The sequence below is a fragment of the Neofelis nebulosa genome, chromosome 8 (assembly GCF_028018385.1).
Source record: "Neofelis nebulosa isolate mNeoNeb1 chromosome 8, mNeoNeb1.pri, whole genome shotgun sequence".
NCBI classification, from domain to species: domain Eukaryota; kingdom Metazoa; phylum Chordata; class Mammalia; order Carnivora; family Felidae; genus Neofelis; species Neofelis nebulosa.
This window is the reverse complement of record NC_080789.1, coordinates 217,227-288,525: the sequence shown is the minus strand read 5'-3', so window position 1 is coordinate 288,525 and position 71,299 is coordinate 217,227. Positions and strand designations below refer to the sequence as shown.

General features: G+C 45.5%; 2 protein-coding genes and 1 pseudogene across 4 annotated transcripts in view; 1 reads left to right on the top strand and 2 right to left on the bottom strand.

The window, feature by feature from the left end:
• Positions 1-4,160, top strand: part of ACR (acrosin) — a 6,202-nt gene extending 2,042 nt beyond the window's left edge. The window contains exons 4-5 of the mRNA XM_058740859.1: positions 2,802-2,947; positions 3,496-4,160. Coding sequence (XP_058596842.1) covers positions 2,802-2,947; positions 3,496-4,059 — 710 coding nt within the window. The 3' untranslated portion in view covers positions 4,060-4,160. The remainder of the gene's footprint in view (positions 1-2,801; positions 2,948-3,495) is intronic.
• Positions 4,161-14,891: 10,731 nt separating this feature from the next.
• On the bottom strand, positions 14,892-15,792 carry LOC131483724 (glucose 1,6-bisphosphate synthase-like; annotated as a pseudogene).
• Positions 15,793-30,293: 14,501 nt separating this feature from the next.
• On the bottom strand, positions 30,294-54,373 carry RABL2B (RAB, member of RAS oncogene family like 2B). Of its 3 annotated transcripts, none has more exons than XM_058740856.1 (9): positions 54,270-54,373; positions 52,451-52,620; positions 39,123-39,184; positions 38,166-38,297; positions 36,319-36,398; positions 33,460-33,571; positions 33,030-33,127; positions 32,578-32,661; positions 30,294-32,402 (listed from the first exon to the last, which is right to left on the bottom strand). In XM_058740856.1, exons 2-9 carry the CDS (start codon positions 52,555-52,557, stop codon positions 32,322-32,324), a joined length of 756 nt encoding a protein of 251 aa, XP_058596839.1. In that variant the 5' UTR covers positions 52,558-52,620; positions 54,270-54,373; the 3' UTR covers positions 30,294-32,321. The 3 variants fall into 3 exon arrangements, with proteins under 3 accessions (XP_058596839.1, XP_058596841.1, XP_058596840.1); XM_058740858.1 differs by lacking the exon at positions 39,123-39,184 and adding an exon at positions 37,099-37,178 and having other exon boundaries at positions 33,030-33,124; positions 38,268-38,297; XM_058740857.1 differs by lacking the exon at positions 39,123-39,184 and adding an exon at positions 37,099-37,178 and having other exon boundaries at positions 38,268-38,297; positions 54,270-54,372.
• Between the last annotated feature and the right edge of the window lie 16,926 nt (positions 54,374-71,299).

The following is a 71,299-nucleotide window of genomic DNA, read 5'->3' as shown; positions in this document are numbered from 1 at the left end:
GCCCTCCATTTCCCCATCTGTGAATGGAAGGGGCCGGTCACGTGGTCTCTGAGCTCTGAGCCCCCTGAGCCCAGCCCTCCTGGTCCTGATCAGTGCACCTCTCCAACCCACCCTTGGTGGTCACAATGCCAGAACCCACCCTGCCCTTTGGAGTTACTTCGTTTTCACTGTAGGAGAGGTTTTTTGCAGGTCAGCAGTGGGCAGCAAGGGTTTGACCAGCAGGTTAGGCCTTTCGGGTTTCCAAAGGTGGTCTCATGGAAATCTTTACCCAGTCACACTGGGGATGTGAAACAAGACTGAAATCTCTTGTGTCCCTTGATAATGGAAAATCGAGGGCTCCCAATTCAAGGCACTGCAGTCGTTTCGAGTCACAAGTCAGGCTTTCCTGGTGACAGAACCTTGGTAGTTTCAGGGTGCTCCCTGTAACTCTTCTTTCTTAAGGCTGGTTCCGCTCTCTGGCAGGTTTGCTGTCCGTTCTGTCCCTCAGGGAAGGGCTTCTCTTCCCAGGCACCCTTGCTTTCACTGGCCTCTGCTGGCCCGTGGCCTTCTCTCCCTGGCCTGGGGTGTCAACCTCTGTCTGGCTGTTGATGTCCATGGCTCTGCCGTGGCCTCTAGAGCATTCTTTTTTTCCCACTCACCGGCCTACCCTGCTCTGCCCACCCACTTGGACATGGGCACAGCAGTCCGGGGTTCTTGCTGTCCCTGAAGGGACTGATCTCAGGGTTCCCATCTACACCCCCACCCCCACCCTCACCTTTGCTATCCTTTCGCTCAAAAGGATTCTAGGCTCCCAGCTACACCCTGGACATCATGCAAAGTCTCTTTTGTTCTAGAATTCCCCTCAACGTAATGGGTTTTCTATCATTTTTTGGTGAACGCTCCCCCACCGCCAAGACCAAGTCTTAAAGAAATCTCCAGCCTTCAAAGTTCTGTGACATTCCTTCAGGCCTTTCTTTTTCTATGTCCTCCTTGAACCCATACGCTCTGGGGCTGAAAGGGCACTTTGGGGGTGGTCTTCCTTTTCTACTGAATTTTGAATGCTTGCAGACCTTTTTAGCATTTTTCCTGTAAAGCCAAGGTGTCGGGATTGAGAACCCCCTTTCTGTTTCAGGACACCTGGCTCTTGACAATGAATCTTGTGGCTGTCCAGACTCTGTAGGCTGTGCCATAGATTTAAAAGGTCACCCTGGGGCGCCTGGGTGGCGCAGTCGGTTAAGCGTCCGACTTCAGCCAGGTCACGATCTCGCGGTCCGTGAGTTCGAGCCCCGCGTCAGGCTCTCGGCTGATGGCTCAGAGCCTGGAGCCTGTTTCCGATTCTGTGTCTCCCTCTCTCTCTGCCCCTCCCCCGTTCATGCTCTGTCTCTCTCTGTCCCAAAAATAAAAAAAATTAAAAAAAAAAAAAAAAAAAACAAAAAACGTTGAAAAGGTCACCTTAGGGGTGCCTGGGTGGCTCAGTCGGTTAAGCGTCCGACTTTGGCTCAGGTCACAATCTCACGGTTTGTGAGTTCGAGCCCCACGTCGGGCTCTGTGCTGACAGCTCGGAGCCTGGAGCCTGCTTCAGATTCTGTGCCTCCCTGTCTCTCTGCCTCTCCCCCACTTGTGCTCTGTCTCTCTCTCTCTCTCTCTCTCTCAAAATTAGGTAAAAAATGTAAAAAAAAAAAAAAGCTCACCTTAAATGAGCAGGCTTCTTGTGGCAATTTCAGTGTCACCCCTGTCTCAGGGACGGGGCACATACAACACTCTCACTGCTGCTTGGATGGTACACAAAGCTGAGCTAAAGGGACCCAAAACATGTTCAAAGCCACACAGACGCACATTCAGCTGTTTTCCGGGTGCCTACTGTGTGCCTAGCTCCCCCCCCCCTCCACCCGCCCTTGCTGCATGTGGCTCTGCCTTCACGTTGGCCTGCATCGCCATGTTCCAGGTCTGACTGCCACCTCGCCACCTGTATGCAGGCAATTTCAGACTCCCCCACCAGGCGGTGGCTGGGCTGTGGGTGATGCTGCAGGGGGGCCCTTCTGTTTGCGGGGGCCACTGGTGAAGGGGGAATGGCTGCACCTATTCTTGAGCTCTGTCTAAGCCAGATGCGAGGTTGGCTGATTGAGGCATCGCCTGGGCTGGACCTTCCTTAGCCCGAAGGTCATGATGGAGCATCTGGGGCTGTAAAGGAAGTTCTGACTTGACTTCAGGTCATTCCAACCACCTGCGCCCCTGACAGGTCTGTCTGTGTGTGGACACGACCCCACAGCTCTTCCCTTTATAGAATCTCCTCAAAGCAGAAGGGAGGCACGCGGGAGGGACTCCTCCCGTCCACAGCTGAGCAGAGGCATCCCGGGTGAAAAGCAGGGAGTGTGACCCAGAGCTGTGCTATGGGGGATGAGACGTGTGTCTTGGGCTTAAGTGTAGAGGAAAACCTTGGTCTGAATCCTGGCCTCACCACTTCCCTGCCAGGACGAAGTGGAGGAAAGGCGAGTCACAGCCCTCCACGCAGGGGGTTGCTGTGGGCTGTAAATGAGGTGACACACTCTGGCTGTTAATCTGCCCTCAGCACGCACAGCCCTGGAGCCGCATCTGCATCTACCGACTGCACACGCCCACCTCCACCCCACACCCTGCCTGCTCTTCTCCTCAGGGTTATATGAGGAGAGGCCAGGGGCATTCGCTCCCACGGGTTTAATGGTTTTATTTCATGGGTTTAATCAGAGCATTTGGGGGCGATGGGGTTCTGTGGGGGGACGGGGCAGGGCTTTCCCAGCACATGTCTGTGCTCGCTGACCACTGAGCCGGGCGCCTGGCTGCAGCCTACAGGACGTCACCTACGCTGCAGGAGGCACGCGTGAACCTCATCGATCTCGACTTATGTAACTCCACCCAGTGGTACAACGGGCGCATCCGGTCCACCAACGTGTGCGCGGGGTACCCTGAAGGCAAGATTGACACCTGCCAGGTAACTCCCCTCAGGTGCCCGCTTCCAGCCGACACCTCTTGTTTGAGTCCCTCTTGTTTAGCTACACTACCGATAGGGCCCTGCTCCAGTGACCCTTTCCCTGGCCCCATCTTCCAGCAGTGAGGGTGGGGAGAGACACTAACCTGCTGCCCCTACGGAGGACCAGTCGCCACACCGAGAGCTTATTCTGCCATGGCACAGGGGTCAAACCACCCAACCGCCACCCCTGAAGAGAATGCTTGCCTCTCTTCGCCAGAAATCAAAACCTCCCAATCCACGTGTACACAAGCCAATGTATGCGTGAAGCCACATGCATGGACGCATGGGTCGCTTACTCCCTCCTCACTGGAAGGAAACCCACGACAATCCATACCCTTCTCACATTCCAACCGAAGATGTTGGTACCAACTCAAAGTTTGCCACAACCACTGTGTTCATGGCAGCAGGAAGTCATGTGATCCAGAGATTGTCCTTCCAGAGCCTATGGCCCTTCTGGGCAGGGGAAAAGTGGCTCAGGCAGAGAGTGACTCTTGTGTCCTTCTGGGCAGGGGGACAGCGGCGGTCCTCTCATGTGCAGAGACAACGTGGCAAATACCTATGTGGTCGTGGGAGTTACAAGCTGGGGGGTAGGCTGTGCCCGAGCTAAGCGCCCTGGAGTCTACACGGCCACCTGGCCCTATCTGAACTGGATTGCCTCCAAGATCGGTTCTAATGTCTTGCACATGGCTCAAGTGCCCACCCCTCCCCCTCCCACTACTCCAGCACCCCCAGTCAGACGCCCCTCTTCCCACCCTTCTGCTCGCCCTCCTTGGTACTTCCAACGCCCTGTTCAACCACTTCCCGCGCATCCCCCTGCATCTCAACCTCGACCCCGACCCCAGCCCAAACCCCCAGCCCCATCCCCATCCCTGCCTCCACCCCCACCCCCGCCTCCATCCCCATCCCCACCCCCTCCTGCACCCCCACCTATCACTAAACCTCCCCAAGTGCTTTCTTTTGCCAAGCGGCTACAGCAACTCATAGAGATCTTGAAGGGGAAGACCTTTTCTAGCGCAAAGGGGTATTATGAAATGGAGACCACAGACCTCCCCGAACTGACGGCTGCTTCCTGATCCAACCCCATTCCCAACAGACCCAGTGAGCCCTTCACTCTTGAGAAAAAAAAAGATGAAATAAATAACTATAACTATAACTATAAATACATATCCATGAAGAGATGCTTTCTGGAGTTCTTCCTACCTGCCCTCTCCAACTCAGTCCAAACCCTCCCACATCAAATCTATCCTCCCTCTTTCACCCTCCAACAAGGTGGACTTGCTTATATGTTAACATCAGTTGTGGTTTTTTAAATCTTGATTTTTATCTTTATTTTTATAAAGCCTTTTTTTTTTTTTTTTGAGAGAGAGAGAGCACAAGCAGGGGAGGGGCGGAGAGAGAGGAAGACAGAGGATCTGAAGTGGCTTTGTGTTGACAGCAGTGAGCCTGATGTGGGGCTCGAACTCACGAACCATGAGATCATGACCCGAGCTGAAGTTGGGTGCTCAACCAAGTGAGCCACCCAGGTGCCCCTAAATCTTGATTTTTAAAGTTGGAACAAGGTGACCTGGGGCCATAGGCCAGTTATGGTCTTTATTTCACACTCAGTGTCTCTGTATATTAAATTAGTAGGGGTGGGTGCTGGCAGTACTCCTGTGAGCTGAACTGATTCAGAAGGAGGGGTGTGCATCTGAATCCATTGGAAGAATGCCCCCAATCTGAAGTTTTGTAGAGTGGCCGACCAGTGCTCAGTCCGCATGTCCGACCCCAGGCAGGAGTCTGCCCTCAACCAGAATTGCTCATGTCCATTTGTAAATCCTGAGAAAGATCTTGATGGGCTCAGGTCAACTGCCTACTCTGGTCTGGGGATAAACCAAACCTAAATGCTGGATTAACCACTTGAGAATTAAAGATGGCAAGCTCCAAGGGCGCCTGGGTGGCTCAGTAGGTTAAGTGTCCAATCTTGACTTCGGCTCAGGTCATGATCTCATGTTCATGGGTTTGAGCCCCGTGTCGGGCTCTGTGCTGACAGTGAGGAGCCTGCTTGGGATTCTCTCTCTCTGTCTCTCTCTCCCCCTCCCCTGCTTGCTCTCTCTCTCTCTCTCTCTCTCTCTCAAAATATATAAAAGTAAGCTTAAAAAAAGAAAAGATGGCAGGCCCCAGAAAGAAACCCTCTTGGCTCCTGGCTGGGCAGTTGCTGCAAGAAGCATCCATTCTCTTCTCTGTTCACCAAACTGTGCACGTTTCATGTGCGAGATGGTCCCATGTGCTGGTTGCAAAGACAGATGGCAGAAGGCGCAGGAGCATGAGGGAGGAATCTGGGGTGAGGAAGACCAAGGACCCTGTCCTCTTCCTGCTGGGGCGGCAACAGAGACGGATGAAGCAGCACGCGTCTTCGTTTTCAGGATTCATCAGTCTGACTGGGTTCAAACAGACACCCTGCTTGACCCCTCCTCAGCTGTGTGGCCTTGGGAATATGGCCAGAGGGTTGTGTGACAATGAAATTAGGACAGATAGGAAGCATTCAGAGCAGAGTTGACACGCTGTAAATGCTGTAATTTAGAGCCAACTGGCGAGGAGATGCTGGGTAACCTCCTGTTTCTCTGCAGAGGCGCTCTGGTGCACACCATCTGCACACCCATGATCCCTGAAATGCTAGGCTACAAAGGAAAGCTTGCAAATTGGTCTGGGTGGCCCATAGCTCTGTAGTGTAGCAATGTTTGATTAAATTAAAGCCCCACATTTTATCTGCCTTGGCTAAGAACTGACATTGCTAAGATTGTCCATTATTCTCTTTGTTGGCTTTGGCCTGTCTCTTCTAAAGCCAGTTTCTTACTCTCCCTACTGGGTGCATGAGCTTTGTACCCTGGTGTCAGATGCTAGATACCCTCTAAACCCTGAATAAAACTCAGAGTCAGTCACACAGCGAGACAGAAACCAAGCTATGGGCCACGTGATCCAGAACAGAAACAGTCATGGCAGCAGCTCCGGACCTGCCCTCACCCTTCCTGGGCAGTCCTGAATCCTGAGCCAGAGCCCCGTGGATCTGCAGGTGGGAGTGGTGGGGCAAGGTGTGCTCAGGCTAGGGAATGGGGGTGGGTGTGGAGGGTTTGGGACAAGTTTGGAGGAGCTACAGTACCAGTGGTTTCCTTCCACCTTCAGATCATCCCTCCTCCTTAGAGCCTCCCAGGATCCAGAACACATTCTTCTGGCACTCTCTCTTCTTCTTTTTTTTTAAGCATTTATTTTTTTTATTATTTTTTAAAAATTTACAGCAAGTTAGCATCTAGTCTAACAATGATTTCAGGAGTAGATTCCTTAAGGCCCCTTACCCATTTAGCCCATCCCTGCTCCCACACCCCCTCCAGTAACCCTCTGTTTGTTCTCCTTATTTAAGAGTCTCTTATGTTTTGTCCCCCTCCCTGTTTTTATATTCTTTTTGCTTCCCTTCCCTTATGTTCATCTGTTCTGTGTCTTAAAGTCCTCACGTGAGTGAAGCCATATGATACTTGTCTTTCTCTAATTTCACTTAGCATAATACCCTCTAGTTCCATCCACGTAGTTGCACATGGCAAGATTTCATTCTTTTTGATTGCCGAGTAATACTCCATTGTGTATATATATATATATATATATATACACATATACATACATATATATATATATATATATATATATACCACATATTCTATATCCATTCATCCATCGATGGATATTTGGGCTCTTTATATACTTTGGCTGTTGTTGATAGTGCTGCTGTAAACATTGGAGTACGTGTGTCCCTTCGAAACAGCATACCTGTATCCCTTGGATAAATACCTCATAGTGCAGTTGCTGGGTCGTAGAGTAGTTCTTACTTTTTTGCGGCACCTCCATACTGTTTTCCAGAGTGGCTGTACCCGTTTACATTCCCACCAGCAGCGCAAAAGAGATCCTCTTTCTCCAGATCCCCGCCAACATCTGCTGTTGCCGGAGTTGTTAGTGTTCGCTATTCTGACAGGAGTGAGGTGGTATCTCATTGTGGTTTTGATTTGTATTTCCCTGATGATGAGTGATGTGGAGCATTTTTTCATGTGTCGGTTGGCCATCTGGATGTGTTCTTTGGAGAAATTTCTACTCATGTCTTTTGCTCATTTCTTCACTGGATTATTTGTTTTTTGGGTGTTGAGTTTGATGAGTTCTTCATAGGTTTTGGATACTAACCCTATATCTGATATGTCTTTGCAAATATCTTCTCTCATTCCATTGGTTGTCTTTTAGTTTTGCTGATTGTTTCCTTTGATGTCCAGAAGCTTTTTATTTTGACGAGGTTCCAATAGTTCATTTTTGCTTTTGTTTCCCTTGCCTCTGGAGACGTGTTGAGTAAGAAGTTGCTGTGGCCAAGATCAAAGAGGTTGTTGCCTGCTTTCTCCTCGACAATTTTGATGGCTTCCTGTCTCACACTTAGGTCTTTCGCCCATTTTGAGTTTATTTTTGTGTCTGGTGTAAGAAAGTGGTCCAGGTTCATTCTTTTGCATGTCGCTGTCCAGTTTTCCCAGCACCACTTGCTGAAGAGACTGTCTTTATTCCATTGGATATTTTTTCCTGCTTTGCCAAAGATTAGTTGGCCATATGTTTGTGGGTCCATTTCTGGGTTCTCTACTCTGTTCCATTGATTTGAGTGTCTGTTTTTGTGCCAATGCACTCTCTCTTCTTTACACACTCGAATCCTCATCCCTCTCTCCTCATTGGGCCTGTCATCTGTCGCTGACACTTGGGTCTCCTCCCTGGAGAGACAGAGCCTATGCTTGGGGAACACTCGTGGGAGGCCATGGATTGGGTAGAACCTGCAGAATCCACGTGATGGTTTCGCGTGTATCTTCTGGAAACTTTCCATGCCCATGAATATATTTGTATATAATCTAATCCCCTTATTCGCTGTTTATGCTAGTCTGACTTCCTTTTTCATGTAGCAAATTAGGCATATTTCCATCTTAGCACATAGGGCCCCACCTCCTCTAAATTATGTTCTGGAGGAGGGCTCCACATTTCCTTCCTGGGAGGGAATATCTAGCCTGCCGCTTTAGCCTTCCCTCAATGTGCCCATTTCCTCATATGTAAGCCAACACTGGTTTATATCAAACTGATGTTTGCAAAAGTAACAGATGTTCTAATTTACATTTAAAAAATTATGAATGAATTTGTTTATAAGTGAAATGAGGCTCTTCTGATAGCCTTCATGTCCCTGTGGATATTGTAACCCTGAAACGGCTCCCAGATCCCGGAGCAGGTACTGCTGCACAGAGATGGAAAGAACAGGGGAGAAACACACAGGCTGCATGATGAGCCAGCACCAGAGGGCATCAGGGCATCTGAGGGATACGCTCACTGCTTCCTTGTAGGGTGGTTAGGCAAATGATAAGTATTTTTAAAGAATAGAATTCATACTGAATTTTATTGCTAAGAACAGTAACAAAGTGATTTGACAGTGGCTAAATCTGTGCACATGGTAAAACCCTGACTCCTGAGCTTTCGGCGGGGGGTGGGGGGAGTGGGGCGGTAGACGTACAATAATGAATGTAGGTACAAGATCTAATTGTGAATTTGATACACACATGAAATTTTATATTTTCAAGGAAAAAAATAATCCCAATGAATATAATTTTGGTAAATTAAAAAATTTTTAAAAAATTCTTTTACATTGATTTATTTTTGAGAGACAGAGTGAGACGGTGTGAGAGTGGGGGAGGGGCAGAGAGAAGGAGACACAGAATCCGAAGCAGGCTCCAGGCTCTGAACAAGCTGTCAGCACAGAGCCCCACATGGGGCTCGAACCCACAAACTGTAAAATCATGACCCGAGCTGAAGTCTGACACTCAACCGACTGAGCCACCCAGGAACCCCTAATTTTGGTAAATTTTAAGTGGAAGCAGAAAAAATGGAGGTAGTTCATTCTTTTTAAAAAGTTTATTTATTTTGAGAGAGAGAGAGAGAATCCCAAGCAGGCTGTGCACCATCAGCACAGAGCCTGACCTGGGACTCGAACTCCAAATCATGAGATCATGATCTGAGCCAAAATCAAGAGTCAGACACTCAACTGACTGAGCCACTCAGGCTTCCCAGTAGTTCATCTTTAATGTGTAGAAAACTGATCAAGAAACAGAAATCAGCTTAATGCAGTTTTCTGCAGAAAGTACTCTTGGACCAAGAATCATCAGTGACCTGCTTCTAGTCACTATAGTTGAGCCCATATACATCTCTTGGGTAAATACTCGGTGCAATGGCTGGGTAGTATGTCGGTGTGAATTTTGACATATGAATGCACCCAGGGCACCAGCACCACAGTCAATATAGTGAACCTGCCCATCGCTCTGAAGGCTCCCTTCTGGCGTTCTGTCATCCCTGCAGCCCCACTGGCCCAAGCAACTTCTGATCTGTCTCTCTCATTGTGTATTCATTTGCATTAAAAAATTATAAATGCAATCATACAGTGACTGCCCTTTTTTTGTCTAGCTTCTTTCATTCAGTGCAATCATTTTGAGATTTGTCTCTGTGGCAGTGTGTTCCAGCAGTTTCCTGGTCACTGATGAGTGCTCCACTGTGTGGCTGAACCACAATTTGTTGTTCTGTTCACCAGGCGATGGACTTTCAGCTGTTCACAGTTTTTGGCCATTGCAAATAAAGGAGCTATGAGCATTTGTACACAAGTCTTTGTGTGGGCATATGCTTTCATATCTCTTGGCTAAGTACTTATGTGCTGGATCATGTGGTAGGTGTGTGGTTAGCATTTTTTTTTTTTAAAGATTTTTAAAAAATTTTTTTACATTGATTTATTTTTGAGAAACAGAGTGGGACAAAGTGTGAGCAGGGGAGGGGCAGAGAGAGAAGGAGACACAGAATCTGAAGCAGGCTCCAGGCTCTGAGCAAGCGGTCAGCACAGAGCCCGATGCGGGGCTCGAACTCACAAACTGTGAGATCACGACCTGAGCCGAAGTCGGACGCTCAACCGACTGAGCCACCCAGGCGCCCCTGGTTAGCATTTTTAAAAATTGCCAAAACGTGTTTTCAAGGTGGTTGCCATATTCTACACCCCCATCAGCTGTGTCTGAGAGTCTGTACCTTTAACGCCTCGCCAAAACTTGGTGTGCTTGGTCTTCTCATTTTAGCCATTCTTATAGGTTGTGTGGTAATATGTCATTTGTGGGTTTCCCCCACAAATGTAGTTTATAAGTAAGTTTGAAGTATTATCAGTGAGGCGATAGGGCAAGAATATTTGACAGTAGCAAAATGTGGGAGGGCACCTAGGGAAAGAAGGAAGCAGAGAGAAAAAGGCATAGAATTAAATTTGTCCAAATAGAATTTAAGTTTTTCAAGCATCATAAACATCAAGGGAAAACATGTGAAGGGCACACGATAGCGACAGCCGTTAAGTTTCGCCGTTAAGATCCTGCTAACGTCTTTGCTGCATCAGTTCCAGGCGAGGCCTGATGAAGAAGCTGGCGGTCTGCCTCCCATGTAAAGATATTCCAGTTTCCAACCCCCCAGAGCCTCCCTGAGGGAGAGCAACACTTTGTGTTGAAAACAAAGTCCTCAGGGCACCTGGCTAAGCTCAGTGTAGAGTGTGCCACTCTTGATCTTGGGGTCCCGAGTTCAAGCCTCATGTTGGGCATAGAGATTACTTTTAAAAAATTCAAAACAAAAACAAAAACAACCAACAATAAACAAACACACGCAAGTCAACAACTTAGCCACAGTTTATCCCCCACTTTTAGGGTGATGATAGGTTTGTCCTTCACAAGAAGCATTTCCTGTGCTGCCTTATTGACCTTTCTATTGTTCGTTTAGTTCCAATGTATGCTTTGGTCTTGCTCCGCAAAGTCTTTCCTTCTCCCCAAAGCTCTAGGAAATCCCAGTTTTGATCTGCACGCTCAGTGAGAATTCATTCATTTCCATGATATTTTCATAAAGAAGAAGATAAACAGTGCAGAGAGAGCCCAGGGCTGGGAACTAAATTGGCCCTAAATCCTCCTGCGTGGCTTGAGCTGTTGCTCAATTGACCTTGTTAGGCAAGTGTGTGCCAGTGTGTCAGATTCATGCTACATATCAGCCCAGACAGATCCCGGAGTGTGGTTAGGGTAAAATGATTCTTCAGGCTATATACTTCAGGAATATTTATAAAATTTAACCTAATTCTGGGTTTTTAAATTTGTGAGATAAGAATCCAAGCTTCAATAATTTTCACCTTGATTAAGATGACTTTACTGCTGCATTATAGTAAAGCAGTTAAAGTGTTCTTGCCGTACAGAATGGGATCGTGAAGACGGCCTGGTCATGGTGATGTGGGGTCAGTGATGGTGAATGGGCTGTCCTACCGTTTCAGCTTCTACTTTGCTCTCCAGTCACCGAAACACTGTCTACTCACAGTAAATGTATATATTTTTCACATACACAGCTTGGTTCAGATTACTTTGTAGAATATAGGCCACTTTCAAAATTATAATCAACATTCCTAAAAGCAAACAAAACAAAACAAAACAAAAATTCTACACATTTCTTCTTCCAAAGCATTTGAAAACGAACCTCAAACATTCCGAAAAGTGGTGCTCTGCATTTATGCAAGATGCAGCTATTAGAAAGTAAGGAAGGAGCAAATTAATAATTGTGGCAATACGATAATTTGAAAATTATACTTGGATCCTGTGAGTTCAACCAAATGTTAGCTTATGGCTGCATCAAACCAAGATTTAATGAACATTCTAATCAGTTTAAACTTTGTATTATTGCTCTTCTTTTAAGGAAATAAATTCTCTAATACCAGTGCCATATCCTCTAGGTAATTTGTTTAGTGTGATTCTACCCAAGACTGGTGATTGTTACCTCCTAACTACTCCCCAAGTGCATAGGTACTCTGTGAGCTATACAGGACAGGATGCACTTTGGGAAGATTAGACCGCACTTCTCTGTAAAGTCTCGTTCAGAAGACCATAGAATGCACCCAAAGTGACCGTCCGGAATGTTTTTCCACACTAGAGGTGATAAATAGAACTCATGTGATCACAAATTCTTATAGAAGCCAGCAAATGTTAGAATAAACTGGCTCTTCAATTTAGTGTTTCATTAATACCTAAAATCTGTTTTTGTTTATTAGTAAAATTAGCATTACTTCATCTGACAAAAGAATAAATATACTTATAAAGGTATAACTCACAAGTTAGAATTTTAAATAGACTCAGAGCTTCTTAGATTCTTTTCTTAAATCAGCAAATCTCTCTGATGTAGAGGGGAAGCCCCTATGCAGTTTGACTTTCTTTAGCTGTCTAAGGATTAAATTAAATGCCTGATTCATATTCAATGCAGGACACTGTTTCAGTTCACATCAGACCCTGAGAATTCACTGAGAAATCTGACAAGAGGAGTGTTGCCATTATTGTTTTGTTTAATGAATGTCATAATTGTAAATACATATAATGAACTTACACTGCACCAAGAGCACCTTTTTTTTGTTTATTTTGAGAGAGCATACACGTGCATGTGCGCATGAGTGGGGGAGGGGCAGAGAGCGAGAAAGCGAGAGAGTGAGAGAGAGAGAGAGAAACAGAGAGAGAGAGAGAAACAGAGAGAGAGAGAGAGTCCCAAGCAGGCTCCGTGTTGTCAGCACTGAGACCGATGACTTGGGGCTCAATCTCATGATCATGAGATCATGATCATGAGATCATGACCTGTGCCGAAATCGAGGGTCGGATGCTCAACCGAGTGAGCCACCCGGGTGTCCCCGCACCAAGAGCATCTTTAACAGAGGTGCTGACGGCACATATTGTAACACTGTTTTAAACTACAAATGCTAAATACCTATTTCAAATACTCTAATTTGTAAATATCTGTGATGTAACAATGGCACTTTACCACAGTGAATGGGGAACAATGCCACTTTTTTTTTTTGCCCACTTTATGATTTAACTTCCTTAACCAACAATTACATTAACACTTATATGCCTTTCAAAAATGTGCAATACACAATCACAAGACTATGGAACTAGGTTTAATCATACTTTAATTAGAAAACTCACTTTTGTATTCTTATGTTTCTGGTAAAGGAAGAACAAAGTGTTAACTATAATACTTCTAATGTAATGACTTTCGTTCAAGATTATGAAAAAATTGAATACTTTCCCTCAAGACCATTTCATTTCAAATTTATGCCGTTTGTTTAGTCACCTGACCAAAAAGAAAAGGAAAGGAAAAGGAAACAAGATACTTGTCCAGATTAAATAGAGAATGCTAACAAGCATTCAATGCATAGCTTTCTTGGTTGATCTGCCCCACATACCAGTGCAAAGTACTGTCTCACTGGGGCACCAGAAAGGAAGACCCGATCGTCTCACTCTTCACTAGGCTCAAAAATTTTCATTAAAAAAAAATTTTTTTTAATGTTTATTTTTTAGAGACAGAGCACGAGCTGGGTAGGGTCAGAGAGAGAGGGAGACATAGAATCCGACACAGGCTCCAGGCTCTGAGCTGTCAGCACAGAGCCCGACGCAGGGCTCGAACTCATGAACCTGAGCTGATCATGACCTGATCATGCATGACCTGAGCTGAAGTCAGACCCTCAACCGACTGAGCCACCCAGGCACCCCTGGGTTCAAAAAATTTTAAATCAGAGCTTTACTAAGTTTCTTTAATCCTTCTTCCAATAAGGCACGGTCACTCTGGTCAGGAAATACCCACAGCTCTGATAGTACTTTATGTTTGGTTCTGTCCTGCTCCTCCAAGCAGCAGCAACACAGCCCTTTTGAGAAGTAAAGGTAATCACCTGGCTGTTCTGATTTCTCAGGAGGCTGCTGCTGTCGTATCCAGTGCTAATGTCCTGTACCTGCACTATAACAAGTATCACACAGAATTGTGGATAGTCTTTTGGAGAATAAAAATTGTGAAACCTTTCAAATACACTTTTGAGGTTAGCTGGAGCATAACACAAGAACTGAGAAATCTTTTAAACTTTTTTTTTTAAAGGGGTGCCTGGGTGACTCAGTCAGTTAAGTGCCTGACTCTTGCTTTCAGCTCAGGTCATGATCTCGTGGTTCATGAGATTGAGCCCCTTGTGGGGGCTCTGCGCTGACAGCGCGGAGCCTGCTTGGGATTCTCTTTCTCTCTCTCTCTGCCCCTATACTGCTTGTGTGCGCGCACGCTCTCTCTCTCTCAAAATAAATAAATAAACTTAAAAAAAGGAGTCTCTGAATTTGATAACCATATTTTCATAAACCTTAATCAGTTGCTGTTTCGATGTTGTGTTCATGGTTTCCAGGTATGATACGATCTTAGCAGCAACAATGGCTGTACTCACCCCATCTTTATGCAAAGGGAAGTTCCACATGGAAAACCAATGAACTAAAAGGACTTCTTTCCCATTTTCCAGGAGGCCTTCCCACCACCCACTCCTGTTTTACTGAGAAATAATTGGCATATGTTACTCTATACCTTTAAGGCATGCAGCACGATGGTTTGATTTGCAGCTATTGTGAAATGACTGCCAAGTAGATTCAACTAACATCCATCTTCTCATACGGATATAACAAAAAGAAAAGAAAAAAGGAAAGAAAGGAGAAACATGGTTTCCTTGTGATAAGAACCTTCAGACCCTCCCCTCTGTTAGCCCCCTGGCTGTGCACCACGCAGTTGCTTCCTTTTATTCTACTCCCAACCCACTTAAAACCTGCTAATGTTTCTTCACAACGAAACCCTTCTTTAGGTGCAGCTGGCTTCAGATTTTTGGAAGAGACTGTGGTGGCTAACGTATACACATCCTTCACATCGGCATTTCTTGACTTAGTTTTCCTCCTGCAATCAAATGCCCATCCCCAGCCACCGACATGAAAACTCTCCAGTGGCCGTCCTCCTCGAGTTCTGCCACTGCCGTCAGGGTCTGCAGCATTTAGCCGTAGACGAGTCTGGAACAAGTCCTGGATTCAGGAATTGTAGGCTTAAAGCCAAACATGTGAAAGGCCACCTCCATGGTCACATCTGCCCCCGTGAAAAGATGCATGTATAGCATTTCAAGGTGGCCTTTGAATTCAACTCCCTGTGCAAACAGGTCTTTTTCAGACCCTTCATGTACCTCTTGCAAGTGTCCCACAGAGGATCTCTCTTCAGTGGGTTAGTACCCACTACATTTTCATTCCAGGGATTGTTGCAGGGCTCCACACAGTCTCCATACATTTCAGGATTTCTTTATCATGAGGAGCCGTGAACACCAGTTTCCTGATAACCCTTGTATATGTTGTCTTGCCTGCAGTTGTGAGAGGCACTCCTGGGCTGCATCTGACAGAAAAGGTGCAGGGGTTGTACTGAGGGAAGCAAGAGGCAGGGACAAGGGCAGCGGCGCAGCGAGCTGAGCAAGTCTGTAGCTGCTAGTTGCTTGACACCGGTGTCCTACGTTCCCAGGACGAAGTCCCTGTGAAGTCTTAGCAGCAGCCCTGAAGGCATTTGTGCATTCTCTGTGTTGGCGTTTCACTGTAAGGCCATTCATACAGCAAAACCCCGCCCCCATGGCAGAGTCAAGTCCTGAGGTTCTAGAAGTGATTTGGCGACAAAGATGATCTCGAAACTTCTTGCTTACCCATGCCAGAGCAGATCTTCAATTTGCTCTTCTGTTTTGGGATTGTTCAGCGTTTTATTTAAAAGGGTACGATCCAGGAAGAGCCACGTGGAAGAGATGAATAGGGCAAAGTATGCGGGGGGACGCGCTGTGGAGATCTGTGCTCTCTCAGGCCCCCCACGCTCCCAGCACTGCTATGAACTCACCAACCTGGAAATCGCCCGGTTTCAATGTGCATTTCCCTAAAGACTAGTGATGTTAAGCATATTTTCATGTGTCCACTGCCATTCACATATCTTGTTTGGTGGTCTGTTCAAATTTTTGCTTTTTAAAAATTTTTTATGGTCTTTTTTTAGAGTTTTGAGAGTTCTTTTTATATGCTGCACATAAGTCCTCTATCACATACATGGTTTGTAAATACTTTCTCCCAGTCCGTGGCTTGTCTTTTAATTCTCTAAATAGTGTCTTTTTAAGAACAGAAGTTTTACATTTTGATTAAGTACATTTAATCAATATGTTCTTTTGTAGAGCATTCTTTTTTAGAAATTTATTTATTTTGAGAGAGAGCACATGTGCAGGCGAGGATAGTAGTGGCAGAGAGAGGGGGAGAGAGAGAATCTCACGCAGGCTCCGTGCTCAGCGTGGAGCCCAACACGGGGCTCAATCTCATGAACTGTGAGATCATGACCTGAGCCGAAATCAAGTCAGATGCTCAACTGACCGAGGCACCCAGGCACCTCTGTAGATCATTTTTTTTGCGTCATATATAAGAAATTTTTGCTTCATTCAAGGCCTCAAAGACTTTATTTCATGTTTTCTTTTGGAAGTTTTAGAGCTTTAGGTTTTACATGTAGGTCTGTGGTCCATTTTGGGTTAATTTTTGTGTATGGTAAACTATGGATTGAAGTTCTTTTTTTGGTGTATGGATATCCAGTTGTTGCAGTGCCATGTGTAAAAAAGACTTCTTCCTCGAGTGAGTTGCCTTTGTATCTCTGAAGAAAATCAGTTGTTCACGTATATACGGTTCTACTCTGATCTATTAGTTTACCTTGATGCTGATATCACACTACCTTACTGAGTACAGCTTTACAAGAAGTCTTGAAATCAGGTAGTGTACATCTTCCAATTTTTTTTCAAAGCTGTTTTGGCTATTTTAGGTCCTCAGTATTTCCATATGACTTTTAGAATCACCTTATTGATTTATACAGCGAATCCTGCTGAAGCCTTTATTGTGATTATGTTGAATCTATAGATCAGTTTGAGGAGACATGACATCTCAACAATATCGAGTCCTCTGAATCATTAATGCAGTATGTCTTTCCAACAAAATTTATTTAAGACTTCTTTAATGTCCCTTAGCCATGTTTTGGTCTGAGTGTGCAGGGCCTTTTGTCAGTATTTTGTCAAAGTTATTCCTAAGTATTTCACATTTTGATACTACTGTAAATGTAATTTTCAATTTTCAATTGTTCATTGCTAGTATATAGAAATATAATTATTTTGTGTGTGTATATTAATTATGCATCCTGAAACCTTGGTGCACTCACTTCTTAATTCTAGCAGCCTTTTTTTATTGATGTGTAGTTGACACATAATGTTACGTTAGTTTCAGGTATACAACATAAAGGTTGGACAAGCCTAGAAGTTATGCTGTGCTCCCCACAAGAGTAGCTGCCACCTGCCACCATATATCACTATTACAATGCCACTGACTGTGTCCCTCATGCTGTACCTTTCATTCCCGTGACTTATTTATTCTGTAACTGGAAGCCTGTGTCTCCCACTCCCCTTACCCATTTGCCCATCCCCCTACCCCTAGCCCTCTGGCAATAATGTGTTCTCTGTATTTATGGGTCTGTTTCTGCTTTTTGTTTGTTTGTTTGGTTTTTTAGATTCCACATGTAAGTGAAATCATATGGTATGTGTCTTTCTCTGACTGACTTATTTCACTTAGCATAATACCCTCTGGGTCTATCCAGGTTGTTGCAAATGGCAAGATCTCATTATTTTTATGGCAGAATAATATTCCATTGTGTATATACACATCTTCTTTATCCATTCATCTATTTATTTTATTTAAATTGTAATAATATTACAATATTTACTGTAAACAAAGACAGCATGGAGCCTGCTCAGGATTCTCTGTCTCCCTCTCTCTCTTCCCCTCCCCCCCGTTGCACTCTCTATCTTTCTTTCTCAAAATAAACTTAATAAATGAATGTTGGATTTTGTCAAAAGCTTTTTCTGCGTCTTTGAGATGGTCATACGGTTTTATTTTGTTAACCTGGTAAATTATATTGGATTCTTTTTATTTTATTTTTTTTTTTTTTTTAATTTTTTTTTTTTCAACATTTTTTATTTTTATTTTTGGGACAGAGAGAGACAGAGCATGAACGGGGGAGGGGCAGAGAGAGAGGGAGACACAGAATCGGAAACAGGCTCCAGGCTCCGAGCCATCAGCCCAGAGCCTGACGCGGGGCTCGAACTCACGGACCGCGAGATCGTGACCTGGCTGAAGTCGGACGCTTAACCGACTGCGCCACCCAGGCGCCCCTTGATTCTTTTTAAAAATAAACTTCTTTTTCAGAATAATTTTAGATTACAGAACAGTTGTAAAGTAGTACAGAGTTCCCGTATGCCCCTCATCCAATTTCAGGTTCCCCTGTTGTTAATATCTTTATCACCGTGGTATATATGTCAAAATTAAGAAATCAACATTTGTATGTTACTATTAGCCAAACTCCAGACTGTATTCAGATTTTCCCAGTTTTCCCATTACTGTTATTTTTCTGTTCCAAAGTCCAATCCAGGGCACCATGTTGCTTCTATGTGTCAGGTCCCATTAGTGTCGTGGTCTGTGACAGTTACTCACATTTTCACTTTGATTTTATGTGGCCTTGACAGTTTTGAGGAATACTGGTTAGATATTTTGTAGAAAGTCCCTCAATTTGAATTATTCTATGTTTTTCTCACGATTATTTGATTATGAGTTTTCAGAAAGAATCCCATAGAGATGAAGCGCCCTTCTCATCACTCCTATGGGGAGTCCATGATGTACACGTGACATCAGTGGTGATGTTAACCTTGGTCACTTGGGTAGGGTAGTGTTTTCCAGGTTACTTCACTATTCCTTTTCCATATTTATTCTTCAGAATTGAGTCACTCCATTTAGCCCACTCTTGGGGGGTGGGTGGTGGTGATGAAGTGTCAGCTCCTGCAAGGTGTAGTATCTATGTATATTATTATTTGGAGTTCTTCTGTAGGGAATATTTGTCTCTTCCTATTTATTTATTATTTTAGCAGTTTTAGACTCATCTATATTTATTTTATACTTTGGATTATAATCCAACGCTATGTTATTTAATCTGTCAGTCACATTGCTCTAGTTTTGGCCATTGGGAATTTTTTCACATTGGCTACTGTGTCCGTTTCATGTGACATTTTATTTTTTTGAATATATCCTTACTTTCTGATACTACAAATACTCCAGGCTTATCTTGTATTTTCCCTGTCTCAGTCCTGTTATCAGTCATTTCTCCAAGATGACCTAGTTCCTTTAATTGGAGAATGTTATTTGGAAACCAAGATCAGGACACAAGGTTTGTTTGTTGATACTGAGATGTCATTGCTTTCAGGGCCTCTAAGCTAGGTAAGACAAAACTAGATAATGTAGGCGTGTATCTTAACCCTTAACTTTTGAAAGTTTAATAGACATTGCATTCCTGGAATAAACTCCACTATGATTATAGTGTATTATCCTTTTTTTTTTTTTTTTTAATTTTTTTTTCAACGTTTTTTATTTATTTTTGGGACAGAGAGAGACAGAGCATGAATGGGGTAGGGGCAGAGAGAGAGGGAGACACAGAATCGAAGACAGGCTCCAGGCTCCGAGCCATCAGCCCAGAGCCTGACGCGGGGCTCGAACTCACGGACCGCGAGATCGTGACCTGGCTGAAGTCGGACGCCCAACCGACTGCGCCACCCAGGCGCCCCTGTATTATCCTTTTTATATATTGTTGGATTTCATTTGCTAAAATAAAAAAAATGGTGCATTTATGATCATGAGGAATATTGGTCTGTAGTTTCCTTTTCATGAAACATCTTTGTGTTAATCTTGCTATCAGGATAATGCTGGCCACATAAAAGAAGTTGGGAAGTGTGTCCCGTGCTTCAGCTTTTTGTAAGAGTTTGTGTAAAATTCATATTATTTCTTCCTTGAATGGTACAATTTGCCAGTAAAGCTATCTGGACCTGGAGTTTACTTTGTGCAAGGATATGAAATTGGGAATTTAATTTCTTTAATATGTATTTGGTGGGCAATTCAGGTTCTCTGTCTTCTTGAATGAGCTTTAGTAGTTTTTATCTTTCAAAGAATTTATCCCTTTCATCTAGCTAGTCAGATTTATAGGCATAACATTGTTCATAGTATTCACTTATTATCCTTATAATGACTGCCTTTGTGCTATATTTCTACTGATGTCACCTTTCTAATTCCTGATATTGGTAATTTTTAATCTTCTCTCCTTTTTTTCTTCTTGATTAGTCTGACTGGACTAAAGTCAGCTTTACTGACTTTTTTTTTTTTTACTGATTTTTTTTTTTTTAATTTTGAAGTTTGAGAGAAAGAGAGAGCGAGCAAGAACGAGCATGAGTAGGGGAGGAGCAAAGACAGAGAGTCCCAAGCAGACTCCATGCCCAGAGCAGAGCCCAACGCCAGGCTCAAACCCACAAAACATGAGATCATGACCTTAGCCAAAACCAAGAGACTAAGCCACCCAGGTGCCTAGCCTTACTGATCTTAAAGAGCCAGCTTTGGCTCATTAACTTTCTCTATTCCCCCCCTCCCTTGTTTTCTATTTCATTGATCTTTTCTCTTATCTATGTTATTTCTTTTCTCCTACTTGGGCTTATTCTTTTTTTAATTTTTATTAAAAAAATTTTTTTTTAATGTTTATTCCTGAGACAGAGAGAGACAGAGCATGAGTGGGGGAGGGACAGAGACAGAGGGAGACAGAATCTGAAGCAGGCTCCAGGCTCTGAGCTGTCAGCACAAAGCCCGACACGGGGCTCAAACTCACAAACTGTGAGATCAGACCTAAGCCGAAGTCAGTAGCTCAACCGACTGAGCCACCCAGGCGCCCCTCTTTTTTTTAGTTTCTTAAAGTGGAAGCTGAGGTCATTGATTTGATATCTTTCTTTTCTTCTAATATAGGTATTTAACACTATCAATTTCTCCATAAGTATTGCTTTAGTGACATCCCACATTTATATATGTTGTTTTCATTTTTAGTTGGTTCAAAATACTAATTTCCTTTTTGATTTAATATTTGATGCATGAGTTATTTAGAAGTATGTCATTTAGTTACCAAATAGTTGGGACTATTTCTGTTATTGATTTATAATTTAATTCCATGTTATGGTCAGAGCACATATTTTGAATAGCTTGATTCATTTTTAACTTTCTGAGACTTGTTTTATGGCCTAGAATATAGTCTATTGTCATAAATGTTTTGGCTGTACCTTAAAAAAAGATGTATATTATTCTGTTTTTGGTAGAATGTTCTATAAATGTCTATTAGTTCAGGGTAGTTGAGAGTGTTCACATTTTCTATATCCTTACTGGTTTTCTGTGCATTTGTTCTGTAAATTTTTGGGAGGGGTTATTGAAATCTCTGAATATAATTGTAAATTTGTCTACTTCTCCTTGTAGATCAGTTTTTCCTTTGTATATATTTTTAACAGGCATATTGATAAAATAATTCACATACCGTACAGTTCACCTCTTTAAACTCAGTGGCTTTCAGTATATTCACAGAGTTCTGCACGTCACCACAATCAATTTTAGAACATTCTTATTCCCCTAAAGAGAAACCCCACACCCCTTAGCTGCTAGGAAGGCAGCTATGCTCAATACTATACAACCAATGCTTCCTTAGCTGCTAGAAATGTAAAATGGTACATTCTCTCTGGAAACAGTTTGTCATTTCTTCAAAAAAATTAAACATAGAATTATATTACCCAGGAATTTCACTCCTAGGTATATACCCAGATTACTTGAATGGGGATCCAAACAGATACTTGAACACCAGCACTATTTACAATAGCCGAAAAGTGGAAACAGCCCAGGTGTCCATCAACAGATGAATGAATAAACGAAATGTTGTGTATATGTACAATGGAATACCATGCAGCCATGAAAAGGAATGAAGTTCTGACACATGGTACTATATGGATGATCCTTGAAAATACTTTAAGTGAAATAGGCCAGATACAAGAGGACAAATATTGCATGATTCCACTTATGTGAGGTAGCTAGAATAGGAAATTCACAGTGACAGAAAGTAGAGTAGAGGTTACCAGTGCCCAGGAGTGGGTGGAATGGGGAGCAATTGCTTAATAGAGTTTCTACTTGAGGTCATGAAAAAGTTCTGGAATGGACAGTGGTGGTAGTCACACAACTTTGTATATGTTCTTAATGCCATTGAAAAATTTTTTCATGTTTATCAATTTTTGAGAGAGAGTGCGAGGGAGGGACGGGGTGGGGGGGTGGGGACAGAGGATCTGAAGCAGGCTCTGTGCTGCTAGCAGTGAGCCTGATGCAGGGCTCGAACTCACAAATCATGAGATCGTGACTGAGCCAAAGTCAGTTGCTCAACCAACTGAGCCACTCAGGGGCCCCTTAATGCCACTGAATTGTACACTTAAAAATAGTTAAATGCTAACTTTATGTTACTGTATTTATATTTTAATACAAAAGTGAAGAAATTTACACTACAAAAAATCAACTAAATACAAAAGAATTCAGCAGTGGAGAAAAGGAGGGACAGAAAAGTAGAAGAAAGGTTTGTTATAGGTGTTGTCCCCTGCACTGTGTGCCAACCCATGAGACTGGCCAAGTTCTGCTGGTGGAGCTGGGTTGCTCCAGACGCAGGTCAGGCAAGCTGCTCCAAGTAGCTAGGCATCAACAGAGTTAATTTTCCTGAGTGAGTAGTAATCTTGCAGTTTATGCATCCACTGTGATTGAGCCAGTGTTGGAAGAGGAGGCATCCATGGATGGTGGTGAGCGGAGGATAGCACCCAGAATGCAAGAATAGGAAAACTCTTTGAAAATGATGCCAAGAATACCCTCAAAGTGGACTTCCCTGGGAAATCTTCAATATGTCCGCTTCAGATTGGAAAAAGGACTTTGATTTTTAGGTCACTTATTTCAGCAATTTAAGGTGATATAGAGTAAGCTAAGAAACAACTAAGTTTACTGGAACATTTGAAACTCAAAGAAGACGATGTCTTCCAGGTTCCTAAAAGCAAACTAAAGAATGACCTCTGGTGAGAAATCATCTATTTTATTCATTCACTGCTCATAACTATGCAACCTCACTTTGGTTATATTCCTAAAGCTGTGAATTGTTTTAATGTAGTTACCATATTATGCTTTAATTATTAAGTTAAACCCATCATGTGACAGTACTAAAAAGAGTCATCTTAAAAAATCAAGATTTTTAAAAGTGTTATGTTAATTAAAAACTCTTCCAAAGCTGTGTAAAATATATAACTAGAAAAGTCTTAAAACTGTTGGAAATAAAACCTACATAAGTATGGGTAAAAAGGCTAACAGTTATTAATTTGAGTTGAGAACTGTAATTCTCACGATAAAATTCAGCACTTGTATAGCACGTGCTGTGAAACAGAGAAGGCTTATCAAAGCTAATGCACTGAATAGAGGTTTCAGGTTTATTATAAACCTAAGAGGAAAAATCCAGACTTTATATGTTTTTTTCATTTTTTTAAAAAATTTAAATTCAAGTTAGTTAACATACAGTGTTGTCATGCCTTCAGGAGTAGAACCCAGTGATTTATCTTTTACGTGACACCCAGTACTCATCCCATCAAGTGTCTTCCTTAATGCCCACCACCCATTTAACCCACCCCCCACCTCCCGACTCCAGCAACCCTGCTTGTTCTCTGTATTTAAGAGTCTCTTATGGTTTACCGCCCTCTGTGTTTTTATCTTATTTTTCCTTCCCTTCCCCTATGTTCATCTGTTGTTTCTCAAATTCCACATGAGTGAAATCATATGGTATCTTTCTTTCTCTGAATGACTTATGTCACTTAGCATAAGACACTTTAGTTTGCACATAATTGCAAATGGCAAGATTTCATTCTTTTTCATCACTGAGTAGTATTCCATTGTGTATATGTATACATACCACATCTTCTTTATCCATTCATCAGTTGATGGAAATTTGGGCTCTTTCCATAATTTGGCTATTGTTGAAAGTGCTGCTATAAACATAAATTCAAAATGGATGAAAGACCTAAATGTGAGACAGGAAACCATCAAAATCCTACAGGAGAAAACAGGCAGCAACCTCTTTGACCTCAGCCACAGCAACTTCTTATTGGACATGTCTCAAGAGGCAAGGGAAATAAAAGCAAAAATGAAATATTGGTACCTTATCAACATAAAAATCTTCTGCATGATGAAGGAAACAATCAGCAAAACTAAAAGGCAACCAATGGAATAGGAGAAGATATTTGCAAATGACACATCGGATAAAGGGTTAGTATCCAAAATCTGTAAAGAACTTACCAAACTCAACAAACAAAAAACAAATAATCCAGTGAAGAAATGGGCAGAAGACATGAATAGACATTTTCCCAGAGAAGACATCCAGATGGCTAACAGACACATGAAAAGATGCTCAACATCACTTATCATCATGGAAATACAAATCAAAGCCACAATAAGATACATCCTCCCACCTGTCAGAATGGCTAAAATTAACAACTCAGACTTTGTGTTTTTTTAATGTTTATTTTTGAGAGAGAGAGAGAGAGAGAGAGGAGGGGGGAGGGGCAGAGAAAGAGGGGCACACGGAATCTGAAGCAGGCTCCAGGTTCCTAGCTGTCAGCACAGAGCCCAATGTGGGGCTCAAACCCACAAGCTGCGGAGATCATAACCTGAGCGGAAGTTGGATGCTTAACCGACTGAGCCACCCAGGTACCCCTTTTTTGTTCATTTTTTTAAGACAAAGTAAAATGAGTGTTTTTTTCTATAAGTCTCATTTTTGGGTTGGGTAACACTTTTCATTCCTTTGTCAGAGTACATATTTTTATTCGTCAACATTTTTCTTGACTTAGGTTCTTCTTTCCTTTATTTTTTGATTCTTTCCTTTAAATGACTGTGTCAGTTTTTTTTCCCCCATGTAGAATATTTTACAACTATATTTACAGGACATTGAATCTTTGATACCATTTCATACTTTCACTGTATTAACATGATTATCATGCATATCTGTATTGTAGTTTTAGAGAAAAACCTTTGTTGTTAGGTTCTTCAAGGTTTAAATAATACATAGCAGTTCACTTATATATCCAGTTTCTCAAAGAACACAGAATGCTTCTTTTGTCCCTGGGAAAACTATTTAAGAGCCAATTAAATTCTGAAATATTTAGAACGTTATTTATTTTAATGTAATCATACGTTCCTAAGCAAGTCTGAGCTGTTATAGGTGTGTATGCACTATAATTTATTGATCATTTAAGGAGAGGTTGTGCCTTGGAGGAAAGGCATAATAAACTTATAGTTAAATAATCTTCATACTAATACATTTTTCTTTGACTATACGATTTTTGATTCCTTGAGTCTTTTTGTTTGCATGGGCAGAAATTTGAGATCATTGCATATTTAGGAAGCTAAGGTCACAGATTGCTTTGGGCTCCTCAAACAGCTGATTGCATCAGTGTTCACCTCAGTGACAGATCTGGTGGGCATGTTGGAGGGAAGGCATATACAGAAGATAACTTTGAAGATGGCATTATAAATCAGTTTCCCTAATTTACATAAATTAGAGCTAATTGCAATAAAGATATTTACAAAAGTATATAGGAAAATATCAAAAAGTGATGTTGGAGAAGTGGGGGAACATGGATAAATGCAGCTGGATTGTATTTTCCTTCTTGGTGTAGGAATTTGTGGTAAACAAAGTAGTGTGTGGCAGTTTCACTTCTTTGTTAAAATATTCAGAAATCCTGTACTTGAAAGAAAGATGCCTCAATTGCCAGTCGCTTTATGAGGTGAAGATTAAAAATAAACATGAATAGTGTAAAGACAAATTTGGTTTGGTTTGTTTGAATAGCTTGCTGCTGATTATGTCCTCATTAACTGCCTGGAAGTTCTTTGCTGTGTTATTTTGTTGTCACCTTCCATGACTCTTACAATGTGCCGTTAGGGGTTAGGTCATTGTAGGTCATTGTGCCTATGTTTGAAAATTTCCATGTTAAGTATTAAAGTACTATAAGAAATTACAGTAGCACCATTTTGATTAGTCCAAATGTTTTCAAGGTTTGGAATAAATCTTGACTAAAGACAGATAGAACACAACAAACAGGAAATGCATGAAGTCAGTCCTTCCTTATTAGTAATTACTTCTAATGTAAAGGAACTGATCTCTCCAATTAAAGGCAGAGCTTGGCTGACTGGCTTAAACGACAAGATCTGGCTATATGCTGTCTACAGGAGCTTCACTTTAGACCCAGTGACACAAACAGGTTTAAAGTGAAAGGCCAGAAAAGATAGTCCATACAAATAGCAAGTGGTGGAGAGATGGTGCGGCCATATTAATATCAGACAAAATGGATTATAAGTGCAAGCAGTTGAAACTGTTGTAAGAGACAAAGAAGGGCATTAGGCATTGAAAAAAGGGTCAATTCATCAAGAAGATAATTAGAAACATAAAGGATAAATACAGATACTCTAAAAAACATATATGCATATATGCACCAAACAACAGAGCCCCCAAATAATGAGGCAAACATTAACATAATTGAAGGGAAAAACAAACAGTGCTACAACAGTATCATTTGAAGGCATCAGCATTCCACTGTCAATAGTGTACAGAACATGTAGACAGGAAGTCTATAAGGACATGCAGGACTTTAACCACACTGCTCATCAACTACACGTAATAGACATATATAGCACACTCTACCCAATAGCAGCAGAATACACATTATTCTCAAGCCCACATGGGACATTCCTTAGGACAGATCATGGTTTAGGCCACAAACAACTGTCAATAAATTTAAAAGGACTGAAATCATACAAAGGATCCTCTCTGACTACAGTGGCTGAAGCAGAAATCAACAACAAAAGAAAAATTGGGAAATTCACAAATATGTGGAAATTAAAGAAATGCTCTTAAAAAAACAATAGATCAAAGACTACATCACAGAGAATACAGAAGATACTTAGATACTTAGAGACAAAAATGAAAACACAACATACAAAAACTTATGGCATGCAGCAAAGGCAGTGCTCAGAGGGAAACTTATAGCAATAAATGTCTGTTAAGAAAGAAGAAAGATCTCAAATAAGTAACCTAACTTTATACTTTTAGGGAGTGGAAAAAGAAGAGCAAACTGAACCAAAGCTAGCAGAAGAAATATAGAGAATAGAGAAGCCACAGAGGGGCACCTAGGTGGCTCAGTCAGTTAAGTGACTGACTCTTGATTTCAACTCAGGTAATGATTTCAGCGTTCATGAGATCAAGCCCTGAGTCAGACTCCATGCTGAGCCTTCTTTGGATTCTCTTTCTCTCTCTCTCTCTCCCTCCCCTGCTTGCACTCTCTCTCAAAATAAGTAAGCATGAGAAAAAGAAAGAAAGGAAGAAAGAAAGAAAGAAAGAAAGAAAGAAAGAAAGAAGTAATTACACCAGAAGTTAGTTTGAATAGATCAACAAAATTGACAAAATTTTAGCTATAATGACAAAGAAAAATGAGAAAAGGTGAAAATAACTAAAATAAAAAATGAGAGTTGTATCATTAAGACTAATTATACAGAAATAAAAAAATAGGAAAATCTATAAATAAGTACATCTTCCAAATTATGTAACCTAGATAAAATAAACAAATTCTTAGAAAAACACAAATTACCAAACTGATTCAATAAGAAATAGAAGAAATTGAAAGTTTGAACAGACCTACAAAGAGCAATGATTACATCAGTTTGGAAAATGAGAGAGAGAGAAAAAAAAGACCTTCTAGGAAAGAAAAGTTCAGAACCAGATGCCTTCACTGGTGAATTCTGAGCAATAGGTCAAAGACTTGATCTATTGAATTCTGAGCAATAGATCAAACATTTAAAGAAGAATTAACACCCATCCTTCCCAAACTATTCCAAAAAACAGAAGAGCAGCCATTTCCTAACTCATTCTAAGAGGGTAGCATTATTTTGATATCAAAGCTACAGTGCAAGCAAAGAAAATTACCATCAAATATCCCTAAAATCCCTTAAGAATTTACCTAAAAGATCTCTAAAATCCCTTAAGAATACAGATGCAAAAACCTTTTGCAAAAGACTAGCATATTCAATATCATATTAAAAGGATTATATGCCATCAACAAATGGGTTTATTACAGGAATGCAAGGGTGGTACAATATGCAAAACTCAATCAATGTAATATATGACATTGATAGAATGAAGTGGATAAACACACAGTTATGTCATTTGATGTAGGAAAAGCATTTGCCAAATTTCAAGTCTTTGATAATAAACACACTCAGAAAATTAGGAACAGAAGGGAGCTTCTACGACGTGATAAAGGTCATATGAAAAACCCATAGCTAACATCATACTCAACAGTGAAAAACTGAATACTTTCCCCCTAAGATCAGGAATGAGGCAAAGATGCCTGCTTTCACACTTTAATATGATATTGGAAGTTCTAGTCAGAGCACTTAGGCAAGAAAAGGAAACAAAAGTCTTCTAAATTAGAAAGGAATCAATAAAACTTTTTCAGTATGCATATATGATTCTATTTGTAGAAAATGTACAAGTATCCACAGAAAACTACTAGAGTTAATAAAATAATTCAGCAAGGTTTCAGGGTACAAGATCAACACACATAAATGATCTGTGTTTCTATAACCAGCAATGAGCAATCAAAAAAGGAAATAGCTTCCACAGAATATCTGGAAATAAATGTAAACAAGAAGTGAAAGATTTTTACATGAGAACTACAAACACTGCTGAAAGAAATTAAAGACCTAAATAAACGGAAAGAGATCCCATATTCATCGATTGGAAGACTTAACATTGTTAAGATATCAAAACAATCTTTAAAAAGAACAAAGTTGAAGGACTCATACTTCCCAAGCTCAAAATCGTGCTATGAAGCTACGGTAATTACAATAGTGTGTACTCACATAAGAATACACATCTAGACCAACAGAATAGAGAGTCCAGAAATAAATTCATATAATCATGACCAATTGATTTTTGACAAGGTGGCAAAACCATTCAAAGAGAAAACAATAGTCTTTACAGGGGTGTCTGACTGGCTCAGCTGGTGGAGTGTGCAACTCCTAAATCTTGGGGGTTGTAAACTTGAGCCCTATGATGGGTGTAGAGATTAGGAAAAAAAAAAAAAAAAAAGAAAAAGAAAGTCTTTGCAACAAATGATGCCAGAACAATTGGATGTCCACATGCACAGGCATGAAGTTGGACCCCTACCTCACACCATATACAAAAATTAACTCAAAATGGATCAGTGACCTAAATATAAGAGCTGGAACCATAAAACTCTTGGAAGAAAACACAAAGGTTAAGTCTTCATGACTTTGGAATTGGCAATGGATTCTTAGATAGGTGAGCGACAAAAGGAAAAAAATTGGACTTTCATGCATCAAAGACATTATCAAGGAAGTGTAAAGACAATCTATAGAATGGGAAAAAATAGTTGTAAATCATAAATATGATGAGGATTTAGATCCAGAATATATAAAGAACTCTTATAACTCAACAACAAAAAGACAACCCAATTTAAAAGCAGGCAAAGTATTTGAAAAGATATCTCTCCAAAGAAAATTTACAAATGGCTAACAAACATATGAAGAGATGCTCAACATCATGTCATTAGGGAAATGCAAATCAAAACCACAATGAGGTACCACTTTACAACACTAGAATGACTAAATGTGTCTTTAAAAATGGAAACAAGTGCTAGCAAGGATGTGGGGAAATTGGAACCCTTGTCCATTGCTTGTAGGACAGTAACATGGTTCCACTTTGAGAAACATTGGAAGTTCCTCAAAAGTTTAAACGTGCAATTACCATATGATCCTTCAATGCCACTCCTAATTATGTACTGTACCATGGTCTGAATTATGTCCCCTTGGAATTCATGTTGAAGCCCTAACCCTCCATGTGACGGTATTTGGAGTCAAGGAATTTAGGGAGTTAAATAATGTTAAATGAGGTAGGGCCCAATCTGGATGTCAAAGGATGTATGGTCTTTTAAGAAGGCGAAGAGAAAGAGATCTCTCTGATCACAAAGAGGTCCTGTGTGCACACAGTGAGAGGGCAGCTGCCTACAAGCCAAGAAAAAGGTTTCAGAACGAAACCAACCTTGTTGGCGCCCTTAGAGTACCCAGGCTGCAGAACTGAGAAACAAGCATCTGCTGTAAGCCTTACGGGCAGTGGTAATTTGTGACGGCAGAAGCCTGCTGCTCATGGAAGTCCGCGTACAAGCCTGTTTGTAGCAGCACTACTCGTATAGCTAAGAGGTGGAAACGGCCCAAATGTCCATCAACGAATGGGGGGGTGGTGGTGGTGGTAAACAAATGGTGGTAGATACATACAATGGAACACGATTCTGTCCTAAAAAGGAATGAAATATTTAATACATGGATGGATCTTGAAAACATTGTGCTAAGTAAAAGAAGACAGACACAAAAGGTCACAGTATATAATTCCATTTATATGAAATATTCAGGATAGGTAAATCCATAGACAGAATACAGCTTAGAATTTGCTAGGGGCTGAAGGGAGGGGGTCTGGGGGAGAAACTGCTTGATGAGCAAGGGGTTTTACTTTTGAGTGATGGAAATATTTTAGAACTAGACAGAGGTGATAGTTGCACAGCATTGAAATTGTACTAAATGGGACTGCGTCGTTTACTTTAAAATGGTTAATTTTATGTTATATAAGTTTCACCTCAATAAATTATTTAAAAAAAGATCCAGGGGTGGTGTTCCCTGTATTAGTCAGGGTGGAATGAACTTTAAGCAGCAGGTGGGTCTGAGCATGTGAAGGTGGGTGGCCATGGGTGCTTCTGGCACCCTGCCTGAGCACTCCTCCCCTGGCTGCTTTAAGTGTTGATGGATAACCCTGCCCTTTTCTCCAGAGAACTGCCCTTTTCTGACTCGCAGGAGAAGCCACTTTGCTTTGGAGGCTAGGGGCCACCACCTGCACCCCCCTCCCTGTCCCACAATAGCTGACCTCCACAAAAAGCTCCTGGTCTCTAAGTGGGACCAACTCTGAGGCAGAGGAGACTGAAGCTGGCCTCCCACCCTCTCCTGCTCCCCTCACTTTGGAACCTGACTCCAAATGGTTACATAAAACCAATACTGATGGTGAATTCTATGGTCTTTGAATGATATCTCAATAAAGCCATTATGTTAAAAAGATACTTACACGAGTCATTTACGACACCAAATGTTTTTTGTTTTGTTTTGTTTTTGACATTCTTAAAGGCCCACCTCACCAGGGTAACACATTCCCCCAAATCCCAGGTCAAGTTACATCTTTTCAGTTGAAATTGTAAGAATTAGTAATTTAAAGGCAAATAAGGTTTGTTCTTGTTTCTTGTTCTTCCCAAATACACATTCTTTTTAAAATGCTGAATTCCATTGAAATGGTCAGTAAAGCTGACCAGGGCTGCCCTCGCATGTCAGGTCAAGGCAACCTTCCTCCTAATCAGCTGATGATCACAAGTTCTTTCTGTGGGTTTTTGCTCAGTGAAATCCAGACCCACAAGCATGCACATAACGTGTAATGTTTGTGTTAAGTCAAGCTTTACTATAAAAATGAAAGCAATGGAAACAATGCACAGGATGATCATACACACACCAGTGAGCCCCAAGTCCAGGAGAGAAGTGGGAAAGGCAGTAGGGCAGCCCTTCTCCCTGCCCCACAAAGCAGTGCCCAAATAGTCTCAAAAAACAAGTGGGGGGGGGGGGGGTGGCGGCTACGGGAAGCTCTTCTAATCCAAATAGGTGAGCCATGGTATTAAGTGTTGTTAGACATGTCACCTGTTTCCCTGACTTTAATGGCCAACCTGCCCTGTGATCTAGACCTCAGTTTACCAGTGTGCTGGCAGTACCCAGGTACCCTGAGAAACATGTGGGATGAACAGCTGTCTGCTCAAAACCATTTCTAAAAAAAGTTGGTTGGGAGACTAAAGAGGAAAAAGAATGGAGCACCCCCCACCCCCCAAATCTGTAGAGGTGGGAATGGGATGGTAAGGGATTAGAAATAATTCCCTTGGTGGAAAGGCAATGAATAGGCCCTGAGGTCAGTTCTGGGAGAGAAAACACACCTCAGTTTCCTTTTATTTGAGAGATACACAAAGCATGTTCCCTGAAGCTCTTCACTGCCCCTACACAACATAGGGAGGCTTCAGGTACTGATCTCTAACTCTGCTTGACGCTCTGCTTGGACTTCTCATACCTGTCGAGGGCGCTTGCTTGTGCAGACCCCATCCCTGTCCCTGAGTACGGGGGTGGGGGTGGCAACTGTGGAAAGGTCAGGTATCATGGGCCATGGAGGTGGTGGGGGCGGGGGGGGGGGAATGGGTGGGCTTGCAGGAGGTAGAGAGGGGTATGGCCTGCAAGAGTTTTTCAATTTAGAGCTGGAGGGTTGTTGAGGGGAGGGTATTCTGAAAGAACCCCCACCCCCCAAGTCCATGAAGAGAGGCTTCCTTCTCTCAGGAAGGGGAGAGGCTCTCAAGACTGCCACGCTGCACTTGGTCTGGCACATCTTCCTCCTTCTGCTCCAAATCAAAGTTCTGTGAACAAGGTTGCAGGTGAGGTCTGACCCTGTACATGCCGAGCACAGCTCTGATAATTCTAGGGGCGCATGCATGATGGGCATGTGTTGCCTGCAAAGGCTGGGTTATGTTCCACATCCCTCTGAGGAGAAGCTGCTTTCCTTATCCCACCCAAAATTTTGGCCTGACCTACCTCAAGCTCCTGCAAAACCTCGTCCATGAAGTCCCGGGAGTTGTGTTTGTACGACACAGCTAATCGAATTGCATCATTGAAGAGCTGGGGGGTGAGGTGGAGGTGGTGGAAGGAAGGAAAGAAGGAAGGAAGACATGGCCGTGGGTGCCAATGCCCTGTCCGTGTCATATGTCCACCCAATACTCTACCCCTAAAGTCGGCAAGGTCACCCCTCAATTCACCTTCTCCCCATCAATGTACTTTTTCTCGCCAAGCTCAGCCCATTACCTCCCTTACTGTCAATACAATGACCCCTTCCTATTCTATTGCTCTGGATTGCCCACTCATAGTCCCTGCAATACCTGTCCTCTCCACCGTCCCTGTGGCCAGCCCTTCTCTTTGCAGCTTCCCTGGTCCCTTCACCATTTGGCCTTCCCTAACCTCACTAGACTACCTCTGCAGTCCCCCATTACCTTCACAACATTGGTACCATCAGCAGCTGAGACAAAGTACAGGGGAAGGGAGAACTTCCTGGCAAAATTGAAGCTCTTTTGGGTCATCTTTATGTCTGCTGTAGAGAGAAGGTAAAACACTGGCCTGTCTATCAAGCGACAAGGACAGGAATTGGCAGGACAGGTCACTGGAGGCCCCCATTCCAGAAAGTGGGGCAGGCAGGGGCAATCAGGGGACATGTCCTAGAAAGAGTTCATTTAAAGGGATCTGTGTCTCGGGGAGAGGGAAGATTGCCTCAGTTGGTATCTTTACTGGCAAGAGATTGATGGCAAGCAAACAAGGGAAGAAGGACAGATCACTGAAGGTTCACTGCCCCAGGAATGGAGGAGGAAATGTGTGGTGGTGGGTCCCCCACGGAACGGGGACACGCAGATGCAGGGATGGCCCCACCATCAATTTTATTGGCCACCACGATGCACGGGATCTCTGGCCTGAACTCCCGAAGCTCTGTGTACCAGGTGCTCAGGTTCTTGTAGGTGACTTTCCTCTGCACATCGAACACCTGCAATGAACACAGGAGGGGAGAGAGCTCAGGTTGTCGGTATCTGCACCCCACCCACACGTGATGTGCACATGCAGGCAAGCGGCCCCGTGAACAAAGGCTACACTTGTTCCCGTCCCTCTAAGGGAAGCCCTCAGAGCCTCAGATCCAAAAGTGGTTTTTAAAATGTTTATTCCAGGGATGCTTGCGCGGCTCAGTTGGTTGAATGTCTGACTCTTGATTTCAGCTCAGGTCGTGATCCCAGGGTCATGGGACTGAGCCCTTCGTTGGGCTCCGTGCTAAGTGTGGAGCCTGCTAAGAAGTCTCTCTCTCCCTCCGTCCCTCTCTCCCGCACTCTCTAAAAATAAAATAAATCTTAAAAAAAAAGTTTATTCCTTTTCTGTTGTCACCTAATTCCGTTTACCTATTTTAACCAAGTTGTATCATTGTACTAATCAATAGTCTGTTCCAAATTGTAAATTTTTGCTTTTTCTCCCCTTTAGTCTATTCTTATTTTTGTTGCTTAAACTTTGTCTTAAAATTTCTTTGTGATAATTTTAAATGCTTGTAAAATTCCCCTTTAGTTACTATTGATGTACTTTTAATTTTAAACTTTTGTTTAATCTCGTATTCATTTTGTATTTTAAACTTCCTAAAAGTAGTTTCTAGCCATTATCATCATCATCATCATGATCATCATGAGGCAGCCGGCATCTTTCCTGCTTTGGCGGAGGGGGCAGGTGCGTCTTCACCGCCGCCAGGCTCTGGCTGCGGAGGACTGTGCTGGCTCTGGGAATCGCAGTGGTGCTTGTTCCTGCAGATCCTGGGCCTGATGCTGGGAGGGTCGTCCAAGCGTTCTTGTTGTTGGTAGTGGTCCACATGCAGGAGGCAGTGGGTGTTCACTGGCCAGGTCTCCACTTCACGACCACCACTAACCACCACTAACCCCCGCTGGGCCGCAGGCTCCTCCTCACAGTCTTGGGGAGAATCAGCCAGTTGTAGCGGAAGGAGCTGAGAGCCCTCAAGTGACGGGGCCAGTGCTGTGTGTCCGCTTGTCCCTCTGGATCAGGAAGCTGGAGCAGTTCCACACGACCATCCGTTGTAGGTGGCCGGAGATGGAAAGACTATCTTTTATTATTTTGTAGCTTGTAATTTGATTACCAGTTTACAAGTTATAGTTTTTTTTTTACCTATTTTAAAATATTAGCAATAAACATGAACACTGCAGACTGGCTCAAAGGACAGGGGAGGCCAGAAGTCCTGAGACGCTTCAAGTTGCTGCTGCAGGGATGGAGTCCCTCCAACCCCTGTGGGAGCTCCTCAAAGGCCATCCTCCAGGATGGGCTCAAAGGCCCCGGCACACAGTAGATAGAGCTGGACAACCCTGTAACCTGCTGGAATGGCTGCTCTTACTTCCAAACCACCCAGTCCTGCATGGGACCAAATGGATCTCACCCGGGGCCAGAGGCTTGCTCTGCATGGCAGTGGGCATGGGTCCCCACCCTGGAGGCAGCAGGAGGTCCCCCGGGAGGTTCTTCCGTGGTACCCACAGGCCCCATTTCAACAAATGACCATGCTGTCTTGAATTTAAATGACACTTGTAATGGGTCTTCTGCAATCGGCTTCACATCAGGCTGCCTCCCATGATCACTGTCGATCACCTTTCATCCAGGTCTGGTTTCCTGAGCTGCCTCTCCTTGTTTTGAGAGCTGAGGAGGAGCTGGCTGGGACGAGGAGCAGCCCCATCAAGACTTCAAGGTGGTTCAAGGTGGAGGGTGGAAGCCTAGCTCCCTCTGGGACTAGCAGATCCCCAGGTGCTCATCACCAGGTGAGCGCTTTCTACCTGCCTGGCCCCATGCAGCAGGCACCGGCAGATACAGGTATGTAGGAATGCTGGCAGGACAGACATCCCCAGGTTTCAGAAGACAGTCCAAATGGAGCCAATGGAGAGGGGTCAGAGGCCCGAGGAGTACACTCCCAGAGAGAAAACGGAGGTGGGCTCAAAGCCCCAAATGCCAGCGCAGAATCAAAACAAATGGCTGGGCCTTGCCCTCCCGGTTCTCCAAGGTCAAAGATGTTGACTATGTGAGCCTCCAGGTGAGACTGCTGGCCTGCACTGCCCCCATCTGCCTTTCCCAGTCACCTCCTTGTTCTGTCCCCTTAAAGATACTACCTAGTATTACAATTTGGAAAATTTCAAGAGATTTTGTGTTACGGGATAGTGGAACCTGTGAATGGAGCCAGGACTCTGGGCAGGAGGCCCTAGAGACACAGCCTTGCACAGCTCTCCTGTGCTTCCCTAGCCCTCCCTCAGGCCCTCTTATGGCACTTTTTATCCTGTGGCTCTGGGGGGACCTCTGAAGACTGTGTTCTGGACAGCACAGAGGAAAGGGGCCACTTGGGAGCAACACCAGCTGGCAGTCAAGGGGGCCTCGAGAGCCTATCCGAGTAGGTGGCTCCATCGGGAAAGGATTGTATTTGCCTTAGATGGCATGCCTGATGCTGAGGCCCTGGGTGTGTTCCTCCCCCTGGATGGGGGTTCCTCCCCCTGGATGGGGGTTCCTCATCCGGACCCACTTGAAGCGAAGCTCACCTGGGCCTGTTCACACTCAGAACCTCTGGAAGCACGTGTAGTTTGAAACCTCCCCAGGCTTCCCTGTTCCCCTCTCCCCCAGCACCCGGCCTTGGTGAGGAGGGCTCAGCACTGCTGGGTCACCCCTCAAGCTTGCCCAGAGGGTAGCCTGTCCACTGCCCGGCTGGTTTCATACCATGATGCAGGCGTGGGCCTTGTGGTAGTAGGAGGCATGCATGCTCTGGAACCGCTCCTGGCCGGCTGTGTCCCAAAAGTCTGCAACATGAACACAGCTCTGACTGCCTCATGGGGCCGGAGGGCAGAGAGACCCGAACACACTGAGCATCTCTGTGCAGATCTCTGTGTGCAGAAACAGAACACGCGGGGAGGACAGGGAGGAACGAAGACCACACAGCGCGCATGTGTGCGTCATCAGGACACAACGCACCTGGGTGTGCCGTGGGAGGTGTGTGTATGGGGGTGCATGGGGGTGGGTGAGAAGAAGACACATGGGCAGGCCAGGAGGAAGGAGAATGCAGACAGGAAGTCCCGAAAGGGAGAAGGCAGGTGTCCCTGTTCTCCCACCCACAAGATGCAGGACCTTCCGAGGTCAAAACCAGGCTGATTTTCCACGTGTGTTGACCACAGATGGTGGACACAGGCAGGCAGGGTGCATGGCCTAACCAAGCAGAAGGCTATGACCTCACAATCTTAAAAGCTTTTGTGGAAGATAATATTCAGACCACAACTGTTATTTCTTTATGCTGGTTAAATTAGAATACCAGGTCAGAGAGCTGGAACGGAGGTCTTGAGTGCCTCCTCCCACCCTCCCTAGGCTCCTCTCTCGGTCCTTCCTACCACCCTTAGTCTCTGCTGGGGGTCTCATTTGCTCCCTGCCTGCCTCTCTCCCAGAGACTTCCATCCCCTCCCCTTTCCTCGCCCTTGAGAGTCTATGGCTCGGCCTTGTGCTGCTCACCCACAAGGACAGTCTTGCCGTCCACCGTGGCCGTGTGCTTGTACAGGGTCAGGGCATACGTGGACAGCTGTTGCGGCTGACTGCATTCAGGTTAAGGAAAAGAGATGAACAAAAAGGAAGGCAAGGAAGGTGCTTGGGGGGAGGCACTGGTGTGATGAAACTGGCCCTCCCCTTTTCTTTTTGGAGTTCTTTAGATTTTAAACTGAATGAATGTGGCAGACAGGATCACTTTCAAGTATCACTGGCACAAACCCCATGGAAAGGCGAAGGGCAGGAGAGGCTGGGAGACATCCCGGCCATCTAAGTACCAGGGACAGCATGGAATGGAATTTTACAAGAGAAGCCATCATAAACAGCATCACGTACTTGGAAAATGCAACCTTGGGGGCCCCAGCCTCTTCATGGACTGGGCTCTTGCAGGCCGGAGGGGAAACCCAGCCTTAGGCAGCAACATGACCATTCCAGGGAAAATGAATCTCTACAAGCCAGACAGCTGACAAGCTGTTTGTGACCTGCCTGTACATGAAACCCCAACAAAACGCCTGGGGAATTACTTCCTGAAGCTGCAAGATGCAGGGTGGTCGAACCAGCAAAGCTGGGATGATGCAGGGGCAGCTGCAAAGAAGCACTTGGTAGAAGGTGAAGCAAGATATACTCAGGCTCCACCTTGGGGGTCAAGGCCCAGGGCAGGAGCAGGACACTCCAGGGCTCTTTTCTGCCACAGTTCTTAGTAGATTGATGTGGGAAGCTTTTTGAAACCATCCCAGTTGCCAGGGAGTGTCTCGCTCCAAGCCTAGACCTTGTGACAATCCATAGGAGGAGGGAGCAGTTCCTGTTTTACAAAGTTCATTCATACCGGAGAATTTTAAAGCATTAGCCCAAGCTTTGAGGTCAGAGAGGTTAAGGGACTTGGCCAAGGCCAGAGCTACTGAGGAGGAGGAGGTGGGGTTTGAATCCAGGCACGTGACCAGGTACTGTTAGCCATTCTATTGTCTTTCTGATGTAGAGCAAATGCAAATAGGACACTGGTGAGAACAGTCATGAAGGAAACCTATGCATTCACTCACCTAGACCTCCTCCCCAGAGCAAAGGGGTGAACAGTGAGGTTGAGTTGGCATGAGGGGAGAAGGGCCCCAGGAACAAGGAGCACTTCGAACTTTGAAGGATACAATCCATCCATGAGAAACCTCTCCATAAGTCTGTAAGGACAGTGTGCAAGGTGATCAGGGTACATCCTTCAACCTTCCTCCTCCTTGCCCCGCGTCATAACCCCTGTCCAGGCTGACAAGCTGGGGCCATTCATTCCACAGCCACACAGTTTCCTTTTAGGACAATGCCCAGGAACTGCCCCCCAACCCTCTTCTTGACTCCCCTTAAGTGCCCGGCATCCCTTAGTTGTAACACCGATCCAGCACCCACAGCTGCTTTGCCGGAGGGCAGGGACCTCACCTTCCTTCTTTTGGAGCACCACAACAGCCGGTACCCTATATTAGTTGAAGGGATAAAGACCGATCTTTGGAGCTCTGCCATACGTCTACACTGGAGAAGTCTGTGTGAACCATGAACTCAATAAGTCTAAAAGTGAGTTTGTTTAACCCACTCATCCTGTCCTTGTTCCTGAGTTATCTAGTTAGTGGCATCACCCCATTCTCCAAGTCTGGAACCTGGAATCAGCATTACTAGCCCCTCATAACAAAACAGGCTACATTACCACAAGTTCATATACCAGTCCACGCGAGGCTCTCAGACCCACTGTTCCTGCCTCTGCACACTACTGACAAACACCATGATCCCTGCTTTGTGCCTAGGAAACTGACACCAGGCAGACTGTGCCCTCTGCCCAAGAGCCATTCCCCTAATATTCTGCAGGTCCTCCAGGGCTTTGCTCAAATGTCACCTGAGCAGTGGGACCTTCCCTGGTGATCTTATTTGTAATAGGCAAGCTCTATCTTACCTTGTACTCTGTCTTACCCTGTAGGTAATACCAACAGAAACACTCAGTATTTTACTTATTGACAGTTTACCTCTCTCGACTAGAATGGGAGGCCACGAAAGCAATTTTAGTTTATTGCTGCACAGCCAGTGCCTAGGACAAAAAACATTTAGACTATGACTAGCATGCAAACACCACAGGAAAAACTGTAGCCTCAGCGGGGAGCTTAGATTTCCACCCTTGGGGGGTACCTCAACAACATTACCAAGCTGTCCTAATAGGGAGCTGGAACTTTCTTCTCTACCATATGGCAATGAGACACCCCCCCGCTGCCGCCACCCCATAGTGTCAGTGGAGACCACAGGTGCTGCCTCCCCCCTTCTTCTACTGAAGCAGTGCTGCAGGAAGCCAGCTAAAACAGAAGGTTCAAGTAAGATTCGAGTCTCATAACATGATCTTCAAAATATCCAAGTTTCTTCCAAAAATCATTCATCATATTAAGAATCAAGGAAGATCTCAAAGTGAATGAAAAAAGATAATCAATAAATGCCAACACTGTGCTGATACAGATGTTCAAATTATCTGTCAAAGTTTTAAAAGCAGCTGTCATAAATGAGTAACTATAGATGTGCTTGAAATAAATGAAAATACAGAAAGCTTCAATAATGGGCCAGTTCCTAAAAGCACAAACAAGCAAAACTAACCTAGTAAGAAAGAGATCATTTGAATAGCTCTGTAACTATAAATCTCTAGGCCCAGATGGTTTCAGGGGAGAATTCTGCCAAACACTGTAAGAATTAATATCAATTTTGCACAATCTCTTCCAGAGAACAGAAGAAGAGGGAATTCATTTTACGAAGTCACTTTATCCTGATATCAAAATCAGTCAAAGACAGTACAGGAAAAGAAAAACAACCTTACAGACCAATATCTTCCATGAATATAGCATCAACAAATTATTAACAGAATTCAGGAACATACAAAAGAAGTTATACACCATGACCAAGTATGAAGCATTTCAGGCGTGCCAGACTAGTTCGATATCTGAAAATCAATGAATGCAATCTAGCATATTAACTGCCTAAAGAAGAAAATCACAGGATCATATTGATTGATGGAGAAAATGCATCTGCAAAACTCAACATCCATTCTGGATTAAAAAAAAATAAAATAAGAAACGAGGGGAATTAGTATGTTGAAAAGTACAAAATACTGATGAAAAAAATTAAAGATCTGAATAAATGGAGAGACATACTATGTTTATGGATTGGAAAACTCAATAAAAAAACGATGTCAATTCTCCTAAAATTGATATACAGGCTTAACGCAATGCCTATTAAAATTCCAGCAAGATGTTTTATAGGTATCGTCAAGATTGCATACAACTTATGTAGGCAGGCAAAGGAATTAGAAAAGCTAAAACAAATGTGAATAAGAATAAAATGGGAAGAATCAGTCTACCCAATTTTAAGACTTACTATAGCTACTGTAAGCAAGATGTGTGGTACTGGCAGCGGGACAGACACACAGACTAATGGAATACAAGAAGGAACCCAGAAATAGTCTCACAGAAGTAAAGCCAACTGGTTTTTCACAAAAGTGCAGAAGGCAATGGAGGAATGACAGTCTTTCAACAAATGATGCTGGGCCAAGTGAGTATCTACAAAGGAAAAAATAAACCTTTACCCCAAACCCTCATACCTTAAACAAAAGTTAATTCAAAATTGATCACAGATAGGGGCGCCTGGGTGGCTCAGTCGGTGAAGCGTCCGACTTCAGCTCAGGTCACGATCTCACGGTCCGTGAGTTCGAGCCCCGCGTCGGGCTCTGGGTTGATGGCTCAGAGCCTGGAGCCTGCTTCTGATTCTGTGTCTCCCTCTCTCTCTGCCCCTCCCCCCATTCACGCTCTGTCTCAAAAATAAAAAAATAAACGTTAAAAAAAATTAAAATAAACAAAATTGATCACAGACTTAAACGTAAAATGTAAAAATACAAAGCTTTTTTTTTTTTTTTTTTATTTATTTATTTATTTATTTTTGGGACAGAGAGAGACAGAGCATGAACGGGGGAGGGGCAGAGAGAGAGGGAGACACAGAATTGGAAACAGGCTCCAGGCTCCGAGCCATCAGCCCAGAGCCTGACGCGGGGCTCGAACTCACGGACCGCGAGATCGTGACCTGGCTGAAGTCGGACGCTTAACCGACTGCGCCACCCAGGCGCCCCAATACAAAGCTTTTATAAGAAAACACAGGAAAAAGATCTTTGGGACCCAGGGCTTGGTAGAGATCAAAGTCCATGGCTTCAGTAACATCAAAAGCATGATCCATAAAAGAAACAAATGGACTTCATGAAAAGTAGAACCTTCTGCTCTATGAAATAGCTTGTTACAAGACAGTGGAAGACAAGCTCTCAACAGGAAGAAAATGTTTGCAAAGAGCACATCCAGCAAAGACCAGTACCTGGAAAAATAATAGCCAAAACTCTACAATGAAAAAAAAACTCTCAATTAGAAAATGAGCAGAAGGCATGAAGAGACACGTAACCGAAGAGGAGATGTTCTACATCACCAGGCATTAGGGACATGGAGAGTAAGACCATGCTGAGCTATCACTACATGCCTGCCACGACGGCTAAGGTAAAAATTAGCAATAACACTAAATGTTGGCAAGGATGCAGAAAAAACTGCATCTTTCACACATTACTGGTGGGAAACAGACATTTTGGAAAATAATTTTATTTCTTTTTTAAAACATTTATTTATTTAAATTCAAGTTAGTTAACACACAGTGTAGCACTGGCTTCAGGAGTAGAACCCAGTGATTCATCTCTTACATATGACACCCAGGGCTCATCCCAACAAGTACCCTCCTTAATGCCCATCACCCATCTAGCCCATCCCCCACCCACTTCCCCTCCAGCAACCCTCAGTTTGTTCTCTGTATTTAAGAGTCTCTTATGGCTTGCTTCCCTCTGTGTTTTTTTTTTTTTTTTTTTTTTTTTTTTTCAACATTTTTTTTTTTTTTTTTTTTATTTATTTTTGGGACAGAGAGAGACAGAGCATGAACGGGGGAGGGGCAGAGAGAGAGGGAGACACAGAATCGGAAACAGGCTCCAGGCTCCGAGCCATCAGCCCAGAGCCTGACGCGGGGCTCGAACTCATGGACCGCGAGATCGTGACCTGGCTGAAGTCGGACGCTTAACCGACTGCGCCACCCAGGCGCCCCAGCTTCCCTCTGTGTTTTTATCTTATTTTTCCTTCCCTTCCCCTATGTTCATCTGTTGTTTCTTAAATTCCACATATGAGTGAAATCATATGGTATCTTTCTCTGACTTATTTTGCTTAGCATAGTACCCTTTAGTTCTATCCACGTTGCTGCAAACGGCAAGACTTCATTCTTTTTGAATGAAATTCTTTTTGTCTTCTTTTAGTATTCCATTGTATATATACATACCACATCTTCTTTACCCATTCCTCAGTCAATGGACATTTGGGCTCTGTCCATAAGGTGGCTGTCGTTGATAGCACTGCTGTAAACATTGAGGTGCCTGTGCCCCTTCAAATCAGCATTTTTGTATTCTTTGGATAAATACCTTGTAGTTTCTTAACAAATCAAACATATACTCACTGTATGGTCTAGCCATGAAATGAAATAAAATCTTACATCCGTGCCAAAACCCACACATGTGTTCACAGCAACTTCATGTGTACTAGCCAAGACCCAGAATTAACTGAAATGTCACTTGACAGGTGACTGGAAAAGTCTGGAAAACCACACCGTGGCCATCTACCATGAAATACTATTCAGCAACAAAAAGGAGCACACTATTGATAGTGCAACAACTTGGATGGGTTGTAAGGATATTACGCTGAGTGAAAAAGGTCACAGGTTGTATAATTCCATTTACACAATGTTGCCAAAATGACATGATTATAGAGATGGAGAATAAATTGGTGGTTACAGGGGTTAGGGATGGCGGAAAGTGAGGTGGGGCGGGTGTGAGTATAAATGGGCAGAATGACCAAAGTTTTGTATCTTAATTCCATTGATAGTTGCATAAATCTGCACATGTGATAAAATGACACAGAATTATACATGCATCAAACCAATGCCAATTTTCTGATTTTGATAATGTTCTACAGTAACTTAAGATATTATCATTGAGGAAGCTGGGTGAAGGGTGCACAGGCCCTCTCTGTACACTCTGTGCAACATCCTGTGAAATCTGTATTATTTCAAAATGAAAAGAGAAAAAAAAGCAAAACAGAGAGGGACAAAAACCACAAGAGACCCTTAAATACAGAGAACTGAGGGTTGCTGGAGGGGAGGTGGGTGGGGGATGGGCCAGATGGGTGATGGGCATTAGAGAGGACACTTGTTGGGATGAACACTGGGTGTTATATATGTAAGTGATGGATCACTGGGTTCTACTCCTGAAACCATTATTACACTGTATGTTAACTAACTTGGATTTAAATTTTAAAAAAAGGCAAACAAAAACCACAGGTTGGGAGATGTCTGCAATGCTGGTAACTGACAAGCATGAATACACAGAAAATATGAACAGCTCTGATACGCAAGTGAGAGAGCACACAGCCTGTGCACTAAGAATACAAACAGGTGAATGGCTAATGAACATATAAAAAGATGCCCAGTGTTTTAATAATTTAATAATTTTAACGCAAATTAAAATGAAGTAGCTTTCACATCCCTTCAGACTGGCACAATTCAGAAAGTCACATGACACTGAATGTTGGGGATTTTGTACTGTGCTGGCAGCAGCATAAATTTAATAGAACTATTTTGGAGAGCAATTTGGATATCTCAGTGTTTGAGGTAATCTTAAAACTAGGCCATTTCACCCCAGGCCTAAGTGTGTGCCCAAGATGGTAGGCACAAAAATATTCACGGCAGTATTGTATTTAATATCATAAAAATGATAACATTGTAAATGTTCTTCAACAGAAGAATAGACAACTTTAGTACAAACTAGTTAAAAACAAATTTACTAAGTTGCTTACCACTTAGCAGATACTATGGTAGGTGTCATGACATAACACTGAACAGAACAGATGAAGATCCCTGTCAAGACAGACGATAAATAAGCCCTTAAAATATATGCAACCACATGTGTGGTCATTGCATTTAGGACAAAGGCATTGCTATAGTTGAGTGGGGTTAACCGTTTCATCAGTTAAGCATGTGGGAGCAATTGAGTATCTGTACCGGGAAGAGATGAACCTTGAGGCCGTTAATGAAATGGGGAAGTAGGAGGTTCTAGGGGGGGTCAACCCCCACCTGAAATATCCAGTAAACTGGAAAAGATGATCAGAACGAACCAATTCAGAACTCCGGAACCTGAGTGGACACACAGAAGCAGGACAGCACTAGGTGGCAACAGAGTGCTGATCCCCGTGGAAGAGCAACATGCGCCAACCAGCGGCAGCTGCCCATCCCCCAGGCCTGCCGCACCAACTTGGTGAGCTGTGCTCCAAGGTTCTGGCTACGGTCTGGGGTGCCGGAGAGATATTGCCCTCAATCAGTCTGGGTCACATGTTTTGCTCAATTAGGTCTCAGCTCTCTCAGGCTTCAGGTTTCCTGTGCTGGTGTATATTGGAGATTTCAAGGGCTAGGAAGATCTTAGTTTTTCTTTCCATTTTTGGAGCCAGAAGTTTAAGGAAATCTTTGTCAGGTCACTATCTGACCACAGATAATAGAACAGAAACATCAGTGACCACACACAAGGAATACACATTTTGTGAAAATAGTCTGGAAAAATTACAAATAGACAACTCTAGCCCCAAACAAGGGGAAATCAGCAATGCCTGAAGAGTGGGAGAATCTGATTTTTAAAGTTGTCACATTAAAACACTCAGACTGTCTAATTCTCATCAAAACAACTCCAACGCTTACAAAGAAATGAGAAGATATGACCCATTCTCATGAAAATAAGAATCTGACAGAATCAACCCCAAAAGAAATGCAAACATTGGAATTACTCGTCAATTATCAAAATTGGGTATCTTAAATATGCTCAAAGGGCTAAGGGAATTCATGGACAAAGAATTAAAGAAATCAGGAAATGATATATGAATAAAATGAGAGTATTAATAAAGAGATAAAAATTATGAAAAGGAACCCAACAAAACTTCTGGAGCACAAAAGCACATTAATTACAATGAAAACAAAACAAAACAAAACAAAATAACCTCACTAGAGGGTTTCAACAACATATTTAAGCAGGCAGAAGACAGGGTCAGCAAACTTGAAGATAAGGTGGTTGAAATTATCCAGTTGGAGAAGCAGAAGAAAGAAAGAATAAAAATGAGCAGGGCCTAAGGAACGTGTGGGACAACACAAAGCAAACTAACATATGCATCGTAAAGAAAAGAGAGATCTGAAGAAACAATGGCTAAAAACTTCCTAAACTTGACACAAGACATGAATACACACACCCAGAAAGCTTCACACATTCCAAGCACGATAAACCCGGAGATCCACATTGAGACACATCATAGGCAAACTGTTGAACCCTAAAGACAAAATCCTCAATAAGACAAACAGCCCCTTTCTCATCAGACACCACTGAAGTCAGAAGGCAGTGGGATGACATATTTAAAAGGTCCTGAAAGAAAAAAGCTGTCAACCAAGATTTCTATATCCCGAAAACTATCCCTCAAGAATTAAGAAGTTAAGACATTCCCAGATAAAGATAAGCTGATGAAGCTCATTACCAGTGAACTTGCCCTACAAGAAATGCTAAAGTGAGTCTCTTTTAGGTTAACACAAAAGGGCACTAGATGGTAATTGGAAGTTGTATGAAGAAGTAAAGATCTTCAGTAAATGTAGCTATGTAGGTAAATATAAAAGCCAGTATTCTTGTACTTTTGGTTTGCAACTCCCCTTTTTCCTATATGATTTAAAAGGCAAATACAGGGGTACCTGGGTGACTCAGTCAGTTAAGCGTCTGATTTCAGCTCAGGTCATGATCTCAAGGTTTGTGAGTTTGAGCCCCGTTTCAGGCTCTGTGCTGACAGCTCAGAGCCTGGAGCCTGCTTCTGATTCTGTGTCTCCCTCCCTCTCTCTGCCTCTCCCCGGCTTGTGCTCTGTTTCTGTCTCTCTCAAAAATAAATAAACATTAAAAAAATTTTTAAAGGCAAATACATAAAACAATAACTATAAATCTAAGTTAACGAGCACTGAACATATAAAGATGCAGTCTGTAACAAACCAATACAAAGGCCTGGGATGGAGACATCTAGGAACAGAGTGTTGGTGTACTACTGTAACAAACTGGTAATATTTAAATAGGTTGTTATAAGTTTAAGATGTTAATTGTAGTCTTTAGGGCAACCACTAAGAAACAATTAAAGAATTATACAAAAAAAGGGAAAAGAGAATCAAAATAGCACACTACAAAAAAAAAATCAATAAAAAAATATTAAAGTAATTGAGGAAAACAACCAAAAGACACAGAAAACAAACAGCTAAATGGCAGAAATAAGTCCTTCTTTACCAGTAATTGCTTCAATTACTGTTGTTTCAAATGTCCATGGATAAAGCTCTCCAATGAAGAGTGAGAATACTGGCAGAATACATGAAAATACCTGATCCACGCATGTACTATCTGTAAGAGACTCACAATAGACCCAAAGTCACAAAAAGGTTGAAAACAAAAGATGAAGATAATCCATGCAAACAGTATCTAAAAAGGAGCTGGGACAGCTGTACTAGAGTCAGACAAAATAAACTTTCAGTCACAAGTTACGAAACAAAGAAGGATATTACACACTGATAAAAGTTTTTTTAATCTACCAAGGAAATATAAAAGTTATAAACATATATGCACCTAAAAACAGAGTCCCCAAATACAGGAAGCAAACACCGATAAAAGTAAAGGGAGCTGTAGTTAGCTGCACGAGAACATACTAAGATCTCAAACCCCACTGTCAGCAATGGGGACAATGGCTGAGGCAGAACAACAAGGAAACCAAGGACTTGAAGAATACCACACACCAGTCAGACCTAACACACATACAGAGCACACTACACCTAACAGCAGCAGCACATGTCTCTCAAGTGAACACAGGTGATCACATAAAACAAGTCTTAATAAAATTAAAAAGACTGAGATCATAGGAAGCATCTTTTCCAATAGAATGGAAGGATACCAAAAATAATAGCAGGAGGAAAACCAGAAAATTCACAACTATGTGGAAATTAAACAACACAGTATTAAACAAGCAAAAGGTCTAAGAAGAAATCATAAGGACAATTAGAAAATGTCTTGAGACTTGGGGTGCCTGGGTAGCTCAGCCAGTTTAGTGTCTGACTTTGGCTCAGGTCTGTGAGTTCTGTGCTGACAGCTCAGAGGCCTGGAGCCTTTTTCTGATTCTGTGTCTTCTTCTCTCTCTGCTCCTCCCCCACTCACGCTCTGTCTGTCTCTCTCTCAAAAATAAGTAAACATTAAAAAAAAAAAAAAAGAAAATGTCTTGAGATGAATGAAAATGAAACACGGCAAACCAAAACTTAAGGATGAAGCCAAAGATGTGCCAAGAGCAAAATTTATACCCGTTAAGCACATACCTTAAAAATGAACAAAGATCTCAAATCAACGACAAACTACACCTTAAAACACTAGACACAAAAGAGCAAACTAAACACAAGCTCATGAGAGGAAGGTAGTAGTAAAGATTTCAGTGAAGATAAACAAAATAGAGACTAAAAAGACAATGGAGAAACCCCTGAAACAATAATTAGGTCTTTGACAAGATCAACAAAATCAATAAACCTTTAGCTGGGCCAAGGAAAGAGAGAGAAGGCAAAATCTGATCAAAATCAGAACTGGGGATACTAACATCAATTTTACGGAAACGGCATGGAGCCTGCTTGGGATTCTCTCTCCCAAACTCTTTCTTGCCTCCCCTGCTTGTGGGCTCTGCCTCTCAAAATAAATGAACTTAAAAAAAAAAAAAAAAAAAAAAGAGACTACCATGAATAACCGTATGCCAACAAACTGGATACTCTAGAGGAAATGCACAAATTTCTAGAAATACGCAAACTACCAAACCGATATAAGAAGAAACAGAGAATCTGAATGGACTATACCAAGTAAGCAGTATCCAAAAATCTCCCATAAAGAAAAGGCCAGGACTGGATAGCTTCACTGGTGAATTCTACCAAGCACTTAATGAATTAACACCAATCCTTCTCAAACTTGTCCAAAAAATTGAAGAGGAGGGGCATTTCCTAATTCTTTCTAGGAGGCCAACATTACCCTGATTCCAAAGCCAGACAATGACATACAAGAAAAACAAACAGTATCTTTAAACATAGATGTAAAAATCTTCAACACAGCAATAGCAACCAAATTAATATTAAAAGGATCATATAGGGGCGCCTGGGTGGCGCAGTCGGTTAAGCGTCCGACTTCAGCCAGGTCACGATCTCGCGGTCCGTGAGTTCGAGCCCCGCGTCAGGCTATGGGCTGATGGCTCGGAGCCTGGAGCCTGTTTCCAATTCTGTGTCTCCCTCTCTCTCTGCCCCTCCCCCGTTCATGCTCTGTCTCTGTCTGTCCCAAAAATAAATAAAAAACATTAAAAAAAAAAAAATTTAAAAGGATCATATATCGTGCTTGCTTCAGCAGCACATATACTTAAAAAAGGATCATATACCGTGACCAAGGGAGATTTCTCTTGGAATTTATGGGTGGCTCAATGTAAGAAAAAACATACCATATTAACAGACTGAAGGAAAAATCCTACCTGTTCTCAATAAATGCATAAAAAGCATTTGCCAAAACTGACACCATTTCATGACAAAAACACTAAATTACTAGCAATAGAAGGTATTTCCTCAACAGGATAAAGGCCATATACGAAAAAACTGTAATAAACATCATACTTAATTGTGAAGGACTAAAAGCTTTTCCCCTAAGATCAGAAACAGGAGAAGGATCCGACTTTTGCCATTTCCATTCAACACAGCCGTAGAAGTTCCAGTCCAAGCACTATGGGGAGAAAACAGCCATTCTGAGCTGCTGCTCAGGCATCTGACAAGCAGGACAAGGCTGCTCACACCGAGTCTCGAAATGCAGATAAGAACCTGAGCTTAGGATGCCCGCCCAAGTTCCCACTTTGTCTTTCCCTGGCACCTTCTAAAATAACCACTTAGGGAGTGCCTGACTGGCTCAGTCATAGAGCACGTGACTCTTAAATCTCAGGCTTGTGAATTCAAGCCCCACAATGGGCATGGAGCCTCCTTCAAAAAATAAGTAAATTAAATTTTTTTTTTTTTTTAAATAGCCACTTAGATTTGAGCCTGCAAAAAGTGAGTGACCTCCACCCCCAAACACCTTATAAGTGCTTGCTGGTGACCCAGGATGGAGGGCTGCCCTTCCCCTGGCTCATTTCACTCCCACTTCTGGGATCCGTAAGTAATAAATCTTGGGACTTTTTCTTGTGGGTGTATTGAAAGTGTACCTTCAGTCAAAACAAGCCCAGGGCTTTCACTTCCCCAAAGTGGGAGCTCAGGGCTGGCTTATACCTCTCATCCACCCTTATCCATCAGGTCATAGCTGGCATATTCTTTTTTTTTTTTTTTTTTTTTTTTAATGTTTATTTAGAGAGAATCCCAAGCAGGCTCCATGTTGTTAGTGCAGAGCCTGACGTGGGGCTCAATCCCATGAACTGTGAGATCATGACCTGAGCTGAAATCAAGAGTCAGACGCTCAACTGACTGAGCCACCCAGGTGCTTAAGTCAAATACACCAGCTGCAAGAAGCCCCTAACACAGGCACCTTTGCAAGAAAAGGAAATAAAAGGCATCCAAATTGGAAAGATGGAAGTAAAATTATTTCTATTTAAAGATGATTTTATACATAGAAAACGCTAAAAAGTCCACAAAAACAGTAATAGAGCTAATAGTTCAGCAAAGCTGCAAGATATAAATTCCACACACAAAAATAGTATTTCCATACACTGGCAATGAAAAGGGAATTTAACCAAGGAGACATAATACTTGTACACTAAAACCATAAAACACTGCTGAAAGAAATTAAACTAGACATAAATAAATGTAAAGATATCAGTGTTCATGGATTTGAAGGCTTACTGTTGCTAAGTAGATAACACTACCCAAACCAATCCACAGATTCAATGCAATCCTTATCCCAATCCCAATGACATTTTTGCAAAATAAAAGAACATATCTCAAAATTCATATGGAATTTCAAGGGATCCCAAGTAGCCAAAACAATCTTGTGAAAGAATAACAAAATTGAGGGACTCACATTTCCCTGAGGTCAAACCTTCACACAAAGCTATAATACTTAAAATAGTGTGGTACTGGCACAAATAATATGAACATACAGACGAACCGAATAGACACTTGAGAAATAAACCCTCACATACATGGTCAACTGATGTCTGACAAGGGTGTCAGGACCATTCAATGTGGGGGGAAGCACTGTCTCTTAAACAAATGATGCTGGAAAAACTGGATATTGCCATGCCAAAGAATGAAGGTGAGTCCCTTCCCTCACACCATATACAAAAGTTAACTCAAAATGGATCAAAGACCTAAACTTAAGAGCTGAAACTATAAAACTTTTATTTTTTGTTAACATTTGTTTATTTGAGAGAGAGTGTGCATGTGAATAGGGGAGGGGCAGAGAGAAAGAGAGAGAAAGAGAGAGAAAGAGAGAGAGAGAGGAGAGAGAGAGAGAGAGAGGAGAGAGAGAGAGAGAGAGAGAGAGAGAGAGAGAGAGAGAGAGAGAATCCCAAGCAGGCTCTATGCTCAGCCTGGAGCCCGATGTGGGGCTTGATATTACAACTGTGAGATCATGAACTGAGCTGATATAATGAGTCGGATGCTCAACCGACTGAGCCATCCAGGTGCCCCAAACTATAAAACTTTGAGAAGAAAATGTAGGATCGTATCTTAATGATATTCCCATAAGAGCAGATATATAGACCAATGGAACAGAATAGAGAGCCCAGAAACAAGCCCACACATATATGGTCAAATATCTCATCAGAGAACTAAGACTATACAATGGAGAAAGGATGGGGGCACATGCAGGAGCGAAGGAAAAGCCCCCCTCAGGAGGCAGTGACCAGATCTGAGGACGCCTGCTCACAAAGTGTGGAAGAACTACATCATTAGAGTCCACCCTCAACAGAGGCTTGGGGGGGCCAGAAACACAGGTGCAAACAGGAAATGGAATCAAGAGGCACGAATGTGCTGTGTGAACAAGAAAGGCATTTCAGAGAAAGTCTGGTGCTTGGGGCGGCCCAGTGGCCAACACTGTGGTAATCGATGAAGTCTTGTATTACTACTTTGTGTTTGTCGTCCTAAGGGAGGCTTGTAAGAAACTGGCATTGAACTTGGGGCTGGGCGGCACCAAGGAAGCTGGCAAGGTGGCCATCTTGGGGCTCACACCAAGCTACACTCTCTACAGCCCCCATCTGCTAATGAGCTGACAGCTTGCTCCCTGCCTGCCTGCCTGCCATTCCTGCTCCCTGTGTGCTGGGAAGTACTAAACGTGGTTGGGGAAAAAGGGGGTGCTATTTACTATGTAATCTCCCCATGCTACAACACTCACCCACATTTTCGTTGTACAGGCATGTTGGTGAGGGCGGTCAGAGTAACTGCAAGACGCTAAACTAGAGCTGCAGTGTGTATGTATGGGGCAGGGCAGAGAGAATGGGAATTCATGAAGATGGCCTAAAAACCAGCAAAGCCCTTGGAATCAAAGGGTAAGGTAATAAGTGATGAAGCTGGAAGACAAGGTAGATCTGGAGCACCTAGGAGACAAGACTCAAGCTGAGAAGGCAGAATGGGAGGTGTGCGATCTGCCAGCATCGTAGAGCCCCTCCTCAACCCTACAGGTGGGAGTCCCAAACTGTGCACAGGGGCACTGGAGCCAGTTATGATGCAGCCAGTCTCCACACTGATCACAGCCAGTCGTCATTTCTTTCTACTCTGCTTAATCTGGATGGGTTCCTCCAAGAAAGCATCTGCACCGCTTCTAATCAATCTGTCACCGGGTCTCCATTCCCACTGTTTCTGCCTCACAGACTTGCCCACACAGCACATGCAGGATCCCCTGGCTCTGATGTCCTCACCCTGGACTGCTTCAGTAGTCTCCAGGGTGACCTGCCCATATCTGCTGCTAGGACTCATGGAAAAAGCTTGATTTATTCAGTCCTTATGACTTGCTCCCCACTCCTGCAACACACACAGCTGCTGATGTGTTCCCCCTCACCCCCCCCCCCCCCCCGCCCGACACCTGGGCTCCAACCAAGACTATTCCCTACCACCCCTACGGAAGTCATGATCCTCTGTGCCTCCAGCAGGTTTTTCTAATAACCCTGACCTGTGCTGGGACTGGTCTTTCTTCCCTCATCTCCCAACATACTTGGATTTGCCCACAGCGCTGTCTCCTAGGCAGATGATCTTCACGTTGTCATCAGCATCATATTTCTCTTGGTCGAGCTCACAGGGTTTGGCTCTGTCGCTGGCCATTGGCTCCCAGCTCCTGGCTGTTCAGCCTGGGGTAGGTGCGTGTGCAGGGGGTCTTATCACTGTCTGGGAAGTTCAAGAAGAGGCTGTTGTTAAAATGATGGGAAGTTTCCAAATCTATTTCTTCCTCTTCCTGGACTGGGGAGAGAAGGAGCCGATGAGAGCAGGGCCCAAGGACACACTTACATCCTTCTCTACTCACCACCAACCTGGCTGTCACTCGCTTCACTGTGGGGTTGTAATCTTGTCCCCACCCAAATCCTCTTCAGGTGGTGGACCCTATGTCATCTCTTTACTACAGCTATGTTCACGGCCACACTTTCCACTCCCACCTCAAAAGACAGTATTTTACAAACTGTACATAGACAAGTTTCTCACTGGTAAAACAAGGACAAAAACCAGTGCCCATGTCATACAATCAGTGTGAGACAGAGACAGTCCTCTGTAAACCTGAACTCTTCTCACTGAATGACAGCCCACACAGCCAGAGACACCTAATGTGCATTCCTGACCACCCACCTCATGCCTCTCACCTCCCCTTCACTTTTCACCCTGGTTCAATCAGTAGCTGTTTCTTCCTCTGTCACTGTGGACATTCCACAGACCCTCTTCTCTAAGGTTATTTCAAGTATCTTCTAAATGCTGACGATGCCAAATCTGCACCTACACCAAGATTGCTTCTCTTGGCAGCAGACTCAAGTAGGCAACTGCCTACCAGACTTGGACTAGTAGATTCTGCCACACAGGGACAAATAACATGTGAAAACACAAATACTTAAGTCCTGCCCACCCCAAACATCAGTCCTCACATCCCTCATCTGTACAAGACAGTGCCGGCCACCCAGTGACAACATCTAGGTGTGACATCATCTCTAGCTCTGTTCTTTCCTCACTCCCAAACAGAACCTTTAAAATTGTACTGAGAATGTACAATAGTCCAGACTCTGAGGTAATTAGGCACATAGAAATGACGCCATAGGCTCTTACTGAGCATTCACCATGAGCAGACCTTGTGCTGGGTTCAGAAGAAAGGAGACACGATGTTGGCAGTCTACTGTGGCAAGAGCGATGGCAAGGGTGTGAACACCGCGGAGGGTGTAAAATACCAACAGGATCCCGAGTTTCCCTGATTGTACCACTGCAGTGCCATTGCCTCTCCTCAGGTAGGTACTGAGGCTTGTTTACCCAGGTACCCTCAGCTTCATGAGCAGTGCCTGGGAAGTGGCAGATGCTTGGTAAGCCTAATGAAAGGGTGCCCCTTCCACTTCCACGCTGGAGCAGAGTGACCTGTTCCAAAGCCAAACCCAACCTTGTTAACTTCAAGCTCGAAGAGTTTCAATGGTTGTCACTGTCCTCACCATCCAGTGCGCAAGCTGTCTTTCATTCAACTTTTTTTTTTTTTTTGGCATTCAACACATCTCGGAACCAACCTTCCCAGTTAGGCTGGACTGCCCTCGCCCCCAGACCGCTGCGTGCACCCAACGACGCGTCCTTCTTCTGCCTAGGGCCTAGGGATGGTGGGTCCCAACGCTGAGCCTGCTGGGGGGAAACAAATAAGACCACGGACTCCGCAGGCTGGCCCGCCTGTGGCCAACCATTCCCCAGTCCGCGCCCGCCGGTTATGCATCCCGATCCTGTCCCGGTCCCCGGACCACCCCGCCCCGTCGCGTCCCGCCCCAGTCCCCGTTGCGCCCCGAATCGCGTCATTCTCCGACCCGGTCCCGCCTCGGACCCCGCGGGCCAGCCGGGGACTTACTCCGCGCCGCGCTCCGCTTCCGGCTCAGTCGGCGTCCTCGCAGCTGCTACGCAACCGCGCAAGGACCCGGAGGAGGGCTGCCCGGCCGGAGGCCTGAAGGACCCCTCCTGGGCGCGGGCTGGCTAGCGCGGTGCCGGCCGGGAGGACCTCAGGTGATTGGGTGAACCGCCGCCGGTGCTGAGTCGGGCGGGGCTGGAGGCCGGGCGGCGGGAGTGTGCGGGGTGGGCTTCCTGCGACGTTCAAGTGGGGCAACGTGGATAAATGCAGCTGGATTGTGTTTTCCATCTTGGTGTAGGAATTTGTGACAGAGTAGCTCGTGGCAGTTTCATTTCTTCTTTGTTAAAATATTTAGAAAACCTGTACTTGAAAGAAAGATGCCTCGATTATGAGTGACTTTGAGGCGAAAACTAGTAATAAACATGAGGGGCCCCTGGGTGGCTCAGTCCGTTAAGCGTTGGACTGGGCTCAGGTCATGATTCATGGTTTGTGGGTTCTAGCCCCGCATCAGGCTCCACAGTCTCACTGCGGAGTCTGCTTGGGATTCTCTGTATCTCCCTCTGTCTCTGCCCCTCTCCCACTCTCTCCCTCTCTCTCCCTGTATCTATCTCTCAAGTAAACTTAAGTAAGTAAGTAAGTAAGTAAGTAAATAAATAAATAAATAAACATGAGAAGTGATGGGGTTTTGGTGTCGTGGTGATGGTGGTGTGTGTGTGTGGGGGGGGCATGTCCTGAGCTCACGGCCAACAAAGAATTCTTAAGAAATTCTTTGGTGCAAAAAGGTGATTTTATTAAAGCACGGGGACAGGACCCCTGGGCAGGAAGAGCTGGGCTGGACTGGTTATATACTATGGACTTGGCGAGGTAAAGGCATCAGAGAGTTTCCCAGAAGGACTTTGATGTGCCAAAGAAGACTCCTAAGATACTGGAGACCTCCCTATTGTCAAGCTAAGGTTGTTTTCTTCTAGTAAGGCATTAACATTAGGGCAGTATGGGGTTCCTGGAGAAATGTTATACTCTGTATTTGCCTCAAATATTTGTCAGTAGGCTGCAGGTAGTAACTTTAATGTTATTTACATTTTCTTCTTGCCTTTGTTCCCATATCACATGGAGGGGATACATATCACACGGAGGGGATCACATGGACACTGTCAGACTCCAATTTGGACTGGCTGCCTGAAGGGATCCCCGGCTGCTACAGCAATCAAGAACCCCAGGTCTGTCTTCTTGAAGACAATCCCCCACTCTCACCCTTTGTCTGATATTGATATGGCCACACCAGGTCTCCACCACTGCCATTTGTATGGACTCTCTTTTCCAGCCTTTCACTTTAACCCTATTTGTGTCATAGAGTCTAGAGGATAACAGTCCGCTTAATGTTGTCATGTGCCAAGATCACTGATGCCAGTGTCTAGACTCTATAAGACTATAGGAGGATAAGAGTGTTATCCTCCTATGAGAGACACTTGGGAGACTTGATGGCTGAAGAAGCCAGGCATCTGTTGTGACTGATCTTCACCAGTTTAAAACCGCTGTTGCAGAAGTGTTTGCGGGGTTTTGATTCCAACAGTCAGGTAACCGAGCAGGTGGTTTGTGGCCAGCTTGCCCTCCACGGGTCTGAAGGACCCCAGCTGACCTTGGCAGACTGAGGAGGTGCGTACTGTGTATGCTTGGACTGTAGAGGTTCAGGTAGTGAACATCCGGAACCGGGGCAAGTGTCTTCAAAAGCTGGGTGTTGGACGTGGGCTGTTTCCAGGACGAGACACCCGCCTATTCCCATATCCTACAAAAGTGTGCATCTTCTTTCTAAAGGTACAGCTTCAGGTGACTGGACTGCTTTTCCAGGATTCAGCCTGGTGGGCTGCTGGAGTATACCTCACTAAGATACCTGGGAGCTATAAATACTAGCAAGCCCTGGAACCTATTGGGTATCCATTCCAAACGGGGACTGAGCTGGGCCAGTTGAAAGGTGGTGAAAAGACTTCTGGGTGGTGATGTTCCCCCCTGCTGTGCAGGGGGTTCCAGACCAACCCAAGCTCCACAGGCTTGGAGGGCACCCAGGTGCTCTCAATAGGCTGATGGGGTGCTTGCTTATTGTGCATGCCTGAACCATGGAAATAAGTGTAGACAGGGACCTGGTACAGGGCAAGTGTCTGGAAAGGCCTATTAACAGGAGTTGGATATTGCCAAGGAAGGAAGAGGTGGAGGAGTTGGGAAGTCTTGAAGTGCCAATTCAGGTAGCTGTAAAAGGTATCCTCAGTAAAAGACAACGGGGAACTTGATTGTGCAGAGGCTCAGAACTTTGCAAAACACAGACATGGGGACGGACTGTCCCCCATTTCAATGGCTACTGCAAAAGTAATCCATGGGTGGGTACCAACAACCCTTGAGCAACGCTGGAGGATGGGAATAAGAATGTCAACAGTAGGTGGGTGCATGTAGGGGGGCAGGGGGCAGGTGATCACGTACAGTGGTGCAGGTGGGTGTGTGCTGGTGGGCATGTGGCTGCATGCAGGTGGAGTGAGTGCATGCAGGGGGCAGAGGGGGGTGGGGGGGTTCCTACAGAAAGTGAAGGCATGTGTGTGCTGGGGTACAGGTGGGTACATGGCGGGGGGAAGGTGGGTGTGGGGCAGGGGGCAGGTGGGTACATCCAGAGAGGCAGATGGGTGCATGCAGGGGTCAGGGGGTGAGTGGGTGTTTGTAGGTGGAGTGCGAGCAGGGGGACAGGTGGGTATGTGGCGGGGGGCAAGTGGGTGTATGCAGGGGGCAGGGGGCAGGTGGGTGTGTGAAGAGGCGCAGATAGGTGCATGCAGGGGTGTGGGGGGCAGGGAGGTGCGTGTAGGTGGAGTGAAGGCAGGTAAGTGCGTAATGGGGTCAGGTGGATGTGTGCAGGGAGGTAGGCGGGTACGTGCAGGGGGGGTCATTGGGTGCGTGCGGGGGAGCATGTACGTGTATGCAGGGCACTGGGTGTGCACAAGGGGTCAGTGAGGCTGGTGGGTGCGTGCAGGGGTCAGCAAAGACCAGTAGGTGCATGTATGGGGGAGCGAAGGCTGGTGGGTGAGTGTAAGGGAGCACTGAGGTCAGGCCCATCATTGTCCTGGGGTCAGTCCCCGGCAGGGTCTTGCCGGCTCAGGGCAGTCCTTGCTGCTTGAGGGTGTGGTGCGGGTTCCAGCAGAGGATGCTTTGTCTGTGGGGTCTCTTGCTGGAGTTTAGGGGTGGCTGGAATGAAGAGCTTGTCAATTAGTGCAGACCCTGATTAGAGTGGAGGCAGTGAAATCCTTTTTCTGTTCTTCTTGGTGTCTTCACTGTTGACACTCTACCCACCACAATGCCACTTTGGGGAGGCAGTGTGACAGTTTGTGTACCTGAATTGTGCAGGTGCAGGCCTGTGACTGAGCCTGTGTGGAGTCATCCCTGCAGACACATGCAAGGATCCTCATTGAACGTACTCGGCCGCTGTGAACGATGGAGAAATCACGGTGGCCGTCTCCTTGTGGCCCACAGGGACTAATACATGGTGTGGCACCACCTCCCAAGGGCACACGTGGCTTTCAAAGAGAAGGGTGTAAATATGCCCAGACACGAGAAGACACTGGCATCAGTGATCTTGGCACATGACAACATTAAGCGGACTGAGCAGCTTGAAACAAGGCACATTTACTATGTCACGGTGTCCATGGGCAGGGGCCTGGATGAGGCTTAGCTGGGTCCCCTGAGATGAAAATGTGAGCTGGGGCTGTAGTCCCATCCGTACCCCCCACCCCAAGGCAAGACCTGCCTCCTCATTCAGGCCTGTTCCACCTCCAAATTCTGAGGAAAGAACGGATTTGGGGCCCATGTCCTGTGCAGAATAATTCAGTGAAGAACTCAGAAGTTTGCTGTGATATTTTCAGGGCTGGGATGGAGCTGCAGAAGTGGATCCTGAGGGCAAACCTAACCCTGGCCCACAAATGGTCAGGCCCCTGAACCCAAACCCTAAGTCTGAAATGTGCCAAAACACGTGCCCTCAACTCAGTCCTCCAGGGAGACCACTGCACTGTTGGTGGTTCAGTCCATGATGCCTCCTGGGACCTAATGCTAACCCTACCCATGGCTCATGCCCTAAGCAGCCTCAGCTTTGAGGTATGAGATAAGAAAGGATTTGGGGCGAGGATTGGTGCAGAACATTTCGGCAAGGAACCCAGAATTTCACCATGATATTTCCAAGGCTGGGATAGAGCTGCAGGAGGGGATCCTGAGCCCAAACCTAACCCTGACCCACCGACATGCACCCAACAGCCCCCTCTGCACACACCCACTGCCCCCCTGCACATACCCACCCACCTTCACTCCCCCCTGTACATGCACACACATTTGTGTACATGCATGGATACACATACATGAACACGGACACATATTTGTCTACATGCACGGACACAGTTACATGCACACACACATTTGTACACATGCATTGACACATGTATATTCAGGTGTGCACACATTTGTATACATTCACAGATGCATGTACATGTACATGCAAGCACACACACACACAACACACATACACACAAGCACACATACCCCAGCTGCACCGTGCGTGTGCTCTCAGGGGCAACAGGTGGTGAGTGGTGGCAGTGGCCCACGGCAGAGCTAGGAGCAGGGGTGACACATTGGTAGATCTAGACCCCACATTGAGGGCCGCTCTGTGACAAAGACTGTCTTTCAAAGACATCCATCCTCCCAGACCACTGAGGGGGCAACTGAGGTCCCTGGAAGTGATCTATCAGGTCCAGCAGCCACAAGGGGTGAGGGACCAGTACGGGGTGTTTCTCGTCTTCCCCCACATGCTACCTACCTGACCTCAGGCCCCTGACATGCATTCCATGGGGTCAGGGCCCATGCCTGTGGCCACTGGTGCAAGGGGAAGAGCAGGGGGGCCGGGAGCTGGCAGAGTCTCAGAGGGAGGGAAGAACATGAGGGCATGGCCTCTGGGTACCACATCGTCCTGCCCCATCACCCAACTCCTGCCCCACATGAGGGTCACCCATGCCAACCCCATGCTTTTCCCACTTCAGAGAGCCATACAGGCCGGGCTTGCAGAGGAGAATGTGTTGTCACTACCAGCCCCTCCCTCTGCTGATGACCTGTAGACACTGGTGGTCCTGACACGTTCCTGGCACCTCAAGGAAGCCTGCCCTCCCGCTCCAACACTCCAGGGCCCACCCCCCAAAATCTAGGCTCAGGTTCCCCCTCAAGCACCCCTGGGAGTCTCCTCAGTTGGTAGAACTGAGGTTGAAATGGTCCCACCATGCCTGGTCACTCAGCTCTCCACCGAGAATCTTTGACCCTGGGCGTCCTGCCCCTCCTGGGGCTCAGCTCTGCACTTGGGAATGCACCACAGGCCCTCTGGCCAGCCAGCTCCCTACCTTGAAGGGACCTCATTGTCCAGCCTTGCCCCCTTGCAGCACAGACAACATCACACTGCGGATATGGTAACCAGAAATGGCAAATGTTCAGCAACTTGCCAAGAGACCGAAAAGGAGAGGGAGCCCAGCTCTGCCCACTAAGCCCACCATCAGCTCCCAGAGATAGGAAAGACATTTTGGCAGGCAGTGATGGTCGGTCTGGCCTTGACTTACCCTGAGGAACACGTTTTGCCTCATCCTACAGGTGAATCTCAGGTCCTCACACCGTGATGGCATAAATGCTGTGTAGCAACATTTAACCCAGGGTGACTGCTGGTGCCTGCAGCCTGGGCCCAGCAGACAGTGTGCACATCACTGGGGGGTGGGCATGGCTGTAGCAGAGCAGGTGCACAGGGGGGCAGCAGAGAGGGGGGCATGAGCAGGTGAAGACTGTCTCTGTGCACCTGCCATGTTCAGGGAGACTTTGATTCTGAGGATGAGGAGGAACATCAGATCTCTGCTTCCCTGGAGCTTCAAGTCTAAGAAAGAGAAGGCAATGCCCAGAGGAGCGAGGAAGCAGAAGAAAGCACATGCCTCATGGCCCAGATGGTCGGGCACCATGTTTCAAGGTGTCTTGCCTCCTGGGGGCTTGCAGCCACTGCAGGGAGCGTCCCTGCCGCTGGGGACCTGCAGCTAATGCCCAAGGCCCTGGGCGTCTCAGTGCTCACTGCTGCTGAATTTAACAAGAGAGGCCCCTCTTATTCCAAATGGCCCCATGTGGCCGCTCTGCTGGGTGCCCTCAGAATCCAGCTGGTCCCATGGACACTACCCGAGCAGGTGTCCCATGAGAAGGAGGCACAGTGGCACGGCTGCCTCCATGGTAGCCTCAGGAGTCCCATGGGCCACAGCCCACCTGTGGAGATGTGGGGACCCCAGGAGAGGTCGATTGTCCCAAAGCCCCACCCCCACTCTAGGACACAGCTGCCCGTCCAGACCCTCTCCTACCTGCACGTGCCTTTTGCAATCCGCAGGGTTGGCAGGCAGCTTCCCACCTCCTCTTCTATGTGGATGTGACACCCTCCAGGTCCCTTGTCTTCTATGAGTGTGTGGTTGGGTGGGGAGGTTCCTAGATATGGCTTCTTATTTCAGACATGGTCTATGTTCAGAGCTCCTAAATAACTTCAAATCTTGATTCTGTTTGGGTTAGAGAAGGAAGAACATGAAAATGTGAGCAATGAAGACAACAGCAGCCCATCATTTGATCCCACATCCCACACTTTGTCTTCGAAACAAAAGAGATCCAAAGAGTTCCTGCCCAGTCTCCACCCAACAGAATCGTGCGGAGGCATCGATGGCCTTGCAGACCGCCTCCAGAGAGTAAGGTGAGGCCAGGTGGATGCAGCCAGGGCCAGCTGCAAGAAAAGCCTCTCTGGGAGCTCCCCCAAATGGGGATCAGTCCACACATAGACTTCCAGGTAATCTGGATCAGAACACTGTGCCGATGTGTCTGAGACTCAGCTGCACCTGTCAGCAGGGTCTCCCAGGCTGGTATGTTTCCCCACCAGAATTATGAAATCTTCTGTCACCATATACATTTGGAAGGTGACAGGAGCATCTCCTCGGGCTTCAGCCCCAGAACGGATGGACCTGGGGCAGCCAACAACACACGCACTGGACAGGACCCAGCAGTGGAAGTCAGGTGCAGATGTGAGTGTAAGTGGTCGGTCCACCAGGCAGGCATCTGGAAGCTTCTCCTGGAGGGAAGCACTCACCTGGCCTATTAACCAGGACAAATGAAAAATGTGCCTCCCCACCCCTGCCAAAGCCACCTGCCCCTGTTTGGACGATCACCTGTCTGGAGGCCAGCAGGCCCCGCCTGCGTGTTGGTATCAGGGAAACCCAAGCCCTGGGCTGTCGGGGCCACGGTGCCACTGCCAGCCTCCTCTGCCCACTGGGAATGCTCCAGTCGGGGCGGGGCCTCTAACCAGACTCAATAGACGGACATACAGACTGTACGCTTTTGTGTGGGACTCCCGACATTCAGAACCGTGTCTCAGAGATTCATCCGTTTCCTGGCACGAACCCTTCCTTTTATGTGGCTAGTGGCGTTCTACGATGTGAACACTCCAGGATTCCTTTGTCCACTTGGATGTTTCTTAATTTGAGGTTACAATAAAGCTGCTATGAGCATTCTTATACATGCCTTTTGGTGAACATATGCCCTTAATTTTGTGGGGTCTACGCCCAGAAGAGGGACTGCCAGGTTAGAGGGCATGTGCCTGTCTGCCTCGAAGCGTGCTGCTGTACCGTTTCTTGCCCCCACCAGCTGCTCCACATCCTCCCCAGCACGTGGTCAACTTTAGAGTGCTAGTGGGCAAGTAGTTTTCCACGTACGTTTATTACGGCGCTAATTACACTGGAGCGTTGGGGGCAGTTCCTAATTTGGCACTCCTATCTACCTTCCCTTCCTTCATGTAGTACACTTGTAGCTGGGCCTGTGGTCACTCAGCTGGCAACTGCACGTCCCAGCTTCCCTGGCGGCTGCAAACAGCCCCGTGAGTAAGTTCTGGTCAATGGTATGTGACAGAGCTGATGGGTGCCACTCCCTGTCCCACTGAATCTGTGAGCATGCCCTTCCTCCCCGCAGATGCCACGCTGCCCACGGTCTGCCTGTCCACCTCTGGCAACGTTATGTTAGAAGTAAAGAGACGTCCACCTTCGTTAAGCCACTGCATTTCAGGTCTCTTTCTTACGGCAGCAAGCCGTGCCCCCAAAGGATGCACTGTGGTTGCACATTCACCCGTGGCTCTAACACAGCGACACCTCTGCTGGTTCTGCCTGCTCAGCACCACCCTTTCACCAGGGTGCTGCTCCCACCCAGCCCCGAGGTTCCGTGAGGTGATGGACCCACCCTGCCCGGGCGCAGGCAGGTGGCCCAGGTCTGGCTGGTCGTGGCTCCCCGTCCTGTTCGGGGTTGTAAGTTCACGGGTGGGGCATGAGACCCAACTGCAGTCCTCCCATGAGACTCTCAGTACGGTGAGAGAGAGTCTTTGTCATTACTGTGCATTGTGGCGGGAGAGGGAAACCAACCCCAAGCAGAACCAGAGGCAATCGGAGAGAGGGGAGGAGGAAGCCCAACAATGGCCTCTCCGCCCCTGGGTCTAGCTGTACCTGCAGCACCTTTAGATGTGAGTGACCCACGATTGTGAGCTGAACTTCTGCCACTTGCAACCAGGAGTCCCATCTCCTTCACTAATAATAAAATAAACATGTTTGGGAGCAATTTTATATAAGCATTGTGGTAAGTGGGTCTATAAATCTGTGGATACCCTTTAAAATGGTCATTCTTTTTTAAACGTTTATTTATTTATTTTGAGAAAGAGAGAGCATGAACAAGGAGAGGGTGAGAGAGAGAGAGAGAGAGAGAGAGAGAGAGAGAATCTTAAGCAGGCTCCATGCTCAGTGCAGAGCCTGACTTGAGGCTAGATCCCATAACCCTGAGCTTATGACCTGAGCTGAAATCAAGAGTCAGACGCTTAACCTACTGAGCCACCCAGTCTCCCCTAAAATAGTAATTCTTAATCTGAAGAGACTTTGGAAGGTCTATCCAAATGAGATGGATGGGGCTTTGAACTGTGCGGGTCCACTTATATGTGGATTTAAAAAGAAATTCATACCCTACAGTCCTATAAATATATTTTCTCTTCCTTATGATTTCCTCAATGACATATTCTTTTCTCTGGCTTCCTTTATTGGAAGAATTAAGCATATGATACTTATAACATGCAAAATATATACTAATCGACTGTTGATGTGATCGGTAAGGCTTCTGCTCAAGAGTAGCTATTAGTATTAGTGGTTAGGTTTTGGGGAAGTCAAAAGTTATTCATGGGTTTTTGACTGTATTGGGGGTTGATGCCCTAACCCTTGAATTGTTTAAGAACATACCAAAAAAAAAAAAAAAAAAAAAAAAAAAAAGAACATACCAACATTGGTACCTCTAACTAATCATCACTTTTGGAAGGAATGAAATTAAATAAGAAACAACATTTATCAGAAAAGTCCCCAAACCCACCAAACCAGTGGCGAATGGGCATTAGCCTGAGATGCACGGCTGACACGTAATCCCGCCAGATGTTGACATGATGCAGATGGTTACTGTTCTTGTGTCTTTTGTGTAAGTCAGGCCTGTTTGGCTGCGCGTGTCAGGACCCCACTGGAATGAGTGTGTGGGGTTGGGTGGGCACAAGAGGCCTGGCACCCTCTCTTCCATGTCTCACGGCTTGCTCCCATGTTTGCTCCTTATTGTATCAGGGGTCTGCCTGGGTGTTGGAGCCCTGGCCTGCAGCAGCAGTGGGCTCCCAGTGACCTGCACCCTGAAAGATACCCTTCCCTCCTCCCAGGCTGAAATCCTGGGGGGAAAGGGCTGAGCACAGGAGGACATCATGTGCTGGGAGCTGGCTGTCAAGGTGGCGGGGGAGAAGCAGATCTCAGCTGTGGGTAACTGTCCATCCTGCTGGGACCCTCTGAGAGCCTGGACCACACCTCGGGATGTCCTGTTGCTGACTCCCAGCTGCCAGAGGGGAAGGCTGCCCCCAGGGACAGACTTTCCCAGCCAGAGAGTCCCCCCTCCCAGGAAAGGAGGCCTCTGGGGCAACCAGGGTGTGGGTGCAGCCCCGAGACCCTGGAATTTGGGGCAGACTCACCATGCAGGACCCACAAGTTGTGCAGGTGGCTCCTCAGAAAGATGCCAGGCAACGTTGGATTTCACTCATCCATTCATGCATTCATCCAATTACTTAATTATAACCAGGAAATGTTTGCTTTTATAAAAAATTAGCACATTAAGGCATAGCGTTTATACTGTCAATTGCATGGATTTAAAATGTCCAGTTTGGTGAGTTTTGACAGAAGTACACACCTGTGAGACCACCTCCATGATCCAGGACATTTCCTTCACCCCCAGAGTCTCCTCATGTCCATTCCAAGTAACCCCCTCACCCCATGCCAGACAAGTAAACATCTGCTTTCCCTTACTGTCCACCAGCTTTCCTTGTTCTTGACTTTGGGGTCATGGACAGGACATTCGCTCTCTGCAGGACATCTGAACTTCACTGTGATGTGGGGGGACGCGGACCAGTGATCTGCTTGTGTCCACGTGGTCTCTTGTATGGACAGTCCTCCCTCTTGTTTATTCATTTACTAGTGGATGGACACTGGGTGGTTTCCATGTTTGTGATGGTTGTAAATAAATGTCTTTAACAGTGGATAGTATGAATTTAGAAAAAAACAAATGTTTATTATTTTCTGAAAAAAAGTAAATCATGCTCATACCACATATAGAAATTAGAATAAAGGATAAAGAAAAAGTAATTCTTCAGACTCCCACTACTCAGTTTTAACCACCAGGGTATTTTGCTGTGTTTCTTCCCAAACTGTCTCATGCATGTGTATGTATGTATTTATGTACATAAAATTGTGAAAATTTGGAAAGTACTGCAAATATAATTTTGGTTCTTGTCTTTTACAGTGGACATGAGTGTCTCAGTGTGGGTTTTCCAGGGAAGCATAACATATAATATACAAGGAATTGGCTCACACAGTTATGGAGGCTGGGAGCCCCCTGACCTGCAGCCTGCCCACTGCAGACCCGGGAGCTGGTAGTGTGTGCGCTGTGTATATGTGTGTATATGTGTGGTGTGCATATATGTGTAGTATGTGTGCATGTGTGTGTGTACCTGTGTGGGTACTCTAAGGAATTGGCTCATATACTTATGGAGGCTGGGAAACCCCTGACCTGCAGCCAGTCCGCTGCAAACCTGGGAGCTGGTGGTGTGTGTGCATGTGTGTGTGTTGTGTGTATGTGGTCTGTGTGTATGTGCGTGTGTATTGTGTGTGTGTGTGTGGTGTTGTGTGTGTGTGGTATGTGTGTATGTGTGTGTGGTGTGTCCATGTGTGGTGTTGTGTGTGTAGTGTGTGTATGTGGTGTACGTGTGTGGGGCGTGTGTGTGTGGGGTGTGTGTACCTGTGTGTGTGTATATGGTGTGTGTGTGTATGTATGTGTATATGTGTGTGTACTTGTTGTGTGTACTATATGAGGAATGGCTTGTGTGGTTGTGGAGGCTGGGAGCCCCCTGACCTGCAGCTGGCCTGCTGCAGACCCAGGAGCTGGTGGTGGGGGGTCAGAACCCGAGCCAGGAGGCTGGAGAGCAAGAGCACAGCAGGTACACATTCTGGTCTGGGGGTAGAGAAGACCGGGTCCCACTCAGCAGCCAGGCAGAAAGGGGTTTACTCCCCTTTCTGCCGTATTCAGGCCTCAGTGCACTGGACGAGGCCCACCACCACTGGGGAGGGCAGATTCAGGTGCGAACCTCACCCAGAAGCACCTCACAGATGCACCCAGATGCTGTTTGGCACACACCTGGGCACCTGTGGTCCAGTCAAGCTGACAGTGATATCATCCCCTACAAGAGGCTCCCAACTATCAGACTTCCATGGGACTCTCTTCAGCAGTCTGGTTTCCATCGGTGCCTCTGCTCTCGATTGTCCCGAGGACTCTTCAGGCCTGGGCCCCTCACGGTTTCAAAAGCTTTGTTCAGGAATGTTCTGACATGGTGCCTACGTCTTCAGTTCAATGAACAGGCTTGGTCATCCAGGGAGTGTTTGTTGTGCTCTGCCCTCTTGCAGCTGGGCAGGCCCAATGTGGGACTCAGGGCCCCCCTCCACCCACCAGACCTGTGAGGGTCACCCCCCCCCCCGCCCCCCCTTTGTGCCTCCCACTGTACCCGGGTGCCTGCACACTATGGGCAGAAGCAAGTGGGTCACCCTAACTTCTCTGCTGGGTTTGCTGGCCGCTCCTTTTCCTGGGCTGCCTGGCCTCCCCCACCCTTGCCAGATGAAATTCCAGGGGAGACCTGCCCTCCAGCTCCTCAGTCCTGAGTGCTGACCCCACAGTAGTTCTTGTACTTCCAACATTGCAGGGCCCTTGGGAGAATTAATGACTAGTTTGTAAAGGGCACTGAAGACTAGATGCCACGTGATGTGGGTGCTGTGGTTACAGGAGTCCTGAAGGTCATACTCATCATTTTAGCAAATTCCCTTTTCCACTTGGCTAAATTCTATTTTGTTCACTTGGACGGAGGCTGGGCTAAGCACTAACCACATGGTGGTTGGTCCACAGTATTTAAATTCCGGGCTAACTTGCTCAGATTTGTCACAGCTTCCTCCAGGAAGACTTCTTTCTGAGCTAGTTGCTTGTGTAGGCAACATACACTCATTTAACTGTTTAAAAATAATTAAAATACTAGTTAGAAATCTGGACAGAACAACCAGAAAATCTCCCACTCCAGTCAAATCACATCTTTTATTGCCTACTGTCTTATGTTATTCAGTCTTTTAATGTATGCAATTAGGTTTTTATTTTTCCAAAAAGTGAATAATTGCATTGTTAGCAGGATATGCAGTTGTAGTCCGGCTTGTTTTCTGAGATGGCTCAACCCCAATTTGATGTGTGTTGGTCACACTACATCTCGATGCAGGAAGTGGGTCAGGAACAGGTGCTGAAGACCACTGAGTGTGGCAGCCAGGGCATTAGGATGATGGCCCCGCCACCTGTAGATGCACTGTCTCTGAGCTTGACTTCCAGTGCACCATATCTGTGTGATCCCCCATGCTTCAGCTTTCTCTCCCACATCCCTGAATCCATGACAGTGTAGAGCCCTGAGTCTTGTGCTCCTTCCTGCCTGTCCCCTTGTCCCTAGCGAGTTCCTCCCCTGCAGAGCTCATGCATAATTTCAACCACTGTTTTGCCTTCCTCCTTCAACCGGACTGACTGCACAAGCTCTGCAATCCTCCCAAGCTTGCATCAGACACCCCACTCTCACATCTAGGTTAAAATGTATGCACAGGTGGATGAAATTGCCAGCATTATGGGTTAGGGACACATGCATGGTCTTCTCCACCATGTGTCCTCAGTAAGGATGAGTCATCCATGCCTGTGGCCATGGTCCACTCTCTCTCTTGTCTAAACTACTCTCTTCCAGGGGCACACCCTGTTTCTTTACTTCTCTCTTGGCTGATGACTTGCCTTTGACTCCCAGTGGCAAATTAGTGCTATGAAGATTGACTTTCTGCTCCCATATGGACCACCCAGTCTACCTCTGCACATTCTTGTCTGCCCTACCAGGGGTTGGCCACCATCCCACACTCTGGGCATCTTGTCAAATCCAATTTTGAGTTGGAAGGCAGAGGGTGGGCATCCAGACTCCATGGTCCAACAAGTTCCCAGGTGAGGGGGATGCTGCTGGTGGTTCTGAGACCTCACCTGGAAAGAAAGAACACCTTGCTTGTGAACACCTACTTGCTTCCTTAGCATTCATTAACCACCCCCCTCCTTCCACCAGTAATTATGGGGGAGATGGGTCCATCCTCCCTAGAAGTAGGTCTTGCTTCTCGGCAGATGGATTGGTCAGCATTCCATCTCTTGCTGATGGCCACACTGACTGTTCACAGGTTGACATTGTCCTTCTGCAGCACCATCCCTGCCTTGAAAATGTCATGGTGAACTCCTGAGCTCCTCGTTGAATGATTTTGCACAGGTCATGGGCCTCAAATCCATTCTTTCCTCGGAACATTCCTCAGAATGTCCCATTCTTCCCTAGGAAGTGGAACCCCTTTGAGCCAAGCCACGACTAGGGTTAGGGTTGAGTCCTGGGAAGTGGCAGGGGCTGAATGGCCAGCTGTGCCATGATATCCCTAAGGGTTGAATTGAGGGCGCCTATGAGGGTGTGGATCAGACTTAGGCTTTGGGTCCAAGGGCCAGCTGCTGGTGCAGGCCAGGCTTAGGTGTGGGCTCAGGATCCCTTTGTGCATCTCGATCCCTGCTGTAAAAATGTCAGGGTGCTTTCTTGGGCTCCTTACTGAGAAATTCTGGGCCGGTAAAGGGCCACCAAGTTGTTCTTTTCTCAAACCTAGGAGGTGGGCCCCCTTAGGGAAAAAGGCTTGGCACATGTTAGGGTGAGGGACAGTCCTGGGGTTGGAGTTCAGGGGATGGCGACTCTCTGTTCCAGGGTTAGGTTTTGACACAAGATCCTCTGTGCAGCTCCATTCTGACCCTGGATATGTTAGGGTCAGGGTTAGAGGTTAGGGTCAGGGTCAGGGTCAGGGTCAGGGGTTAGGGTCAGGGTCAGGGTCAGGGTTAGGGTTAGGGGTTAGGGTTAGGGATAGGGTTAGGGGTTAGGGTTAGGGTTAGGGTTAGGGTTAGGGGTTAGGGTTAGGGTTAGGGTTAGGGGTTAGGGTTAGGGTTAGGGTTAGGGTTAGGGGTTAGGGTTAGGGTTAGGGTTAGGGTTAGGGTTAGGGGTTAGGGTTAGGGTTAGGGTTAGGGTTAGGGGTTAGGGTTAGGGTTAGGGTTAGGGTTAGGGTTAGGGTTTAGGGTTAGGGTTAGGGTTAGGGTTAGGGTTAGGGGTTAGGGTTAGGGTTAGGGTTAGGGTTAGGGGTTAGGGTTAGGGTTAGGGTTAGGGTTAGGGTTAGGGTTAGGGTTAGGGTAGGGTTAGGGTTAGGGTTAGGGTTAGGGTTAGGGTAGGGTTAGGGTTAGGGTTAGGGTTAGGGTTTAGGGTTAGGGTTAGGGTTAGGGTTAGGGTTAGGGGTTAGGGTTAGGGTTAGGGTTAGGGTTAGGGTTAGGGTTAGGGGTTAGGGTTAGGGTTAGGGTTAGGGTTAGGGTTAGGGTAGGGTTAGGGTTAGGGTTAGGGTTAGGGTTAGGGGTTAGGGTTAGGGTTAGGGTTAGGGTTAGGGTTAGGGTAGGGTTAGGGTTAGGGTTAGGGTTAGGGGTTAGGGTTAGGGTTAGGGTTAGGGTTAGGGTTAGGGGTTAGGGGTTAGGGGTTAGGGTTAGGGTTAGGGTTAGGGTTAGGGTTAGGGTTAGGGTTAGGGTTAGGGTTTAGGGTTAGGGTTAGGGTTAGGGTTAGGGTTAGGGTTAGGGTTAGGTTAGGGTTAGGGTTAGGGTTAGGGTTAGGGTTAGGGGTTAGGGTTAGGGTTAGGGTTAGGGTTAGGGTTTAGGGTTAGGGTTAGGGTTTAGGGGTTAGGGTTAGGGTTAGGGTTAGGGTTAGGGTTAGGGTTAGGGTTAGGGTTAGGGTTAGGGGTTAGGGTTAGGGTTAGGGTTAGGGTTAGGGTTAGGGTTAGGGTTAGGGTTAGGGTTAGGGGTTAGGGTTAGGGTTAGGGTTAGGGTTAGGGTTAGGGTTAGGGTTAGGGTTAGGGTTAGGGTTAGGGTTAGGGTTAGGGTTAGGGTTAGGGTTAGGGTTAGGGTTAGGGTTAGGGTTAGGGTTAGGGTTAGGGTTAGGGTTAGGGTTAGGGTTAGGGTTAGGGTTAGGGTTAGGGTTAGGGTTAGGGTTAGGGTTAGGGTTAGGGTTAGGGTTAGGGTTAGGGTTAGGGTTAGGGTTAGGGTTAGGGTTAGGGTTAGGGTTAGGGTTAGGGTTAGGGGTTAGGGTTAGGGTTAGGGTTAGGGTTAGGGTTAGGGTTAGGGTTAGGGTTAGGGTTAGGGTTAGGGTTAGGGTTAGGGTTAGGGTTAGGGTTAGGGTTAGGGTTAGGGTTAGGGTTAGGGTTAGGGTTAGGGTTAGGGTTAGGGTTAGGGTTAGGGTTAGGGTTAGGGTTAGGGTTAGGGTTAGGGTTAGGGTTAGGGTTAGGGTTAGGGTTAGGGTTAGGGTTAGGGTTAGGGTTAGGGTTAGGGTTAGGGTTAGGGTTAGGGTTAGGGTTAGGGTTAGGGTTAGGGTTAGGGTTAGGGTTAGGGTTAGGGTTAGGGTTAGGGTTAGGGTTAGGGTTAGGGTTAGGGTTAGGGTTAGGGTTAGGGTTAGGGTTAGGGTTAGGGTTAGGGTTAGGGTTAGGGTTAGGGTTAGGGTTAGGGTTAGGGTTAGGGTTAGGGTTAGGGTTAGGGTTAGGGTTAGGGTTAGGGTTAGGGTTAGGGTTAGGGTTAGGGTTAGGGTTAGGGTTAGGGTTAGGGTTAGGGTTAGGGTTAGGGTTAGGGTTAGGGTTAGGGTTAGGGTTAGGGTTAGGGTTAGGGTTAGGGTTAGGGTTAGGGTTAGGGTTAGGGTTAGGGTTAGGGTTAGGGTTAGGGTTAGGGTTAGGGTTAGGGTTAGGGTTAGGGTTAGGGTTAGGGTTAGGGTTAGGGTTAGGGTTAGGGTTAGGGTTAGGGTTAGGGTTAGGGTTAGGGTTAGGGTTAGGGTTAGGGTTAGGGTTAGGGTTAGGGTTAGGGTTAGGGTTAGGGTTAGGGTTAGGGTTAGGGTTAGGGTTAGGGTTAGGGTTAGGGTTAGGGTTAGGGTTAGGGTTAGGGTTAGGGTTAGGGTTAGGGTTAGGGTTAGGGTTAGGGTTAGGGTTAGGGTTAGGGTTAGGGTTAGGGTTAGGGTTAGGGTTAGGGTTAGGGTTAGGGTTAGGGTTAGGGTTAGGGTTAGGGTTAGGGTTAGGGTTAGGGTTAGGGTTAGGGTTAGGGTTAGGGTTAGGGTTAGGGTTAGGGTTAGGGTTAGGGTTAGGGTTAGGGTTAGGGTTAGGGTTAGGGTTAGGGTTAGGGTTAGGGTTAGGGTTAGGGTTAGGGTTAGGGTTAGGGTTAGGGTTAGGGTTAGGGTTA

Coding starts and splice junctions, on each gene's coding strand:
- RABL2B (XM_058740856.1), bottom strand. CDS start 52,557: ATGGCCAGCGACAGAGCCAAACCCTGTGAGCTCGACCAAGAGAAATAT. Junction 39,185..52,450: donor AGCGCTGTGGGCAAATCCAA/GTATGTTGGGAG, acceptor TTTTTGTCCTAG/GCACTGGCTGTGCAGCAATA. Junction 33,572..36,318: donor AGGCCCACGCCTGCATCATG/GTATGAAACCAG, acceptor TGTTCATTGCAG/GTGTTCGATGTGCAGAGGAA.